At 35.8% G+C, this 72,089-nt stretch overlaps 2 protein-coding genes across 5 annotated transcripts; one reads left to right on the top strand and one right to left on the bottom strand.

Moving 5' to 3' along the window:
• Window positions 1–27,924: 27,924 nt before the first annotated feature.
• Window positions 27,925–33,543, bottom strand: LOC124356187. 3 transcript variants are annotated; one of them, XM_046807369.1, is made up of 3 exons: window positions 33,474–33,543; window positions 30,075–30,167; window positions 27,925–28,350 (listed from the first exon to the last, which is right to left on the bottom strand). In XM_046807369.1, exons 2-3 carry the CDS (start codon window positions 30,150–30,152, stop codon window positions 27,973–27,975), a joined length of 456 nt encoding a protein of 151 aa, XP_046663325.1. In that variant the 5' UTR covers window positions 30,153–30,167; window positions 33,474–33,543; the 3' UTR covers window positions 27,925–27,972. The 3 variants fall into 3 exon arrangements, with proteins under 3 accessions (XP_046663325.1, XP_046663326.1, XP_046663324.1); XM_046807370.1 differs by having other exon boundaries at window positions 33,377–33,510; XM_046807368.1 differs by lacking the exon at window positions 33,474–33,543 and adding an exon at window positions 31,989–32,015.
• A 6,892-nt stretch (window positions 33,544–40,435) lies between these two features.
• On the top strand, window positions 40,436–68,428 carry LOC124353468. 2 transcript variants are annotated; one of them, XM_046803310.1, is made up of 4 exons: window positions 40,436–40,562; window positions 57,148–57,244; window positions 65,514–65,618; window positions 67,891–68,428. In XM_046803310.1, the coding sequence occupies exons 2-4, from the start codon at window positions 57,167–57,169 to the stop codon at window positions 68,263–68,265; spliced, it is 558 nt and encodes a 185-aa protein (XP_046659266.1). In that variant the 5' UTR covers window positions 40,436–40,562; window positions 57,148–57,166; the 3' UTR covers window positions 68,266–68,428. The 2 variants fall into 2 exon arrangements, with proteins under 2 accessions (XP_046659266.1, XP_046659265.1); XM_046803309.1 differs by lacking the exon at window positions 40,436–40,562 and adding an exon at window positions 40,881–41,071.
• The last annotated feature ends 3,661 nt before the right edge of the window (window positions 68,429–72,089 follow it).

The raw sequence follows: 72,089 nt of genomic DNA, 5'->3' as shown, positions 1-72,089 counted from the left end.
ATACGATGTTTCACATTCAATTGAATGCTGTTATAATGTAGGTAATAGGTTCACGTTGTGACTATCGTGTTTGTAATAATGATGCTACGAGCTTATAGTGTATTAAATTATGTTTATGAACTTATGTCAACGTTATATGTTGCAGGATTGAAGTATCTCATTCTTCGCATTCGCAAGAGCCGTATCCTGTTCTCTTCTTGCGCATAGATAAAAATATTTAAAGTGACAAATAGCCATACCACAAAACTAATAGTCCAAAATTCAAATACCAATATAACAGCAAAAACACAAATCATCAGTAAAATCACTACCAATACTTTTGCATAACTCATAATATGATCTTGTAGTAAGAAACTGATAGCAGATCTTTTATACAAAACTGCAGCAAACCTTGGTCAAATTTTATATTCTTAAGTCAAGAAAATGTTACGTTTATCATCAACTTTAAATATTGCACATCTTTTCGGTTTTCATCCAACTCAGTAATATTGATTTTATACAGGTTTGGAATATTGTAAAGAAATCTCCATTCCCCCACCGATATACTCTATCTGCTGTAGAGGTAATGTATATAATTTATTCCAAAATACTTTAAACAAGTTCCAAGTCCACAAAAAGTTCGACATTACACTATATTTGTAATTATTTCATTTAAGGACGCTAGAATTCCGGGTGCTAGAATATAAATAATAATCCATTTACATAAAAAGAGATGTCCTGACTGATTCTTCAATACACAGGAAAATCCAAGAAGATAATGTTGGAAAACATTAAAAATAAACAGAAACGTGAACTTTGGTATATTCGTTTATCTTGTTCCTTATAAATGCAATAAGGAATGTGTTTTTCATAACATCAGGGTTCCAACAACTGGCCTTTAAAATTGTGAAAATTATCATAATGTATTGCAGGGAACATATTATTTATTAAAATAACCTGTTAAATTGTAATCTATTCTATTTAAACCTAATACAACTTAATCATATATGTAATTTATTTAAGTAACATTTTAAATTTATTTACCTTTAATATAGTATTGAAGGCATAGAGTAAGCAGAGAAATACATTAATTCTTATTTCAATCTTTTCTGTAATTATGTTTGGAATACAGTGGTAAATTAATGTACCGGTAATACCAATTTTATATTTGTGCTCACTTATAGTCTTTTAACTACAGAGTAAACTTAAGTAACAATACATTACATTAATTTAACATTTCCTTTGAATAATAAAATTCTTTAGTAAAAATTTACTTTCACTTTAAATTCTAGTAAACATTAAGTACGCAGTACTTGGTCAGTAGTGTAATGCAGATGATAAAGACAAAGTTCATGTCTAACTTTGAATATAGACTTTAATACTGTTAGTTATTTACACAGTTATAATTCTTAGAACTGCTTATGTATTTTCTTGATCAGGGTAGCAAAGGAAAATAAACTAAGCCACCGGAAATGCCTTAAACAGGAACTAAATTACAATTACCGAAAGTAGACGCTTTATGGCTGAAGCAGAGTTCTCATACCACTGTGTGTGTGTGTGTGTGTGTGTGTGTGTGTGTGTGTGTGTGTGTGTGTGTGTGTGTGTGTGTGTGTGTGTGTGTGTGTGTGTGTGTGTTGTCTTGATCTCTGAAACGCGACAAACTCAACTATATCATTAGAACTAATTTAAACCGGAAGTAATATACAAGGGTTGTATCAAGGCCGCACTATACACCAGGCCGGAGTCATCCCCTCCTTTTAGCGCGCCACGTCATCGCAATGGCCGGCCCGCATCAGCTGAGACAAGCCGCACGGCGCCTGGCTGAGTAGCTCAAGGCAACACCAAACATTCACCCTGCGCTTGCACGTGATTAACTGGCTGTGGTTATTTATTTGGATGATATGTGTAGTGTCGCAAACTGTTGCATTATTTCGCTTATTAAACCACATACACCTAGTGCTTATTAAGTTGACAGTGTGTAAGTATGAAGATAAAAATGTATCGAAATATCTAAATTGATTCGTATCGTTAGATTTTATTACACAACTGTGAATATTAAATATGCCCACTTTCCTGCTGTGTACCTGGCTGTGACAGAAATTGCAAAAGATGCGGTAGGATTGCAGTTTTTTAAAATCCCTAATTATGTTAAGTTTAGGCAACAATGGCTTCGTTCCATTCATATAGAAAAGAATGTACCAAGTAAGAGCTTGGTAGTATGCATCAAACACTTTTATGAACGTTATCTTGTAAGAGAAGACTCAGTAACTAGGCCGGACGGAAGTGTATTGTAATAATATTGTGATAAATACTCATCCTAAGGTTGCAGGAATTTTAGGTGGTTTAAATTTTTAAACTCTTGTGAAAAAACTTACGTTTTTGTTGAAAAAACAGTATTTGAAAAAAAAATGTTGATTTTGTTACAGAAAATAGCACAACAGAAGAACACATGAAACACAGTTGATGTCTAAATTTTCTATCCCATACTGTGAGTCACAAAAATATATATACTCTTTTTGATCCAGTTCATTTATTTAAATGTATAAGGAAAAAATTGGCTGAATTAATGTGATAGCAAACAGACATTTACGTTTCCAAATTTCGACAATTATAATATTAAACAAACTGCATGTGTCTCTGAAATGTTACATAAGAAAAGAACAAAATGAAAATGTAAAATTAGCACCTGCTTTGTCTCTGAAAGTTCTCTATCCTACTTCGATAGAAAGGCAAAATGTTTTACCTTTGTTTTAAATAATTTGACGAAAAAATATTGCAGCTCCAAAAAATACGATATAAACTCTAGTACTGCTTATTTCATGGACATCATTTTAAAATGGTGGAAAGTTGTGAATGTAAAAACAAGCTTATAAATGGGTAAGATATAATTATGAATATTACAAGCCAATTAACTGAATGACAGACAAAACCAGTTTATATTTAGAAAACTTTTGTTCGTGGTTAGTTAAGTGGAATGAGGTAGAGATTCAAGGAGAAAAAGTAGGTAGTAGGAATGGTAAATTATCTAAAGAAACTCAAGGAGCTTTGTACATACGACAAAAACTCTGTTAGAAATAGTCGAATTCTTAACTAAGAACCTAAAATTGTCCTACATCTTACTAGAGAAATTTCAAACAGATAAATGCCTAAACGTTTTGGCCAATTTAGGCATATGAGTGGGGCCTGTAATACAATCTGAAAATATTGAATCTTGAAAATATTAAGTCTCATTAACTTATACTCTGCAAAACATTCAGAAATATGTATATCATATATATTCTCTCAGAAATATGATTTAGAGAAATGTGAAAAAGAAATCGTTAATCCAGTTTTTGACGAGTTTCAAGTAGATCTGAATGAAGTTAAAGTTACAGAGAATGATATGTTAAGTTTTAGTATACATTGGTGGCTATGTAAGCCATATTATTTATCATATAAATCGTGCAAGGAATTGTTAACCCTTGGTTCTGACTCAAATTGTTCTATCGGTCCTTTACGGAAGGATAATGTTTACTTTTAACTTAATTGATAAGGGTGTCTTGAAATACCACTCTGATTTCATTATGCAGGTTATAGTTATATCTTTTAAAGTTTGTTTAATATGATGGATATGAAAGTAAATTTCTTCTGAGAAATAATCAGAGAGCAGTATTGAAAACAGACTATCTTAGAATGTTTGGCCTTAAATGAGAATGAAAATTGTAACAGTTGTAATGTAGAAAAAAAGTAGACTTACAGTACAATTCATTTTTTTATTTTGTAATAATCTAAAAAGAATTGTAGTGTAAAAACAAAATCTAACAAAAAGAGAAAAGTTTCTAAGTTAAGTTCAAACTAAAATGTGTAAAACACTAAACAAAATTGAATTTGTGAAATTTTATTCTAACAAGTAATAAGTATTGTTTATGTTTATTTGGTATTTATAATTCTTTGTAATATCTGATGATACCTACATACACTGTTTTACTAATATGTCATTTTTACCTTTGCAACTAATATTATGACTACCTACTCAAAATAAGCATACTATTATAAATTAAAATAAGTTTTTGAACTCATTTTTTAATCTTTATTTATACCCCAACTTCCAAATATTGAAACAATTAATAAGTCTTTTGATAGTTTAAGCCATCAAGTAGCTTTATAAACAGCATGAAGTGAAATGTTCTAATTTTAGTACGTGTCTTTCAAATCAATGTTATTATTTTTATACATGCCGAAATAAGACAATATTGCCATATATTTAAAGAGGATGATGGAAGCTTTAATTTGATATAACATACATAATTTTACTCCAGATTTTAAGCTGTCAAATGACAGGTTGTAAGTTGCGTATTTTGCAATTGAATGTAACGGCTGCTCCAAGCCGGTACGGCTGCTACTGTGACGTCACACGTGGATGGCTCCGGCCTGGTGTATAGTGCGGCCTTGGTTGTATGTATATGCTCATTGTTAGGATACAACTTTCTTCATCAGAAAACATCACAAACTCAACAATGGTGTAGTAAATATAATTCATGTGAACGAAAAGTGCACATTCATATGTATTGCAATAAAAAACCATTCGCCATTTAGCTTAACATCCGAAGACTTTAACCATGAATACTGTAATAATATTTACTCAAAATATGCTTGTCATGTATCTGAACTAAACACACCCCTACCATGTATTAAAACTACACACAGCACTTGTAAGTGTAATATTAGATTGGAATTCGTGTTAGGCCTACTTCACAGATACTGTAAAAACCGCTTCACCCCCCGGCTTCACGGCCTTAAAATAAAACACTTCACTTTAAATTTAAATATAAAGTTTTTACTTGATAGCTACTTCAAATTTAAACACTAGACATTTAAGTGATGATTGCTAATAAAGAGTTATCTATTACAAAAGAAACTAAAATGTTTGTTTTGTATTAATAATTACGGAAGGTTAATTTTGGACCATCGTATATTTAACCACCATTAATGTTTAATTGACTTTATATATAAAAATAAGGTAAAGTTTTGGGATTTATCGTGAATTCTAGGATCTCACAGGGATGAAAAGCAGAGTTATATGTATTGGCTGCAGTTTAAATCGTATATTGACTATAACCACCTTTGTACGATTAAACGTTTGTACATTGGATTAGGCTTCCCAACTTATTGTCTTATTGTTTCCCCTGAGCCATTGTGCTGCATTGTCTAGAACAATGAGGAAGGCAGCCTTTGTTGTTCAGGTAAAGTGAATCCGACATACTTACATGTATTGCACCTTCAATATAGCTCTGTTACGTATAATATGAATCGTAATTAATATCTCCAACACAACAGTTAAAATACAGCAAGATTTAATGTGTCAGTATCATTTCGAAATATAAACAGAAAGTTCATTAATTAAAAAATATGTTGAAGGTTACATTTTGCTATGTTGAAGGTATGACCGTTGTTTTGTTGTATGCATGAATGATACTGTCTTAAATTTGGAAGCACCACCTTCATCTTAACAAAACTTAACTGCTATTAGCACTTAAGTAATAGATTAATTGAATTTTAAGTACGTTACTTGTTCTATATTGGTTCATAACTTATAAATAGTAAGAATATTTTATGACTGTAATTTTCTCCTTTAAGGAATACTTCAAATAGCTACTTATCGTTAAAAAACAAAAATATTTTTTCCGATAATATAAGTGACCAGAACTTTTTAAATTGTAATTTTAAAATACGAGAAAGTCTGGGCATTCTTATTAATTGTTGGGAAATAAGTTAAACAAGGGGGTAAAAGGTGAGGTACTGAAAATGAAATACCTTTGTGTTTCAGATACCTAGCTGCATTTTGGGACATCATTTGCTGGGTACGGAATACCTTTGGTATAAAGTGAGCAACGTGACGGTCATCTGGAAATAACCGTTTATTGAAATCACAGTCATAAATGTGGTCTTGTATGCGAGGGAGGGTGTTGGATGACTTGATTTACAGGCATGAGGCACACTTCGCTGTCAGCTCTTTTTATTTGTTTATAGGCCTAAAAACGCAAGGGAACACATCAGTTTGTCTGGGGGACATTAATATGGATTTTATTTTGAATTGGGGGGGGGGGGGGGTGGGGGGGGGGGGGGGTGGGGGGGGGGGGGGGTGGGGGGGGGGGGGGGTGGGGGGGGGGGGGGGTGGGGGGGGGGGGGGGTGGAGAACAAAAAAATCTGGGCATTTCAAAAACCCCCCAATAGCCGTCTATTTGGTGTTAATACAGCGAACTTGTCGTAATGGAAAACATTCATGACATGCAACAAAACATATTATCTGTCTGTTCGGAGCGACTACAGCAAACTTGTAGGATACAAAAACTCATGACATGCAACAACACGCAATAGCCGTCTATTTGGTGTTAATACAGCGAAACTTGTCGTAATGGAAAAACATTCATGACCATGCAACAAAACATATTATCTGTCTGTTCGGAGCGACTACAGCAAACTTGTAGGATACAAAAATCTCATGACATGCACATCAACCCGCAATAGCCGTCTATTTGGTGTTAATATATCGCGAACTTGTCGTAATGGAAAACATTCATGACATGCAACAAAACATATTATCTGTCTGTTCGGAGCGACTACAGCAAACTTGTAGGATACAAAAACTCATGACATGCATCAACACGCAATAGCCGTCTATTTGGTGTTAATACAGCGAACTTGTCGTAATGGAAAAACATTCATGACATGCAACAAAACATATTATCTGTCTGTTCGGAGCGACTCACAGCAAACTTGTAGGATACAAAAACTCATGACATGCATCAACACGCAATAGCCGTCTATTTGGTGTTAATACAGCGAACTTGTTCGTAATGGATTTAAAGTCTCTGACATGCAACAAAACATTATTATCTGTCTGTTCGGAAGCGACTACAGCAAACTTGTAGGATACAAAAACTCATGACATGCATCAACCCGCAATAGCCGTCTATTTGGTCGATAATACAGCGAACTTGTCGTATGGAAAACATTCCTGACATGCACAACAAAACATATTATCTGTCTGTTCGGAGCGACTACAGCAAACTTGTAGGATACAAAAACTCAAGGACATGCAACAACACGCAATAGCCGGTCTATTTGGTGTTAATACAAGCGAACTTGTCGTAATGGAAAACATTCATGACAATGCAACAAAACATATTATATCTGTCTGTTCGGAGCGACTACAGCAAAACTTTGTAGGATACAAAAACTCATGACATCAATAACACGCAATAGCCGTCTATTTGGTGTTAATACAAGCGAACTTGTCGTAATGGAAAACATTTATGACATACAACAAAAACATATTATCTGTCTGTTCGGAGCGACTACAGCAAACTTGTAGGAAACAAAAACTCATGACATGCAATTGACAAACGCAATAGCCATCTATTTGGTGTTAATACAGCGAACTTTGTCGTAATGGGAAAACATTCATGACATACAACAAAACATATTATCTGTCTGTTCGGAGCGACTACAGCAAACTTGTAGGATACAAAAACTCATGACATGCAACAACACGCAATAGCCGTCTATTTGGTGTTAATAACAGCGAACTTGTCGTAATGGAAAACATGAAATGACATTCATGACACAACAAAACATATTATCTGTCTGTTCGGAGCGACTACAGCAAACTTGTAGGATACAAAAACTCATGACATGCAACACTCACGCAATAGCCGTCTATTTGGTGTTAATACAGCGAACTTGTCGTAATGGAAAACATTATGAACATGCAACAAAACATATTATCTGTCTGTTCCGAGCGACTACAGCAAACTTGTAGGATACAAAAACTCATGACATGCATCAACACGCAATAGCCGTCTATTTGGTGTTAATACACAGCGAACTTGTCCGTAATGGAAAATTTAATCTCATGACATGCAAACAAACATATTATCTGTCTGTTCGGAGCGACTACAGCAAACTTGTAGGATACAAAAACTCATGACATGCATCAACACGCAATAGCCGTCTATTGGGTGTTAATACAGCGAACTTGTCGTAATGGAAAACATTCATGACATGCAACAAAACATATTATCTGTCTGTTCGGAGCGACTACAGCAAACTTGTAGGATACAAAAAACTCATGACATGCATCAACACGCAATAGCCGTCTATTTGGTGTTAAATACAGCGAACTTGTCGTAATGGAAAACATTCATGACATGCAACAAAAAACATATATATCTGTCTGTTCGGAGCGACTACAGCAAACTTGTATGGAATACAAAAACTCATGACATGCAATCAACCCGCAATAGCCGTCTATTTGGTGTTAATACAGCGAACTTGTCGTAATGGAAAACATTCATGACATGCAACAAAACATATTATCTGTCTGTTCGGAGCGACTACAGCAAACTTGTAGGATACAAAAACTCATGACATGCAACAACACGCAATAGCCGTCTATTTGGTGTTTTAATATCAGCGAACTTGTCGTAATGGAAAACATTCATGACATGCAACAAAACATATTTATCTGTTCTGTTCGGAGCGACTACAGCAAACTTGTAGGATACAAAAACTCATGACATGCAACAACACGCAATAGCCGTCTATTGTGTGTTTAATACAGCGAACTTTGTCGTAATGGAAAACATTCAATGACTAAGCAACAACAACATATTATCTGTCTGTTCGAGCGACTACAGCAAACTTGTAGGATACAAAAACTCATGACATGCAATAACACGCAATAGCGTCTATTAGCCGTCTATTTGGTGTGACTAACAAACATTCAATGTTCGATCTTGAAATGGTTAATCTGTGTTCGGAGCGACTGCAGAAACTTGTAGGATACAAAACTCATGACATGCAAACAATAGCCGTCTATTTGGTGTTCAAGCGAACTTATTATGTACATGCAAACATGTCTGTTCGGAGCGACTACAGCAAACTTGATATACTCATGACATGCATCAACCGCAATAGCCGTCTATTTGGTGTTAATACAGTGAACTTGTCGTAATGGAAAACATTAATGACATGCAAACAAAAACATATTATCTGTCTGTTCGGAACTACAGCAAACTTGTAGGATACAAAAACTCATGGACATGCATCAACACGCAATAAGCCGTCTATTTGGTGTTAATACAGCGAACTTGTCGTAATGGAAAACATTCATGACATGCAACAAAACATATTATCTGTCTGTTCGGAAGCGACTACAGCAAACTTGTAGGATACAAAAACTCATGACATGCATCAACCCGCAATAGCCGTTCTATTTGGTGTTAATACAGCGAACTTGTCGTAATGGAAAACATTCATGACATGCACAAACAACATATTATCTGTCTGTTCGGAGCGACTACAGCAAACTTGTAGGATACAAAAACTCATGACATGCAACAACACGCAATAGCCGTCTATTTGGTGATTAATACAGCGAACATGTCGTAATGGAAAACATTCATGACATGCAACAAAACATATTATCTGTCTGTTCGGAGCGACTACAGCAAACTTGTAGGGATACAAAAACTCATGACATGCAATAACACGCAATAGCCGTCTATTTGGTGTTAATACAGCGAACTTGTCGTAATGGAAAACATTCATGACATATGCAACAAAACATAATTATCTGTCTGTTCGGAGCGACTACAAAACTTGTAGGATACAAAAACTCATGACATGCAACAACACGCAATAGCCGTCTATTTGGTGTTAATACAGCAACTTGTCGTAATGGAAAACATTCATGACATGCAACAAAACATATTATCTGTCTGTTCGGAGCTGGACTACAGCAAACTTGATGGATAAAAAACACTCATGGACATGCAAAACACGCAATAGCTGTCTATTTGGTGTTAATACAGCGAACTTGTCGTAATGGAAAACATTCATGACATGCAACAAAACATATTATCTGTCTGTTCGGAGCGACTACAGCAAACTTGTAGGATACAAAAACTCATGACATGCAATAACACGCAATAGCCGTCTATTTGGTGTTAATACAGCGAAACTTGTCGTAATGGAAAACATTTATGACATGCAACAAAACATATTATCTGTCTGTTCGGAGCGACTACAGCAAACTTGTAGGATACAAAAAACTCATGACATGCATCAAATCGCAATAGCCGTCTATTTGGTGTTAATACAGCAAACTTGTCGTAATGGAAAACATTAATGACATGCAACAAAACATATTATCTGTCTGTTCGGAGCGACTACAGCAAACTTGTAGGATACAAAAACTCATGACATGCAACTCAACACCGCAATAGCCGTCTATTTGGTGTTAATACAGCGAACTTGTCGTAATGAAAAACATTCATGACATGCAACAAAACATATTATCTGTCTGTTCGGAGCGACTACAGCAAACTTGTAGGATACAAAAAAATCTCATGACATGCAACAACACGCAATAGCCGTCTATTTGGTGTTAATACAGCGAACTTGTCGTAATGGAAAACATTCATGACATGCAACAAAACATATTATCTGTCTGTTCGGAGCGACTACAGCAAACTTGTAGGATACAAAAACTCATGACATGCATCAACACGCAATAGCCGTCTATTTGGTGTTAATACAGCGAACTTGTCGTAATGGAAAACATTCATGACATGCAACAAAACATATTATCTGTCTGTTCGGAGCGACTACAGCAAACTTGTAGGATACAAAAACTCATGACATGCAACAACACGCAATAGCCGTCTATTTGGTGTTAATACAGCGAACTTGTCGTAATGGAAAACATTCATGACATGCAACAAAACATATTATCTGTCTGTTCGGAGCGACTACAGCAAACTTGTAGGATACAAAAACTCATGACATGCATCAACACGCAATAGCCGTCTATTTGGTGTTAATACAGCGAACTTGTCGTAATGGAAAACATTCATGACATGCAACAAAAACATATTATCTGTCTGTTCGGAGCGACTACAGCAAAACTTGTAGGATACAAAAACTCATGACATGCATCAACACGCAATAGCCGTCTATTTGGTGTTAATACAGCGAACTTGTCGTAATGGAAAACATTTATGACATGCAACAAAACATATTATCTGTCTGTTCGGAGCGACTACAGCAAACTTGTAGGATACAAAAACTCATGACATGCATCAACCACGCAATAGCCGTCTATTTGGTGTTAATACAGCGAACTTGTCGTAATGGAAAACATTCATGACATGCAACAAAACATATTATCTGTCTGTTCGGAGCGACTACAGCAAACTTGTAGGATACAAAAACTCATGACATGCAACAACACGCAATAGCCGTCTATTTGGTGTTAATACAGCGAACATTGTCGTAATGGAAAACATTCATGACATGCAACAAAACATATTATCTGTCTGTTCGGAGCGACTACAGCAAACTTGTAGGATACAAAAACTCATGACATGCATCAACACGCAATAGCCGTCTATTTGGTGTTAATACAGCGAACTTGTCGTAATGGAAAACATTCATGACATGCAACAAAACATATTATCTGTCTGTTCGGAGCGACTACAGCAAACTTGTAGGATACAAAAACTCATGACATGCAACAACACGCAATAGCCGTCTATTTGGTGTTAATACAGCGAACTTGTCGTAATGGAAAACATTCATGACATGCAACAAAACATATTATCTGTCTGTTCGGAGCGACTACAGCAAACTTGTAGGATACAAAAACTCATGACATGCATCAACACGCAATAGCCGTCTATTTGGTGTTAATACAGCGAACTTGTCGTAATGGAAAACATTCATGACATGCAACAAAACATATTATCTGTCTGTTCGGAGCGACTACAGCAAACTTGTAGGATACAAAAACTCATGACATGCAACAACACGCAATAGCCGTCTATTTGGTGTTAATACAGCGAACTTGTCGTAATGGAAAACATTCATGACATGCAACAAAACATATTATCTGTCTGTTCGGAGCGACTACAGCAAACTTGTAGGATACAAAAACTCATGACATGCAACAACACGCAATAGCCGTCTATTTGGTGTTAATACAGCGAACTTGTCGTAATGGAAAACATTCATGACATGCAACAAAACATATTATCTGTCTGTTCGGAGCGACTACAGCAAACTTGTAGGATACAAAAACTCATGACATGCATCAACACCGCAATAGCCGTCTATTTGGTGTTAATACAGCGAACTTGTCGTAATGGAAAACATTCATGACATGCAACAAAACATATTATCTGTCTGTTCGGAGCGACTACAGCAAACTTGTAGGATACAAAAAACTCATGACATGCATCAACACGCAATAGCCGTCTATTTGGTGTTAATACAGCGAACTTGTCGTAATGGAAAACATTCATGACATGCAACAAAACATATTATCTGTCTGTTCGGAGCGACTACAGCAAACTTGTAGGATACAAAAAACTCATGACATGCAACAACACGCAATAGCCGTCTATTTGGTGTTAATACAGCGAACTTGTCGTAATGGAAAACATTCATGACATGCAACAAAACATATTATCTGTCTGTTCGGAGCGACTACAGCAAACTTGTAGGATACAAAAACTCATGACATGCATCAACACGCAATAGCCGTCTATTTGGTGTTAATACAGCGAACTTGTCGTAATGGAAAACATTCATGGACATGCAACAAAACATATTATCTGTCTGTTCGGAGCGACTACAGCAAACTTGTAGGATACAAAAACTCATGACATGCATCAACACGCAATAGCCGTCTATTTGGTGTTAATACAGCGAACTTGTCGTAATGGAAAACATTCATGACATGCAACAAAACATATTATCTGTCTGTTCGGAGCGACTACAGCAAACTTGTAGGATACAAAAACTCATGACATGCAACAACACGCAATAGCCGTCTATTTGGTGTTAATACAGCGAACTTGTCGTAATGGAAAACATTCATGACATGCAACAAAACATATTATCTGTCTGTTCGGAGCGACTACAGCAAACTTGTAGGATACAAAAACTCATGACATGCAACAACACGCAATAGCCGTCTATTTGGTGTTAATACAGCGAACTTGTCGTAATGGAAAACATTCATGACATGCAACAAAACATATTATCTGTCTGTTCGGAGCGACTACAGCAAACTTGTAGGATACAAAAACTCATGACATGCATCAACACGCAAATAGCCGTCTATTTGGTGTTAATACAGCGAACTTGTCGTAATGGAAAACATTCATGACATGCAACAAAACATATTATCTGTCTGTTCGGAGCGACTACAGCAAACTTGTAGGATACAAAAACTCATGACATGCAATAACACGCAATAGCCGTCTATTTGGTGTTAATACAGCGAACTTGTCGTAATGGAAAACATTCATGACATGCAACAAAAACATATTATCTGTCTGTTCGGAGCGACTACAGCAAACTTGTAGGATACAAAAACTCATGACATGCAACAACACGCAATAGCCGTCTATTTGGTGTTAATACAGCGAACTTGTCGTAATGGAAAACATTCATGACATGCAACAAAACATATTATCTGTCTGTTCGGAGCGACTACAGCAAACTTGTAGGATACAAAAACTCATGACATGCATCAACCCGCAATAGCCGTCTATTTGGTGTTAATACAGCGAACTTGTCGTAATGGAAAACATTCATGACATGCAACAAAACATATTATCTGTCTGTTCGGAGCGACTACAGCAAACTTGTAGGATACAAAAACTCATGACATGCAACAACACGCAATAGCCGTCTATTTGGTGTTAATACAGCGAACTTGTCGTAATGGAAAACATTCATGACATGCAACAAAACATATTATCTGTCTGTTCGGAGCGACTACAGCAAACTTGTAGGATACAAAAACTCATGACATGCAACAACACGCAATAGCCGTCTATTTGGTGTTAATACAGCGAACTTGTCGTAATGGAAAACATTCATGACATGCAACAAAACATATTATCTGTCTGTTCGGAGCGACTACAGCAAACTTGTAGGATACAAAAACTCATGACATGCATCAACACGCAATAGCCGTCTATTTGGTGTTAATACAGCGAACTTGTCGTAATGGAAAACATTCATGACATGCAACAAAACATATTATCTGTCTGTTCGGAGCGACTACAGCAAACTTGTAGGATACAAAAACTCATGACATGCATCAACACGCAATAGCCGTCTATTTGGTGTTAATACAGCGAACTTGTCGTAATGGAAAACATTCATGACATGCAACAAAACATATTATCTGTCTGTTCGGAGCGACTACAGCAAACTTGTAGGATACAAAAACTCATGACATGCAACAACACGCAATAGCCGTCTATTTGGTGTTAATACAGCGAACTTGTCGTAATGGAAAACATTCATGACATGCAACAAAACATATTATCTGTCTGTTCGGAGCGACTACAGCAAACTTGTAGGATACAAAAACTCATGACATGCAACAACACGCAATAGCCGTCTATTTGGTGTTAATACAGCGAACTTGTCGTAATGGAAAACATTCATGACATGCAACAAAACATATTATCTGTCTGTTCGGAGCGACTACAGCAAACTTGTAGGATACAAAAACTCATGACATGCAACAACACGCAATAGCCGTCTATTTGGTGTTAATACAGCGAACTTGTCGTAATGGAAAACATTCATGACATGCAACAAAACATATTATCTGTCTGTTCGGAGCGACTACAGCAAACTTGTAGGATACAAAAAACTCATGACATGCAACAACACGCAATAGCCGTCTATTTGTGTTAATACAGCGAACTTGTCGTAATGGAAAACATTCATGACATGCAACAAAACATATTATCTGTCTGTTCGGAGCGACTACAGCAAACTTGTAGGATACAAAAACTCATGACATGCAACAACACGCAATAGCCGTCTATTTGGTGTTAATACAGCGAACTTGTCGTAATGGAAAACATTCATGACATGCAACAAAACATATTATCTGTCTGTTCGGAGCGACTACAGCAAACTTGTAGGATACAAAAACTCATGACATGCATCAACCCGCAATAGCCGTCTATTTGGTGTTAATACAGCGAACTTGTCGTAATGGAAAACATTCATGACATGCAACAAAACATATTATCTGTCTGTTCGGAGCGACTACAGCAAACTTGTAGGATACAAAAACTCATGACATGCATCAACACGCAATAGCCGTCTATTTGGTGTTAATACAGCGAACTTGTCGTAATGGAAAACATTCATGACATGCAACAAAACATATTATCTGTCTGTTCGGAGCGACTACAGCAAACTTGTAGGATACAAAAACTCATGACATGCAACAACACGCAATAGCCGTCTATTTGGTGTTAATACAGCGAACTTGTCGTAATGGAAAACATTCATGACATGCAACAAAACATATTATCTGTCTGTTCGGAGCGACTACAGCAAACTTGTAGGATACAAAAACTCATGACATGCATCAACACGCAATAGCCGTCTATTTGGTGTTAATACAGCGAACTTGTCGTAATGGAAAACATTCATGACATGCAACAAAACATATTATCTGTCTGTTCGGAGCGACTACAGCAAACTTGTAGGATACAAAAACTCATGACATGCATCAACACGCAATAGCCGTCTATTTGGTGTTAATACACAGCGAACTTGTCGTAATGGAAAACATTCATGACATGCAACAAAACATATTATCTGTCTGTTCGGAGCGACTACAGCAAACTTGTAGGATACAAAAACTCATGACATGCAACAACACGCAATAGCCGTCTATTTGGTGTTAATACAGCGAACTTGTCGTAATGGAAAACATTCATGACATGCAACAAAACATATTATCTGTCTGTTCGGAGCGACTACAGCAAACTTGTAGGATACAAAAACTCATGACATGCAACAACACGCAATAGCCGTCTATTTGGTGTTAATACAGCGAACTTGTCGTAATGGAAAACATTAATGACATGCAACAAAACATATTATCTGTCTGTTCGGAGCGACTACAGCAAACTTGTAGGATACAAAAACTCATGACATGCATCAACACGCAATAGCCGTCTATTTGGTTGTTAATACAGCGAACTTGTCGTAATGGAAAACATTCATGACATGCAACAAAACATATTATCTGTCTGTTCGGAGCGACTACAGCAAACTTGTAGGATACAAAAACTCATGACATGCATCAACCCGCAATAGCCGTCTATTTGGTGTTAATACAGCGAACTTGTCGTAATGGAAAACATTCATGACATGCAACAAAACATATTATCTGTCTGTTCGGAGCGACTACAGCAAACTTGTAGGATACAAAAACTCATGACATGCATCAACACGCAATAGCCGTCTATTTGGTGTTAATACAGCGAACTTGTCGTAATGGAAAACATTCATGACATGCAACAAAACATATTATCTGTCTGTTCGGAGCGACTACAGCAAACTTGTAGGATACAAAAACTCTCATGACATGCATCAACACGCAATAGCCGTCTATTTGGTGTTAATACAGCGAACTTGTCGTAATGGAAAACATTCATGACATGCAACAAAACATATTATCTGTCTGTTCGGAGCGACTACAGCAAACTTGTAGGATACAAAAACTCATGACATGCAACAACACGCAATAGCCGTCTATTTGGTGTTAATACAGCGAACTTGTCGTAATGGAAAACATTCATGACATGCAACAAAACATATTATCTGTCTGTTCGGAGCGACTACAGCAAACTTGTAGGATACAAAGGATACAAAACTCATGACATGCAATACCACGCAATAGCCGTCTATTTGGTGTTAACACAGCGAACTTTCTCGTAATGGAAAACATTCATGAAATGCAACAAAACATATTATCTGTCTGTTCGGAGCGACTACAGCAAACTTGTAGGATACAAAAACTCATGACATGCAACAACACGCAATAGCTATCTATTTGCTGTTAATACAGCGAACTTGTCGTAATAGAAAACATTCATGACATGCAACAAAACATATTATCTGTCTGTTCGGAGCGACTACAACAAACTTGATGGATACAAAAACTCATGACATGCAACAACACGCAATAGCCGTCTTTTTGGTGTTAATACAGCGAACTTGTCGTAATGGAAAACATTAATGACATGCAACAAAACATATTATCTGTCTGTTCGGAGCGACTACAGCAAACTTGTAGGATACAAAAACTCATGACGTGCATCAACCCGCAATAGCCGTCTATTTGGTGTTAATACAGCGATCTTGTCGTAATGGAAAACATTCTTGACAAGTAACAAAACTTAGTATCTGTCTGTTCGGAGCGACTACAGCAAACTTGTAGGATACAAATCTCATGACATGCATCAACCCGCAATAGCCGTCTATTTGGTGTTAATACAGCGAACTTGTCGTAATTGAAAACATTCATGGCATACAACAAAACATATTATCTGTCTGTTCGGAGCGACTACAGCAAACTTGTAGGATACAAAAACTCATGACATGCAACAACACGCAATAGCCGTCTATTTGGTGTTAATACAGCGAACTTGTCGTAATGGAAAAACATTCATGACATGCAACAAAACATATTATCTGTCTGTTCGGAGCGACTACAGCAAACTTGTAGGATACAAAAACTCATGACATGCATCAACACGCAATAGCCGTCTATTTGGTGTTAACACAGCGAACTTTTCGTAATGGAAAACATTCATAACATGCAACAAAACATATTATATGTCTGTTCGGAGCGACTACAGCAAACTTGTAGGATACAAAAAACTCATGACATGCATCAACTCGCAATAGCCGTCTATTTGGTGCGACTACTGCAAACCTGTTCAGATTTAAAGTCTCCTGACATGCAATAACACACAGTAACTGGCTGTTCGGAGCGACTACAGAAACTTGTAGTATACATAAACTCATGACTTGCATCAACCCGCAATAGCCGTTTATTTGGTGCGACTACAGCAAACCTGTTTCAGATTTAAAGGCTCATGACATGCAATAACACACAGTAGCTGGCTGTTCGGAGCGACCTCAGCGAACTTGTAGGATACATAAACTCATGACATGCATCAACCCGCAATAGCCGTCTATTTGGTGCGACTACAGTAAACCTGTTCGAGATTAAATTCTCATGACATGCAATAACACACAGTAGCTGGCTGTTCGGAGCGACCTCAGCGAACTTGTAGGATACATAAACTCATGACATGTATCAACCCGCAATAGCCGTCTATTCGGTGCGCTTACAGGGAACTTTTGAATTGAACATTATATCTAATGCAGACCGTACGTTTGGCTGAAATTTTTCCGATCAGTAGGTCTTAATGTAATTGTAAATTATAAAATAACATTAGTGAGTTTGAGTTTACCAAAAGAATATTTTCTGAACTCAATACAAATATTGTGGCTGTGGAATTTCTAAAATAAAAAAATAAATAGTATACAACACAATTTTCCTATCAAATTCAGTTGCTTTGGAAACGTAACTTTTCTTTTAAATCATAACTTCCCATTTAACTCTTTTATAATAAGTATCAGTTAAAATATTTTTGTTAATTTATTATTATAGCGTTTTCTATGCCAGTATTTTATTTATATGTCTTAGCCCAGGTGTATGTGTCAGACTGGGGTGCTGCCTAATCCATCAGTGAACACATCAAATTAATAATTTCTAGTAATCTTGCAGTGCAGTTTTTGAACTTTGTTAAGTTAAAGTAAAATTAAAACATTCAATGATTGTTCAGGTCAATTCAGGCAGGTCAGGAACTTAGGACCGAGTTATGTTATTCAGAATGGCAATAATATATTCAATAATCTTCCAAGGCCTTTACTTTCGTGGAACGAATTTTGTTAAGTAAAGTTTTAACAAACACAGCTCCAGAATATTCCACGGTAATTTACAAACGTGGGAACGAACTGAGATTGCCAATTTAATATATTGCCTAATGTTAATGTACGTGCCTATCCATATAACTCTTAACATTTGTACCGTAAATTAGTTAATTAAATTTCATACAATGTAAATTTCGAAACCTAATCAGCCAGTATAATATAATATTATTTTACATCCAATGTTCCGGAACTAAATTATTGGGCGGAGTAACTACCTAATTGGCACGCGTATGAATTTTTTTTTCTTCTAACCCTTTGTAGCAGCCCAACTACGTAACCGATCAGACCTCGCGCGCTTTGTCCGTAAGTAAAATTTATCTTTTCGTATTATTAAATTAGCTCTTTGATGCCAAACGTATAAAATGAATGTAACGTAAAGTAAAGATCTGAATAGTAAAGTAAACTTACCCTTGAAGATCTTTTATTTGCTTGATGGAGATAGATAAAGGTTGTGGCGTCGTCCTTATGGCGACGAGCACGTTGTTATAAATAGTAATTTGTATCATTAAATGGCTAATACCGTCGCGAATTTGTTTTAGGCGAGTTTACGTAGCTGATGTATCTCACGTGTTGTTTGAATAGATGGCTACCATTTCCTAACTTCTACTCCTCTTCTAGAAATAACCGTTCTTAGACTACAGCTTCAATGTCTCGTGCCAAGACGCCGACACCCGGGTTGTGAGTCTACCTATTGTGAAGGGAAGTGAAATATTATTGTTTTGTAAAGTAAAACGTCGTACGCACAATTCAATAGAACATTGGATATTTTAGGCCTACCTAGAAGATATACTTTTTAGTTATTATAGTCTAATTGGCAGCAACGTGGCAGTACATAACTTTTCTTTACCATCTAAAAGTGGTGCTTTTAAGTTTTCATAATTAAACTGAACTTATAAGTACACTTTGTATTTCTAGTATTTATTACTACGACCTCAGAAGTCACCACCCCCATGTGTTATCGTCATACGGTACACAATTTTATTGCGCCAATCTGCTATTGATGTGCCTACTCTGCCATCAACTGGGTGAAACTGAGTGAAAACGCCACAATGCCTGCCATTAAAATAGAATATTTGTCTAAAGATGAGTTGGTATTTGAACTGATATCTAGAGGTATTAAATTAAATAGTGACAGTACAGTAAATGAACTCAGAAAGTCCTTAAGACAGTGTTTGAGAAACAATATTTTACCTACTCCTAGTAGCCTATTAAAAATAGACCACAATCAGGAAGTAAAACTTCTCAGTGAAAAAGTGATATTATTAGAACATGGGTGCAGTGAATTGAACAGTGCTAGTTCACCTTTAGAAATCACCCAATTCCAAGAAAAGTGTAAACATTTAATAAACCGTTTATTTTTAGACAACCAGCTAGAACTAAGTTCTGTACATAGTGAAACTTTATCAGCTTTACAGTGTAGGCTAGTAAATGTTGAACAACAGTTAGCTAAAAACTTGCTACCTACAGTGAACCTAGAACAGCTTAAAGTGTTAGAAGCCAATTTAAATGAATCATTAGAACAAGATGAGGCTATGGAACAGGCAGTGAAAGAACAAATAGGCCCTATTTCTGTACAACCACCAACAATATCACAGCCTACTGCCAGTACCCCCACTTTGCCTATAATGCCTATTTATAATGCAAACAATGATTGTATTAGTCAACCTATGTCTGGTATAAATATGTTTAATAAGTTAAACAACCCTGTAGAACATTATTTACAAAATTTTACAGTAACAAATGGTTTAGTAATACCTGAGCTAATAAACTTTTTGAAAACTTTGTTAAAACTAAAATGTGAAACTAGCCTATCAGAAAATGAAATTTTAGCATTGTTACCATGTTATGCAAAAGGTCCACTTTTAGCCAAAATAATACATTGTAAGTCTGTCATGCCAAATGTCAACTATCTACACAGGGAATTAATTAGTGCTTTTATCCCTGTAGGCCTAATTGAAAGACTGAGACTAGATTTAGTTTATAGGCCACAAAGGTTTGATGAGCCACTGTATGAATACATCTATGACATCAAAGAGCTCAGTCAAGTTTTATTGTGTAACATAAGTGAACAGGACTTGGTAACTTGTATAAAAAGAGGTATTAAGCCTACAGATAGAAATAAGTTAATTTTTGAAAACAATCCCATTTGTTTTACAGATTTGGAAAATGTGTGTATAGCTAGTAACAATATAACCTTTAATGATAACTTAAGGGACAATTTAAGTAAGACATATGTTAACAACATGTATCCACCACATGTTGAACTTAGAAAAAGTAGGCCTACTGTCAAAAACCCAAAGTTATGTTTCAATTGTAATAGGCCTGGTCACTTAGCAAAAAATTGTTTTAGGAATCCAAAAAACTAGTCGATAGGGGAGTGGTATTACACACAACACCTAAAAATATCCCTCCCCGGTTTCATAAGTTTAAGAATAATAATTTTATAAATAGTAATACAGTAAGAAAAGAAAAACACTATTTTATGAGAGTCTATGGTAAGGTAATTAAAAATTGGAGTAAATTAAACTATAGAAAACCTAATTTAAGACTAAATGTTAGACAGTGTAACAATATGCCTTTAATTGAAGCTATAGTGGGTAAAAATGTAAAAACAAACTGCTTATTAGATACTGGTGCTACAAGAGATATAATTAGTAAAGAATTTTATGATAGCCTATTGTTGAATAAAAATGTTTCTAAATTAATGAAGTCAGATGATAGAATGTTTGCTGCAAATAACACTGAAATAAAATGTTTTGGTTACTGTTATGCTAAGATAAAAATTTCTAAATTTTGTTGGAAAGTAAAATTTATTGTATTGGATAATTTAAAATGGGACATTGTATTGGGAAACCCATTTATATCTAATAGCAAATTAATTTTAGATCTTGATGGAGATTCATGTTATTTTAAATTCAATTGTAATGAGAAAATAACTATTGTCAGACAACAGCCTTTTGAACATGAAGTAAACAGCATTGATGTAAAAATAGGGTGCACTAGAGCTGAGGCTGAGATACAAAACCTTATAGGGGATTTTCCAAATGCTTTTAATCCAAAATTAGGAGAGGCTCTAGATTTGGAAGTGAGATTAGTTCTAAATGACCCCACACCTGTAAATATTAGGCCTTATTTTATGAGCCCTCCTACTGTAAATAAGATGAAAACAATAATACAGGATTGGTTGGACCAAGGAATAATTGAACCCAGTACTTCAGCCTACTCCAGTCCAGCCTTTTTAACCAAAAAGGACAGACTTGTAGTCAATTATACCGAATTAAATAAAAAGTTACAGAAAATTGATTTTCCCATTGGTGATTTAAATAATTATTATCAACATCTTAGTGGAGCCAAATATTTTTCAATAATAGATTTAAGAAAAAGTTTTTTGCAATGTCCATTATCACCTGATAGTCAAGATCTTACCTCATTTAGCACTATATTTGGTAAATATAAATTTAAACGAGTACCCTTTGGTTTACATGTTGGTAGTGCTGTATTGTCCGCCTATCTGGATAAAGTCCTAGACAATATAAAATTTAAATATGTGATAAATTTTTGTGATGATATCTTAGCGTACAGTAAAGACCTTGATTCGCATTTAGACATGTCAGAGAGATTGTAAATAGACTAAGCAAACATGGCTTAACGGCAAACCTAGAGAAAGCAAAGTTTTGTTTTGAGGAAATCTCCTTTTTGGGGAACTTAATAAAAAATAATACAGTAACTATAGATCCCGAGCGAACAAGGAGTATAAGAGAATTTATGCCGCCTAAGAACGCCAAACAAATTTCACAGTTTTTAGGTATGACCAATTTCTTTTCAAAATTTATAAATAATTATGCCGAATTATGTAATCCTTTAAATCGTTTAAGAAGGAAAAACGCTAAATTTGTTTGGACAAGTGAATGTCAAGATTCGTTTGTAAAGTTAAAAGAAGCTATAATGAATCCTCCTGTACTCCAGTTAGTCGATTTTTCAAAGCAATTTATAGTAATGACAGATGCTAGTGGAATAGCCGCAGGTGGTTGTTTGTTACAGGAAAACGACCAAAATGAATTAATGCCAATAGCCTATTACTCTAGGAAATTTACTGATGCCGAATTAAAATATACTGTTTATGAAAAAGAAGCTTTGAGTGCACTAATTTGCATAGAAAAATGGCACGAATTTTTAGAAGTAAGAACCTTTAAATTAATAACTGATAACCAAGCTTTATCCTATGTCCTCAATTACAAAAGGAAGGTAGGAAGACTTGCCCGGTGGATCGAGAGGATTTTGAATTTGCCATTTGAGGTGGAATTTAAAAGTTCCACCGATAATGCGCTGGCAGACGCCCTTTCACGTATGTTTGAGGGCGAGTCGACGGGAACAGCTGATCCGAGCCCCAGTGACTGCCGGAACGTTCCAGACCAGGATAAAAATAGATTATCGATTTCCTTCTGCCATTCAAACTCCTCCCGAAGGCAAACATGTAAACGAACATCTAATATAAAGCCTAAAATGCAGATAAATAATAAGTGCAATAACAAGGATAATTTGTGGTTGTTAATTAATGATTTGCCATTAGCGTTTAAAGATTTAGAAAAATATCAACTTCAAGATAAAGAAACTCAGCGAATCATTCAATCTGTAAAAAGCAATAGTAACAATTTATGTTATTTTATAAAAAACAATTTACTGATGTACAAAAGGAATGTAAAAAGTAAGAGTAAGATATTTTTGCCTGTACAGTTAGTTGATTTAGTATATGAATTCTTCCACAGTTCTTTAATAGGAGGTCATTTAGGCATTGCTAGAACGCAAAGAAAAATTAATCAGTATTTTTATAGACCTGATTTAGACGAAATTATAAAGGCAAAAGTCAAAGAATGTAATGTTTGTAAAATGAGTAAAGTGTGCCAAAGAAAATATGAAGGCGAATTAGTATCTGTGCCATTTAAGAACAATATGGATTGTTTATTCATAGATCTTTTAGGTCCCTTAGTGAGAACTAGAAACAGCAATGTATATTTACTTGTAGTTGTAGATGCCGCCAGTAAATTTCTATGGCTAATCCCTTTGAGGGAATGTAAGAGTGCTGAAATATGTAATAAATTAGACCGCATAATTTTTAACAACTTTTCTGTAACTAAAATAATAGTGTCAGACAATGCCGCATATTTTACATCACTGTATTTTAAGAAGTTCTTATTTAAGAATTTTATTGAACACCGTAGACTAGCGCCTTACAGGGCTAATGGAAATCAATCAGACAGGCATATTAGAAACATATCTACATTATTACGTAGTTTCTATCACAACTGTCATAGTAATTGGGATAATGACCTAGGCTATATACAATTAAGTTTAAAACACCGCCCATAATGAAAGCACAGGTTTTGCTGCCTTTGATTTAATGTTTAATCATTCGTGTAATAATGCTTTATCTAATTTATGGAAGCTAAATGATCTAATTGGTGAGAATTTGTCCAAGGAAACTGTTGTAAACAATTTAAAGAGAGCTGTGGTGAATGTAAAAAGGAGTATAGCACATAACAGTAATAGACAAAAGTACTCAGAGCAAAATGTAAAACATCCCTTTAAGTTGCATTCCTTAGTATGGATTAGAACCCACTATTTAAGCAATAAGGTAGAAAAGTTTTGTGCAAAATTAGCACCAAAATATGTAGGAATTTATAGAATTTTATATTTTTTAAGCCCTGTAACTTGTATTGTACAACACACTGAAAATGTTTTGAATGTAAAAGAGGTTCATATTGTAGATTTAAAATTAAATTAAGACCTGTTCTGTATAAAAAAAAAATTGTAGCATCCCTAGCTTAAGGAACCACTTGCTGCCAAATTTAAAAGATAAGATAAAATCCAGGAAGTTAACTGTTTGGTGAATTCTTAACGAATGTGTCAATGGAAATAAAATATAGAAAAAGAATTTGTAAATAGACTTAGTGTAAAGAAATGAGACAAAGTTGATCCTGACTGTTTGTAATGAGGGAACCAAATATGAAAAAAATTGTCTGTGTTTTGTAGGTATGCCGAAATGTTGAATTTTGAATTTTGTAGATATATTTGAAGTGTTAAAATTCATGTAGATGTAAGATATATAGGATGTTGTATGTAAATATATATATTAAGAGTGATGCAGTATTAATACGAAATGTGAGACTTAGCTTCTCGTGAGGGGACGTTTCATTCCAAAGTATTCGATCCATATTGGTAACTTGTCCGCAAGTCTCAGGGTATTTAATGGCACAACACTATACACAAAACACTGGTATGAATGCAAAAAAGAAGTATGAATGTGGCGCCTATATAACAAAACACTACACTACACTTGTTTACGATTTAATCGCCTTAAATGCCCTTATTCTTGCAACGACCCGCAAATTCTAAAACGCTGCAACGTGCACTGCATGAAAATAGTTTGCCTAAATTGATTTTATATTTTTGGTCCCTAAGCGAGCAGTCATAGAACTGCATTGGCATGCGATCTAGCGGATTTCATAGGAAACTTTTGAAACCCCGCGCTATCGTATTGTTATGGTTGAATTTGAATTTATGTAATAAATAAAAGGTTGAATTAAGTTTTTTATTTAGAATATGTTTAAAGTAAAGCGACTAATTAGGTTGCGAAATCAAAACAGGGGGGATATTCTGTACCGTAAATTAGTTAATTAAATTTCATACAATGTAAATTTCGAAACCTAATCAGCCAGTATAATATAATATTATTTTACATCCAATGTTCCGGAACTAAATTATTGGGCGGAGTAACTACCTAATTGGCACGCGTATGAATTTTTTTTCTTCTAACCCTTTGTAGCAGCCCAACTACGTAACCGATCAGACCTCGCGCGCTTTGTCCGTAAGTAAAATTTATCTTTTCGTATTATTAAATTAGCTCTTTGATGCCAAACGTATAAAATGAATGTAACGTAAAGTAAAGATCTGAATAGTAAAGTAACTTACCCTTGAAGATCTTTTATTTGCTTGATGGAGATAGATAAAGGTTGTGGCGTCGTCCTTATGGCGACGAGCACGTTGTTATAAATAGTAATTTGTATCATTAAATGGCTAATACCGTCGCGAATTTGTTTTAGGCGAGTTTACGTAGCTGATGTATCTCACGTGTTGTTTGAATAGATGGCTACCATTTCCTAACTTCTACTCCTCTTCTAGAAATAACCGTTCTTAGACTACAGCTTCAATGTCTCGTGCCAAGACGCCGACACCCGGGTTGTGAGTCTACCTATTGTGAAGGGAAGTGAAATATTATTGTTTTGTAAAGTAAAACGTCGTACGCACAATTCAATAGAACATTGGATATTTTAGGCCTACCTAGAAGATATACTTTTTAGTTATTATAGTCTAATTGGCAGCAACGTGGCAGTACATAACTTTTCTTTACCATCTAAAAGTGGTGCTTTTAAGTTTTCATAATTAAACTGAACTTATAAGTACACTTTGTATTTCTAGTATTTATTACTACGACCTCAGAAGTCACCACCCCCATGTGTTATCGTCATACGGTACACATTTAACTGGCATATGTTATAATAGTTGAAGCACTTTTGTCTTACTTACAGCACTTTCTTGGTACATTATTTACGATGGCTTTGTAAGCTTTGTAATCACTGAAATTATGGGAGATAATCCTAAATCCATCCATTTATCTACCCACAACGTTTAGGATTAAGCATATTGTGAGAGTGTTCATAACATAAAGTGATATGAAATGACAAGTGTCGAATAGTTTGCGACTCCTTGATGGAGGTTTAAAGTACGGAAGAATGCATAAACTTCGGAAACAACTTCGGAATACGTAAAATTCTTAGAGGGCCTCTTGAGGGTTAGTTATGCTAATGAAATAATAACTTTGTAAAGAGAGGATTTGCATATTTGTATTCTCTATATTTCGGATTATCTTTAATCTTCCACCACTTCAAACAGGACTTAGTTGAGTTAAATGAAGATTAAATCAAGTCTCTTGGGTCTATACATAAATTACAGCCAATTATTAAAAGATTCAAGAAAATCAGGCTTTGTTTGTGCAAACTTTTAGCTTCAAATTAGTAAATATTTATTGATTGTAATTGAAAGTCAGAGCATACAATAGCTGCTCGTAAAGTCTCCAATTGTAGAAAGAATGGATAAATTTAAAGGTTTATTTAGAAATATGTCTTCTACATGATTAATAAATACCACACATTCGTGCTTTATGGTTAAATGTACTTATTGTAAAAAATAATATCGATAACGAATATAGGAAATATACTTAAAATTTATCATGAATCGTCATTTCAATGTACCGAGTTCAAATACCTTCCATGACATTAGAATGAGCGTCCAATTTCTCCTTGGTCTGCCGGGAACGTAATAAGTTCTTCCCTGTATGATTGTCTGTCTGCCTGTCTACAGGTTTAAAGTTTGCATGCAACCTCAGAGAGCCTGCTTCGCATTACAGACAACACGCCACTGTACGTGAGTTTGGTACGTTTACTCTTGCCACGCTTTATTTCAGCAATTTATCTTTCTCAAAGAATACCTGTTTTTTGTATACGTATATTTATCTCCTTAATATGGAGAGATATTTCCAAACTCTGTAAATCTATCAATTTTATTAGAAATAATATATTATCCGTTATAATACATTGTAATCGTAACTCATAAAGTCCAAGAACATATGAGTTCACAATGTAGCTACTCTTCCAATCTTTCCTCATTTTAATTCCTGTATACGCTGTACTATATATTATCAGGAAAATTTCGCCGCTCTGTCCGACAACGCATTACTATTGTCTTCGTCAGTCTCCCCAGTTACAGTTACATCAACTGGAACGGAATTGCCTTTACCTTTAACACCATTTTGACTATAGACTACACTTTTTATTACTATTTAAAACCCACATTCTCGATCAATTTACCTAAGGCAAGTACTCCACCAAAATATATCTACTACTTAAGCGCTAACATTTTCATACGAGGTTTTTTTATATTATACACTCTTTGGTACACAGTGCGGTGCATTGATTTCAGTACCTAGTGGAGTGTACTCAAACAGTAACACTAGTTTGATTACAATTTTAATTTAAATAACCAACTAAAAAATATGAATCAATGTTCGGCGTCTGTCAGTGCCAACTTAATGAACTCAGCGACATGTTTCGTTATGCCTAAAACTCCTTCTTGCATCACGACATTGTCAAATTTTTCATGGTTTTTGAAAATTTTCTTGAACCCGTTGTTCGCCGCTTCGTCGGCTACTCGCTGAGCGATTTCTCCAGCTTTCTCTTGGTCATTCTTGGTGAGGGTGTTCAGCTCTCGGATGTACTTCTCCAGATGCTGAAGAGTGGTCACGGCGACTGTCTCGAAAAAGTTTGCTGCCTCTTTCTCCGAAAACAGATGACCCTTCTCTGAGAATGTCTCGCTGGCTATTGTCACGTCTTCTGCCACAACATGGGCGATTGCTTTTACCAACTCTGTTATTCGTTTCTGAAAATTTACAAAGTGTCAATTTTCCCTAGAAAAGATATTTTTCATACTAAACTATTGTTATCCTTTTATTTTTATATTTCTTATATATTGTGACAATGTTAATCGTGATTACAATTGCATGTATATTATGTGTAAAGTAAATCAAACAAAATTATTACAGGCACTTTTCAAGAGAGAAATTTAAAAAGAAAATAGTACCAGCCCTCCTATTTATGAGCGTCCGCCCACCTTGTTGTGAGTACACATGTTCACGTCTTGAGGAATCTCATTGAAAATAAAAAAACGTTGTTCGCTTACGAAGATTTGTAATAATAAAATTAATTGATTAGCATCACATTGTTCAATTTGCTTTAGCTATAATAAATATCTAAAATTAGTTTAAACATTTTAATTTCTGTTTTTGCGTACTTGGAATATAATATTAAAAAGTTATGATTACTTTTTTCTCTGTTTTTTCAAGATTATTATTTGTCTCACTAACCATAATTTTAAATTTTCGTAATTATGAGAAACCCATGTTAGTTAATTATATGTGTATTTAAATTTTAATTCAGATTAAATTAAATAGTTTTTATTAACAGCCTAGTTGTGAGTTTTTGTCAGGCCAAATACGTATGAGGTAGTGAGACTGATGAGGCAGTGAGAATGATGAGGTAGTGAGCCTGATGAGGTAGTGAGCCTGATGAGGTAGTGAGAATGATGAGGTAGTGAGCCTGATTGATGAGGTAGTGAGCCTGATGAGGTAGTGAGAATGATGAGTTATTGAACCTGATGAGGTAGTGAGCTTGATGAGGTAGGGAGCCTGATGAGGTAGTGAGAATGATGAGGTAGTGAGCCTGATGAGGTAGTGAGAATGATGAGGTAGTGAGCCTGATGAGGTAGTGAGCCTGATGAGGTAGTGAGAATGATGAGGTAGTGAAAATGAATAGATGTGAGCCTGATGAGGTAGTAAGCCTGATGAGGTAGTGAGCCTGATGACTTTCTGAGATTGTTATCATAATCATTAAAAATACTAAGAAGTTTAGAATGAAACTGTTGAACCAAATCTTGAAATAATTCTGTTCGTGATTTCTTTATTTAGTGTTAACTGAGAAAATATTTATGATATTAATATGATATTTATAATTATATAATTACACACACACACACACACACACACACACACACACACACACACACACACACACACACACACACACACACACACACACACACACACACACACACACATATATATACATATATATAAAATTCAAATTTGTATACATGGCAATAGACTTATTCAATTTTTCAATATAAACATTGAATCACTAAAAGTACTTCCTCCGCCGGGACTGAAACCCGTATCTCTCACTTGCCAAGTGAATGTGCTACCATTACGTAAATTATATTTATATATGTGAGTTATAATATTTGTAGTGCGTTATATTTAATAATACACAACAAATTATAGTATTTATGACATATAATATTTATGACATTATTGTAATTTTATTTAGGGATTATAACAATGTTTCACTATTAAATAAACATCATCTTCTTTTAGGAATAACCAAGGCAAATCTATTTATTGTATTAATAACTTACTATTGTACAAACCAACATTTTTGTAAGTAAATAAACACTAGTAACGAATATTTATTGATAATAAAGAATATTATTATTAATTATTATTCATTAATATTGATTAAGAGTAAGTTCATGGATAATAAATAGCATACCGAATCCTTAGAAACCGGTAACGTGTTGGATGTTCCACATAATAAAATCAGCCCCAAGACTATAATGTTTGTCCACATTTTCAAAACAATTACCTAGAACAGAGGCATATACGTTAGATTCCTTTAAGGATATCATTAGAGATTACTGAGAGAACGCTCGGGGACTCATTTTGTAACTGTATTTTTAGTCCTAATATAGTTATTCATATAAAGAAGGCATATACTTTAGGTTTCTTTAGGATCTCATTAGAGATGTACTGAGAGAAGGTTCAGGGACTAATTTGCAACTGCATTTTTAGTCGTAATATAGTTATTCATATAAAAGAGGCATATACGTTAGGTTTCTTTAGGGATCTCATTAGAGATGTACTGAGAGAAGGCTCAAGGACTCATTTGTAACTGCATTTTTAGTCGTAATGTAGTTATTCTTATAAAGGATGCATATACGTTAGGTTCCTTTAGGGATCTCATTAGAGATGTACTGAGAGAAGGCTCAGGGACTCATTTGTAACTGCATTTTTAGTCGTAATGTAGTTATTCTTATAAAGGATGCATATACGTTAGGTTTCTTTAGGGATCTCATTAGAGATGTACTGAGAGAAGGCTCAGGGACTCATTTGTAACTGCATTTTTAGTCGTAATATAGTTATTCTTATAAAGGAGGCATATACGTTAGGTTTCTTTAGGATCTCATTAGAGATGTACTGAGAGAAGGCTCAGGGACTCATTTGTAACTGCATATTTATGTCGTAATATAGTTATTCTTATAAAGGAGGCATATACGTTAGGTTTCTTTAGGATCTCATTAGAGATGTACTGAGAGAAGGCTCAGGGACTCATTTGTAACTGCATTTTTAGTCGTAATGTAGTTATTCTTATAAAGGAGGCATATATGTTAGGTTTCTTTAGGGATCTCATTAGAGATGTACTGAGAGAAGGCTCAGGGACTCATTTGTAACTGCATTTTTAGTTGTAATGTAGTTATTCTTATAAAGGAGGCATATACGCTAGGTTTCTTTAGGGATCTCATTAGAGATGTCTGATAGAAGGCTCAGGGACTCATTTGTAACTGCATTTTTAGTCGTAATGTAGTTATTCTTATAAAGAAGACATATGCGTTAGGTTTCTTTAGGGATCTCATTAGATATGTACTGAGAGAAGGCTCGGGGACTCATTTGTAACTGCATTTTTAGACATAATATAGTTATTTATATAAAGGGAAATTTAAAAATCTGTATAGGGAAACTTCCAAAACAAAAAATAGGTTCTCATCATTAACAGAATTGTTGAAAAAATCAAAACTATTATCCGTTAAACATGATTTAGGATTTAATTCTGCTTCTCAAAATATTTTTAGTCTAGAATGATTCTTGTTTCAGTTATTGGAAAGATAAGGTAGAGATTATTGCGTTAGGTCTATTTTATTGCTTTCGAATACTTCTTATTATTTACATAAATATTCTCATATTTTATTCGTAAATTATTGTTACCAAATTGCATAGTTTAAGAGTTTACACTTCTTTACTTTCAGAGACTGCAATGGCCAACTCTCTAATCAATCGTAGTTTGAAGTAGACGAGCAAAATTAATATTAGTATTTGACTTGACGACTGAACATTTTCCACTCTCTAGGGCTTCAAGAAATGAAATATATTTAAACAAAGTGGTTTATATTAGTGACAAGTTCCAACGGTATACTAGTACCCTTATAAATTAGTATATGCTATAAATTTTTACATTTAAGGTAAAATAAAAATACAGAAAACGGATAAGTATTCGTAAGCGGTAATAACAGCATTTTTTCTATAAACCTTGATGAATCGATAAGTAGACTGACCACTTGGCCTCAGAAATCAACCCTTTACTTTTTATTAAACTGATGGATATAATCATGAGAAGTATGCTGCTACTTACTTTATCATTCATTATTCTTTATTCAGCCAGACCTAACACACATATCAGCTGAACGACGGTATCAGCTACTACTATATAAAATAATTCCTTAGAAACGCAGTCGTCCTCAAGACGCTGGATCTTGTGAACAAATTGTGAAAAGAACTCTCACCCTAAAACGACCGTGTCGTGTTGCACATGAACCGACTCAGTGATTCATTATTTCCAATACTTGGCTACATTGGTGGTGTGTAACATTAATAATAATACGTACGTTAATGTTGGTAAAACAACAAACCTAATTTTGGGATATTGGAATTGTTGTATGCCTCAATATAACCTAAAACTGCTCGTTTTGCTGCAACCCTGCCAATATCAGGTAACGCGCCGCTTTCATCGGTTATTCCTGATAGTTCCAGTTATTCACCAGATTGTTCCATAGCAGAGATTTAGTACAAGAGTATTCTTTGCACATTAAGATGATGGAGTCTCCACGTAAAATCTAAATACCACATCTTTTTATCAAACACGATAATGTTGGAAGGTATGCAAAATCCGTCCATGCCAAAACTAGATACATAGAAAAAATGAAACTAAGTTTCTAATTAGAACTCCAATCGGATAGAGTTAGCCCACACTATCCATTAAAAAAATAACAGAAATTTTTCATTTAATTTAAGGCCATCCGTGAACATTTTGTTTGATGGAATGCTCCATTTAATAATTCTTCTACCGTAAATGTTTAGTTGATAGTTGATTAGTGCAAAGAATAAAGGATTTCCGGTATTACGTGTTTTGTTTCTAACCCAATATTTTTAATTATATTTAAATATAAAGTGTGCCAAACTATATTGTTAAAGTTTGACTAAGCAGAGAAGTTTTATTTTACAGTAGTGTCTTAACAACAAAAACATTTTCACACATTTAAGTGCTGGATTTAATAAAAAGTTGTTATTACAGTTTCAAAATTAAATCAGCTATCACTCGTTTTATTGGAAAAAAATTTAGTCTTATAGAAACAGTCAACCTTTAACCAACCGAATATAATCACCCAGTATTCATCTAGTTTCCAAAGCTACTGATCTTAGTTTTCCAATATTTTATCACCAGCCTAGTAAGCCTGCAGGACTTCTTTACTCCTACTAGTACTATCCAGTACTTTACTTCCATATCACCTCGTACTATCCAGTATTTTTAGGAAGTTAAAACGTTGTTCAATTAATCATAAAGCCGATACTGTGAGTAAACAATAAAAATAGTAAATAGGTCATGACCAACTAGAAAGTTATAAAAAAATGAGGCATAGACGCCATTGCCACACTACTTTTTACATTGCCATACAACTGCAGAAATACTCTTGCGATATTCACTCAATCAATTACATTTTATAACTTAAGGTAATGACTTACTGCCAGCTTAGTTGGTTTTGCAAAAAATAATATTACAGTTGAATATAGATAACACACTTAAATTAGCTTTCTAGAATATCGGAAAGAACCAATTTACCTCCAGAATCGTCCCGCAGGGGATAATGGAAGGTTTTATTACGGCCTCGTGTCATGACAGGCGGAACGTACAGACTTTCTTTTAATGAGTCATAAATCCATCCAAGTTACTGAGTATCTCGACAATGCTATCTAAAATTGAAACGGTTTAATAGCGAACGTTTTCTAATGCGACGTGGAATTACGCTTAAACACGTTGTTGATACTGCTAATTACTCTATGTTTACTTACTTTTGGGAACTTGTCCTGAGCAAAAGGATCTGTAAAAGGAGTAATGGTCATTTTAAACGATTACAAATGTTACCTTCTGTTTGTTGAATATATCGTAGATAGCGATTGTCATAAGTTTTTGTTGTTTAAAACACATAATTAACTGATTAAAAGGATGCTGTCACATTTATATTTCTCCCCACCATGCATTACAAACATCTATTAGTGAACTTCGAACTTGCAGACTTAAAGCTTTTAGTTAAGGTGGTATTCGTTTCCCTAAAATATATATTCAATATTGGTGTAACACAGTAAATTGATAGGTTTATAGTTACTATTACAAAGAAAATAACAAAGTAGTGGAATATAGGAACTCTCTTAAAATCACTCTTGCATTAACAACTTATTTAAAGCCCTCTTTATGCGTATTTTACAATACCAATATTGTACCAATAAAGTGTATTTGAATTCCGCTAAGTGGTGAGCGAGCGGTAAGTATTGAGCCACAGTAGTAAGATAGCAGTAATTCCCGAGACACGTTGGTTAGCCTGACATACAATTACGACACCAATGTGAGCCACAGTAGTAAGATAGCAGTAATTCCCGAGACACGTTAGTGAGCCTGACATACAATTACGGCACCAATGTGAGCCACAGTAGTAAGATAGCAGTAATTTACGAGACACGTTGGTTAGCCTGTCGTACAAATACAGCACCAATGTGACCCACAGCGGTAATGGTAAGTCAGCATTAATTGCCGAGACACGTTGGTTATCCAGACGTAAATGCCGAGACACGTTGGTGAGCCTGCTGTACAATTACCGCAAAAATATGAGCCAAAGTAGTAAGATAGCAGTAATTCCCGAGATACGTTGGTTAGCCTGACATACAATTATGTCACCAATGTGAGCCACAGTAGTAAGATAGCAGTAATTCTCGAGACACGTTGGTGAGCCAGCCGTACAATTACTGCACCAATGTGAGCCACAGTAGTAAGATAGCAGTAATTCCCGAGAACGTTGGTTAGCCTGACATACAATTACGGCACCAATGTGAGCCACAGTAGTAAGATAGCAGTAATTTACGAGACACGTTGATTAGCCTGTCGTACATATACAGCACCAATGTGACCCACAGCGGTAATGGTAAGTCAGCATTATTTGCCGAGACACGTTGGTTATCCAGACGTAAATGCCGAGACACGTTGGTGAGCCTGCTGTACAATTACCGCAAAAATATGAGCCACAGTAGTAAGATAGCAGTAATTCTCGAAACACGTTGGTGAGCCAGCCGTACAATTACTGCACCAATGTGACCCACAGTAATAAGATAGCAGTAATTCTCGAGACACGTTGGATAGCCTTCTGTACAATTTATTACTGCACCAATGTGAGCCACAGTCGTAAGATAGCAGTAATTCTCGAGACACGTTGGTGAGCCAGCCGTACAATTACTGCACCAGTGAGAGCCACAGTAGTAAGATAGCAGTAATTCCCGAGACACGTTGGTGAGCCAGCCGTACAATTACTGCACCAGTGAGAGCCACAGTAGTAAGATAGCAGTAATTCCCGAGACACGTTGGTGAGCCAGCCGTACAATTACTGCACCAGTGAGAGCCACAGTAGTAAGATAGCAGTAATTCCCGAGTACGTTGGTTAGCCTGACATACAATTACGGCACCAATGTGAGCCACAGTAGTAAGATAGCAGTAATTTACGAGACACGTTGATTAGCCTGTCGTACATATACAGCACCAATGTGACCCACAGCGGTAATGGTAAGTCAGCATTAATTGCCGAGACACGTTGGTTATCCAGACGTAAATGCCGAGACACGTTGGTGAGCCTGCTGTACAATTACCGCAAAAATATGAGCCACAGTAGTAAGATAGCAGTAATTCTCGAGACACGTTGGTGAGCCAGCCGTACAATTACTGCACCAATGTGACCCACAGTAATAAGATAGCAGTAATTCTCGAGACACGTTGGATAGCCTTCTGTACAATTTATTACTGCACCAATGTGAGCCACAGTCGTAAGATAGCAGTAATTCTCGAGACACGTTGGTGAGCCAGCCGTACAATTACTGCACCAGTGAGAGCCACAGTAGTAAGATAGCAGTAATTCCCGAGACACGTTGGTGAGCCAGCCGTACAATTACTGCACCAATGTGACCCACAGTAATAAGATAGCAGTAATTCTCGAGACACGTTGGTGAGCCAGCCGTACAATTACTGCACCAGTGAGAGCCACAGTAGTAAGATAGCAGTAATTCTCGAGACACGTTGGTGAGCCAGCCGTACAATTACTGCACCAATGTGACCCACAGTAATAACGATCAACTGGATTCGACGCCTTTAGTACCAAACTTATAAAAGAAATTAAAATATTTATTACACCAGTATTAACTTATCTTATAAATTGCAGCATGACTACCGGAATTTTTCCAAATAAACTGAAACAGAGTATTGTTGTGCCTCTGTTAAAAAAAGGAAACTCCACACAATTAAGCAACCTTAGACCAATCAGCCTACTTTCAATTTTCTCTAAAATATTCGAAAAAATAGTCAATATACGTTTAGTTAATTTCCTTAATAGAAACAATTTTATTAATATTAACCAATACGGGTTCAGGAAAGGGAAATCTACCGAAGACGCGCTAATAAACTTCACTAATAAGATATATTTAAATTTAAACGAAAGCAATAAAGTTACAGGACTATTCATTGATTTTCGTAAAGCGTTCGACTTAGTTAACCACAGAATTTTATTAAGTAAACTAGAATCAATAGGAATCAGAGGAATAGCTTTAAATTGGTTTACGACCTATTTAACAGGCAGAAACCAGCAGGTAAAAATTGAGAGCTGTCGTAGTCCTCCTCTAACCATAAATTCAGGCGTCCCTCAAGGTTCAATTTTATCAGCAACTTTGTTTCTTATTTTTATTAACGACCTACTTGAACAGACTTTTCGTGGTAAAATTAGTGCATTTGCAGATGACATTGCGAATTTTTATGCGGAAAAAGAAATCGAAATTCTGCATCAAAGGATTACAACGGACATATCCTTAATGCAACGATGGTGCTGTAACAATAAAATGCAAATCAATGTAAACAAAACAAAATATATAAATTTCGGCTTTATAGACTTTCTTTTTGAAATTCCGCTTACATATCACCTACAGGATTGTACGCAAACTAGTCTGTGTACCTGCCAAGCTATAGAACAGGTTAGTCATTTTAAGTATTTGGGAATCACTATTGATGAAGAATTGAATTGGGGAAAACATATTCAGGAGCTGAACAGCAAAATACGATCTACAGTAAGAACATTCTACTTTTTAAAACAATTCTGTGATAAATTCTTATTGCGAAACCTCTACTATTCTTTAGTCCAGTCAAGACTTCAGTACGGAATAATCTGTTGGGGAGGTGCGTACAGAAGTCTAATAGATAATCTTAGAGTATCACAAAATCATATAGTGCGTATAATGCTAGGAAAAAAACTCAGAGATAGCTCGTTCCCCCTATTCCAACAAATTAGAACTCTACCCATTCAACATTTATATGTGTACAAAGTGCTGAAACTGTTTTATAGAAGAAGTGGCAATGAAGGTACAACTTTCCTTGTATATGGAACAAGAAACGTAAATAAAAGAATTTTTAGAGTACCAAAAGTAAAAAAGGAAATATTTAGACTTTGCTTTCAGTACGTAGGTCCAAAATTCTTTAATAAATTACCTATTAATATTAGATCAATAGATAAATTAAACCTTTTCAGCAATAGTGTATTTGACTGGTTAATTGAGATAGATGATGTTAGATTTTTTAATAGAGTCATTAGCTAAGGTTAAAAGTTACTGTTTATTTTATATAAAAATTAATTTGGTTTCATGTACCAAATTGTATAAAGATGGTTATTGCATATAATGTATAATGTACTGTGTGTTATTGAATGCATGTACATGCATTTTGTAATAGTGAATGTGCCTAAATAGCGCATTGATTTTTTCTTTGACAGAAGTTATTTATATGTTTATAATGTTGATTTGTTTTTAATGTACTATGTTTGCTGCTATGTTTTTAATTTGTTTTGTTTTCTTTTTAATTCGAATTGTATAAATAGGATACTAATTGTTATGTTGTTTTTGCTGTTAATATTAGATAATTTTTATTGTGACATTATATGGATAAGTAATTACTAGTTATTTTTATATTGGTTATATTTTTTGTATTCTTATTTTTAGTTTCATTTGTAGTTTCAGGCACCTCGGAGAGTGGCCAGCATGTAATTTAATGCAAACTGAACTCTAAAAGTAATATTAAGTTTATTTTATTTTGTTAATCCTAATCACGCTACTGGACATGTGATTGGGCTATTCCTAAGATTTTATTTTTGTACTGTTTTTGTAATTTTTTGAAGGAATAAATCATTATTCTCATATTCTCAATAAGATAGCAGTAATTCTCGAGACACGTTGGATAGCCTTTCGTACAATTACGAAACCAATGTGCTTCTAACTAATACTTAGCACTTGTTATAGTTTGTGATCATTGCAGTGTCAATCTCCATCCTTAAGCGGTGTCGGGTTGAGTAGTCAGCACAGTAGTCGGGTAGAGTAGTAAATCAGCAGTAATTCTCGAGACACGTTGGATAGCCTGCCGTACAGCACCAATGTGAGCAACAGTGGAAAGTCATCAGTAATTCCCGAGACAGTATAAGTTTGTGATCATTGCAGTGTCAATCCCTATCCTCAAGCGGTGTCGGGTTGAGTAGTCAGCACAGTAGTCGGGTAGAGTAGTAAATCAGCAGTAATTCTCGAGACACGTTGGATAGCCTGCCGTACAGCACCAATGTGAGCAACAGTGGAAAGTCATCAGTAATTACCGAGACAGTATAAGTTTGTGATCATTGCAGTGTCAATCCCTATCCTCAAGCGGTGTCGGGTTGAGTAGACAGCACAGTAATCGGGTAGAGTAGTAAATCAGCAGTAATTCTCGAGACTCGTTGGATAGCCTGCCGTACAGCACCAATGTGAGCAACAGTGGAAAGTCATCAGTAATTCCCGAGACAGTATAAGTTTGTGATCATTGCAGTGTCAATCCCTATCCTCAAGCGGTGTCGGGTTGAGTAGTCTAATGTTACTATTTATGTAAAACTTATGGCCACTCAGTATTTTGTAACTATCACATTTCTACCTAACTAATGCGACCTATGGTTTGCAATCATTACAGTTTCATCTTTATTCAACCTCAAGCGGTGGCGGATTGAGTAATCTAATGTTACTATTAATTTAGGTACGATTGCCATTAATTATTTTGTAACTATCTCACTTCTACCTAACTAATACATAGTTCTTGTTATGGTTCGCAAACATAGCAGTGTCATATTTATCCAACCTCAAGCGGTGTCGGGTTGAGTGTCTAATGTTACTATTCATGTAAGACTGATTGCCATTTAGTATTTTGTAACTATCTCACTCTTACTTAATTAATATATAGCTCTTGTTATAGTTCGAGAGGGAGAGAAAGAGAGAGAGAGAGAGAGGAGTGGGTGGGTGGACGGACAATCAAATCATTATATGATAAACCAGATACTGATATTTTTTCCAAATTGTTTAACTCTATTTTCATCACTAACAATCATTAAATCTAACCAAGACTCGGTATCAGGCCTATGATAAGTCGGTTTCAATGGTAATACATTAAGATTCAAGTTACGAACTATGAGAGAGAGAGAAGTAAAGAGAGAGAGAGAGAGAGAGAGAGAGAGAGAGAGAGAGAGAGAGAGAGAGAGAGAGAGAGAGAGAGAGAGAGAGAGAGAGGAGTGGGTGGGTGGACGGACAATCAAAAACCTGTTTTCAAGAAGACCTGCCAGTCTTCTAATGATAACTTTTTTCAACTGATTTTTATTGAACGTTATTTCAAATACGCTTAATTAAACAAGATGATTTTCAAAACACCTGCAATTTTGTATTTCATTTGACACTTTCGTTTTACTCATTTTTATAATTCCAATTAAACTAACATGAATGACCTTCTGTTACTTTCTGAGGCGGAAATTCCCATCGCCTTACAATTTAATGGGCTTGTTTTCTTAAACTGGTCACTCGTTGTAGGATAATTTTCACTTTGATCGTAGTCAGTAACCATTAGGGATGTTAATAAACAATGCAGTCTGTCACCGATGCCCGCTTTAGTAATTCTTAAATGTGTTCAAGTCAATAATAATTGTCAGACGATATTTCAATTATAATTTAAAATTTCATTTGAATTGCATGGATATTATTCTACAATGTATAAATTTAAAGACGTATTTAAATTTAAAGAGTTTTGAATATGAATTGGCTTCTTCTAGAGTAGGCATTACGTAATAATGTTGTAGTATATTTTCAGTTATTTTGGCTATATAGTCTTTATTTTATTCAATTTATATTAATGTTTAATGTTTATTAAACGTTTAAATAAACGGTTACTTTATACTCTAATATGAATATGAAATCAATTTTTTCTGTAAATGGTGATAAATAAAATGTGTGTGTAGCTGTTGTGCTCATAATGTCTAAGGACAGTCTATAAACCATACAGGGGCTCTTTATTTTCACTTTATTAAATTTTCTTATCCTGGTTGCTCTACAACTAACAAATCTTCAATCTCAAGTAATACATTTAAGTTAAGACTAGGATAACAATACAGGTAGCAAGAGATTGATTTCAATCCCAGAAAATAATATTAATGTGTTTTAATGAGGAACAGTTAATGTAAGGAGAAGTCAATAAAACCCTGATTCTCAAGAACAGTAACAATGGATCATCTCGAACTTGATAATTAATGTGGCCGTAACTTTCCTATGTGCCTTACATAGTAGACCAGTAAACTAGGTGAGATGCTTGTTCTTCGTTATTCGATAGAACCTTTTTTATTTATTAAGAAAAATCGTACTTTTACCGTTAGTTTAACAATTGTGTATATTTAAAACTAATTTCATTTTAATAAAGAAATAATTCCTGGGTACCACATAAGATTTAAAATATTTAACTTATTACAAAACATACAATATCTCAAACTTCAATTTTTTTAAATTATTTGTATTTTATTTATAAGTATTTCGTTCTATAGCTACTAGAGCACCAACGTTCAAAGTTTGTAGAATGTGTCTTAAAGATATATTTAATAAATGTCAAAATATATTCATTTAATATTCGCAAATACACCTATCAAATGATAAGTTATGATTATCAATTCACCATTGCATATATAATTGTTATAAATACGTTTGGCTCCTTATATTCAATTAATATGTAGTAATACCAGTTCTCAATCAAATAATGAAGTTATCCACGCATAAAGCCCCATACCTGAGCTTTACTTTCATCAGTTATCAGAGAAGGTAACATTTGCTTAATTTAGCACTCATTACTACAAGAGAAACTTTCACATTATGTATTCGTTAAATCTCGTTTCAAATTTTGGTTCGCTCGTTATATAGGAATTTAACGTCACACAGCGTGAAGATGGAAAACAAAACTATGAAAATTAAATCAGCCATTTGGTATGGATTTTCCTACAAAGTTCGTTTAAGTTATCGGTTGCCGGGAAAATACAACCGATTGCTGCTCTCCCCATATATCAAAGTGGGAGAGATTGCTGAATAGAAGCACATCTGACTTGTTGGTAGGGAGTGCCAAACAAAGTACTTTTAAGTGATCGTCTGCCGGGAAAGTGCAACAGACTGCTGCTATCCACATATCTCAAAGTAGGTGAGAATAATGAAAGTAACACATCTGACTTGTTGGTAGGGAGTGCCCTACATGGTGCGTTTAAGTGATCGTCTGCCGGGAAAGTACAACAGATTGCTGCTCTCCCCATATCTCAGAGTGGGTGAGGATACTGAAAATAACACATATGACTGGAGTGTCCTACATGGTGCGTTTAAGTGATCGTCTGCCGGGAAAGTACAACAGACTGCTGCTCTCCCCATATCTCACAGTAGGTGAGGATACTGAAAATAACACATGTGACTTGTTGGTAGGGAGTGCCTACATGGTGCGTTTAAGTGATCGTCTGCCGGGAAAGTACAACAGACTGCTGCTCTCCCCATATCTCACAGTAGGTGAGGATACTGAAAATAACACATGTGACTTGTTGGTAGGGAGTGCCAGACATGGTGCGTTTTAAGTGATCGTCTGCCGGGAAAGTACAACAGACTGCTGCTCTCCCCATATCTCACAGTAGGTGAGGATACTGAAAATAACACATGTGACTTGTTGGTAGGGAGTGCCAGACAAAGTACTTTTAAGTGATCGTCTGCCGGGAAAGTACAACAGATTGCTGCTCTCCCCATATCTCAGAGTGGGTGAGGATACTGAAAATAACACATGTGACTTGTTGGTAGGGAGTGTCCTACATGGTGCGTTTAAGTGATCGTCTGCCGGGAAAGTACAACAGACTGCTGCTCTCCCCATATCTCAGAGTGGGTGAGGATACTGAAAATAACACATGTGACTTGTTGGTAGGGAGTGTCCTACATGGTGCGTTTAAGTGATCGTCTGCCGGGAAAGTACAACAGACTGCTGCTCTCCCCATATCTCACAGTGGGTGAGGATACTGAAAATAACACATGTGACTTGTTGGTAGGGAGTGCCCTACATGGTGCGTTTAAGTGATCGTCTGCCGGGAAAGTACAACAGACTGCTGCTCTCCCCATATCTCACAGTAGGTGAGGATACTGAAAATAACACATGTGACTTGTTGGTAGGGAGTGCCAGACAAAGTACTTTTAAGTGATCGTCTGCCGGGAAAGTACAACAGACTGCTGCTCTCCCCATATCTCACAGTAGGTGAGGATACTGAAAATAACACATGTGACTTGTTGGTAGGGAGTGCCCTACATGGTGCGTTTAAGTGATCGTCTGCCGGGAAAGTACAACAGATTGCTGCTCTCCCCATATCTCAGAGTGGGTGAGGATACTGAAAATAACACATGTGACTTGTTGGTAGGGAGTGCCCTACATGGTGCGTTTAAGTGATCGTCTGCCGGGAAAGTACAACAGACTGCTACTCTACCCATATCTCACAATGGGTGAGGATACTTAAAATAATACGTCTGACTTGTTGGTAGGGAGTGCCCTACATGGTGCGTTTAAGTGATCGTCTGCCGGGAAAGTACAACAGACTGCTGCTCTACCCATATCTCACAATGGGTGAGGATACTTAAAATAATACGTCTGACTTGTTGGTAGGGAGTGCCCTACATGGTGCGTTTAAGTGATCGTCTGCCGGGAAAGTACAACAGACTGCTGCTCTCCCCATATCTCACAGTGGGTGAGGATGCTGACATTAGCACACCTGACTTGTTGGTAGGGAGTGGCAGACAAAGCACTTTTAAGTGATTGACTGTCGGACAAAGTTCAGCTGACTGCTGATATTTTTATCGTAATGTTAGGAGAGAGTACAGGATGTAAAGACCTCGTCGTTTGATAATCTCATAGGAGCGGAAACTCATCTCATCTTTGTACGGGCTGGAGTATTTTCTATGCCTCATATAACTGTACATATTATTAAGAACTTTATACATTATTCAAAATATTATTGTAATACTATTAAGTGTCATCGCCGCCCTGTGAATTGCGAATGAGTGCATAATAGGATTTTAAAAATTGTAATAATTTAAAGTTAGTGAATATTGGTATGTTTCTAATTGGTTCGAGAGAAGACTATTACGATTTGTAAGTTTATATCCTATAATAATAATGCATATTAATTAAATGCAGTTTCTTACACATTCCCGGTTTATCTTTTACAAACGGTATTGGTTTTGTAATATGGCCGATTTATTGCGAATGCTAAATAATCCACCTAGCAGCTTTCAAAGTTCTAATGAACGGTTTAAAATACAGTCACAAGAAGAAAGCGTTTCAATTGAGCTTAGTGTTGATTTTGGTTTTAAGTTTGTTTGATACATTGACGAAGTTTCTTTGTTAGTTTGTCAACGTCAGTACAAGTTGAGTTTGCATGTGAATGCTCTCATACGAGAGTTTTGTAATCGGAGGTTATGCTACTTCTTATAAAAGCACTTCTAAATGTACCATAAGTTGGAAGAGCCTTTTGCTGGTCGTTCACTGATTGTCTTACTCTTGACTAAAGAAGATAGTAATTTTGGGCATATTATCCACAGACTCTAAAAATATATAGTAAATGAGGGTATAAAACACAAAATAGATCATTTTTACAATACATAGAGATAGTTACATGATTTTACTGTTCTTAAATCTTATGTAAAGTACAAGTGGAAGTATAGTAAAAACAACTTTAACATGGTCATTAAAGGTCATCCTATTCTACTGGACACTTTATAAAACGCCGACTTATGTGTCATGAATCTTCTAATTGTAAGAACCATAAATGATTCTTTTATTTATTCGTATTTTGTAAAGCAATATTTAATAAGGAAAAACTTAGGAATGTTTCATATTAAGTTAATTTAAAAAATCTGGAACTTAGATCAAATGATTTGTTTCAATAGGTTTTAAAGTGATATACAAAGAGTCATGACATTTGAAAATTATTGAACGAGGAATAAAAATGCTGTCGTAAAAATCACTGATGTTTTTACAACAGTTAATTTCTTAAGCCGACTTAAGAATCAATCCCTGAGGGACTCCTTAGGGTACTTTAATTCTTTTTGGCTGAGCTTTTGGTGCCTTCTTACTCTGATCTCAATAACAAGGAGACAAAATCTATCTTTTCGATAAATCACAAATCCCACTAATTTCTTACCAAGGCATATATAAAAGTTACAAAATATATGGGGTATATGATAACGATTAAGACCTGTTCAAAGTTAGTTCTGCACAATTCATTGATCTAATTTCACTGGGTTAAATTGTTCTGTGTTCAGAATTTCATAGTTGTCTAGGAAACATTCAAATCTTACTAAGAATGAGAACACTTTTTCCGAGAACGTAAAATATTAAAATCGGACGTTATAAAGTTCATCCGTAAAACTGACACCCTCCGCGCTAATCAGTTGTAGGTGAGTTTGAGGTTAAGTGTACGTGAGTCAAGCTGACTAGTCCATCGGAAGAGCGATTGATCAACAATTTTAAGTGAGTTCGAGGTTACGTGTACGTGATTCAGGCTAACTAATCCATCGGAAGAGCGAGTGATCAACAATATTAAGTGAGTTCGAGGTTACGTGTACGTGAGTCAAGCTGACTAGTCCATCGGAAGAGCGATTGATCAACAATTTTAAGTGAGTTCGAGGTTATGTGTACGTGAGTCAGGCTAACTAATCCATCGGAAGAGCGATTGATCAACAATATTAGGTGAGTTCGAGGTTACGTGTACGTGAGTCAGGCTAACTAATCCATCGGAAAGAGCGAGTGATCAACAATATTATGTGAGTTCGAGGTTACGTGTACGTGATTCAAGCTGACTAGTCCATCGGAAGAGCGATTGATCAACAATTTTAAGTGAGTTCGAGGTTACGTGTACGTGAGTCAAGCTGACTAATCCATCGGAAGAGCGATTGATCAACAATATTAAGTGAGTTCGAGGTTATGTGTACGTGAGTCAGGCTAACTAATCCATCGGAAGAGCGATTGATCAACAATATTAGGTGAGTTCGAGGTTACGTGTACGTGAGTCAGGCTAACTAATCCATCGAAAGAGCGATTGATCAACAATATTAGGTGAGTTCGAGGTTACGTGTACGTGAGTCAAGCTGACTAATCCATCGGAAGAGCGATTGATCAACAATATTAAGTGAGTTCGAGGTTATGTGTACGTGAGTCAGGCTAACTAATCCATCGGAAGAGCGATTGATCAACAATATTAGGTGAGTTCGAGGTTACGTGTACATGAGTCAGGCTAACTAATCCATCGAAAGAGCGATTGATCAACAATATTAGGTGAGTTCGAGGTTACGTGTACGTGAGTCAGGCTAACTAATCCATCGGAAGAGCGAGTGATCAACAATATTATGTGAGTTCGAGGTTACGTGTACGTGATTCAAGCTGACTAATCCATCGGAAGAGCGATTGATCAACAATATATTAGGTGAGTTCGAGGTTACGTGTACGTGAGTCAGGCTAACTAATCCATCGGAAGAGCGAGTGATCAACAATATTATGTGAGTTCGAGGTTACGTGTACGTGATTCAAGCTGACTAGTCCATCGGAAGAGCGATTGATCAACAATTTTAAGTGAGTTCGAGGTTACGTGTACGTGAGTCAAGCTGACTAATCCATCGGAAGAGCGATTGATCAACAATATTAAGTGAGTTCGAGGTTATGTGTACGTGAGTCAGGCTAACTAATCCATCGGAAGAGCGATTGATCAACAATATTAGGTGAGTTCGAGGTTACGTGTACGTGTCATGGAGTCAGGCTAACTAATCCATCGAAAGAGCGATTGATCAACAATATTAGGTGAGTTCGAGGTTACGTGTACGTGAGTCAAGCTGACTAATCCATCGGAAGAGCGATTGATCAACAATATTAAGTGAGTTCGAGGTTATGTGTACGTGAGTCAGGCTAACTAATCCATCGGAAGAGCGATTGATCAACAATATTAGGTGAGTTCGAGGTTACGTGAGTCAGGCTAACTAATCCATCGAAAGAGCGATTGATCAACAATATTAGGTGAGTTCGAGGTTACGTGTACGTGAGTCAGGCTAACTAATCCATCGGAAAGAGCGATTGATCAACAATATTAAGTGAGTTCGAGGTTACGTGTACGTGAGTCAAGCTAACTAGTCCATCGGAAGAGCGATTGATCAACAATATTAGGTGAGTTCGAGGTTACGTGTACGTGAGTCAAGCTGACTAGTCCATCGGAAGAGCGATTGATCAACTATTTTAAGTGAGTTCGAGGTTACGTGTACGTGAGTCAAGCTGACTAGTCCGTCGAAAGAGCGATTGATCAACAATATTAAGTGAGTTCGAGGTTACGTGTACGTGAGTCAGGCTAACTAATCCATCGAAAGAGCGATTGATCAACAATATTAGGTGAGTTCGAAGTTACAAAAATACAATGTATTTACTTTTAGCTATTTAAGAGTATCGAGTTGTTTCTTATGAGTAGAAAACATTTCAAATATGACAAGATACGTCTTTTTGTAACGGAATGAAATGCACATGTTGTGACAAGAAGAGTAAGCGGAAATGCCCCTTGTGGCACTGAGACGGTGTTTTTTATTTTTTACAGTAATAGTGCTTTTGACATTTTTATAATTGGTAATAGCATTAATTCTATTTTTATTAATGGTATTGTATAGTATATCATATTTTACATGCGTGTGTATACTTGAACCATCATACCTGAACATATATTTATATACAAAAATTAAATACAAAATTAATATCATTATGTTTTTCAAACTTTGAATATATTAAAACAACATTAAATATGTTATTTAAAGAGCATGAATTTAAATTTTATTTTATTGATTGCAGTTGCTTTTAAAAGCCCTTCTAAAACATTTTTGTGAACTGCGTTGTGTAAGGTTACAGTTTTTAATATGGCTTAACAACGTTTCATTCATTACAATTTTCTTGTTTAGATGTAGAACACATTTTCTAATTTGATAACCTTGTTCATGGAACTTAAATTTCTAGCAAAATCTACCGGCGTCAATTAAATGAACCATTTATACATTTTATCATTAAAAATGTAACTACTACTGAAAATAAAATCAATAATTAAAAATATTGTATACAAATTCAGTATACACTTTAGAATAATAAAAGGTACATATATGGATGCAACAAAATATTGTACATACTAGTTATAATGAATAACTTAATACTATCTATTGTGATATATGACCTTCTTATCACCGTGTCTATTATCAATGTATGAACTTAAGGTAGCCTGTCTACCTCCTTACCTGTGTCGGTTATGTCTTAGCTATTCTAGGCAGTGTGGTGGGTGTTAGCTGTCAAGTCCATAAGACGAAAAAAATATCCTTCTCCTTCTATTGTAATATATGACCTTACATCGTGTTTATTATCGATGTGTGGACCTAAACTCTCTACCTCGTTACCTGTGTCGTTTACATCTGAGCTACCCTAGGCAGTGTGATGGGTGTTACTGTCAAGTCTCTAGGACCAGAGATCCACTTCTCCTTCTATTGTAATATATCACCTTACTATCACCGTGTTATTATCAATGTGTGGACTTGCTGCTTAATATGTATAACCGCTTCCTGCTGGAATACGTGTTCCCTCCTCGTTGGAAGATCCAGCGCCTGGTGTTGGTCAGCAAGGGAAAAGGAGACCCCAAAAGCCCGTCCGCATACAGACTCCTCTGCATGCTGGACACAGCGGGGAAACTCCTCGAGCGTTTGCTCAAACCTCGGCTGATCCAGGGTGTTGAAGCGGCGGGAGGACTATCTGACCGCCAGTTCGGTTTCCGCGCGGGTCGTTCTACGATTGGTGCTGTCGGCGAGGTTGTCAGAGCCTTCGAGTCAGTACAGCAGGGAATCGGTACCGCAAACTGGTAATGCTGGTAACACTGGACGTAAGGAACGCCTTTAACTCGGTCAGTTGGGCTGACTGCTCGGTGCCCTACAATCCACGTTTTTGATTCCACCGTGAGAATGGATTCCCGTATAACATTCTGGGACCAGATCACCTGTGCGGCCGAGAAAGCTGAAAGGATTGTGGGCAATCTGAGTAGGCTCATGACCAACATCGGTGGACCCGCGGAGGGTAAGCGCCGAGTCCTCATGTCCGTGACGAACTCGGTTATCCTCTACGGTTGCGAGATCTGGGCGGATGCCTTGCGGCAGAAACGCCAAAGGAGGAAGGTCGTGGCGGTGCAGAGGAGAGGAGCTCTCCGGATTTCATCTGCCTATCGTACCGTTTCGTTGCCGGCCGTCCTTGTGATTGCGGGGGTAATTCCCATCGATCTTCTTGCTCTTGAGCGGAAGCGTGTCTACGATGGGAATGACACTGTCAGCCGTGCAGCTGCCCGTTCGCACACAATGGATGAGTGGCAAACTCGATGGGAGACGGAGAGTCGAGGACGTTGGTCTTTTAGGCTCATAGGTGATCTGAGGGGATGGACCGAAAGAGAGCATGGAGAGGTAGACTTCTATCTTACCCAGCTTCTCACTGGGCACGGTTGTTTCGGTTTCTACCTTAACAGAATGGGGAAGATCCCGAGTCCGGAATGCCAGTACGGGGATTCGGATTCGGACGATGCCCTGAACACCTTCTTCAAATGTAGAAGGTGGGAAACGGAGAGAAGGGAGCTGGAGGCAGCTATCGGGCGTGTTTCGCCGGAGACCCTTATAGAAGAGATGTTGTCCAGTCCCGAATCGTAGAGCGCTGTCGCTGCGTTCTGCAAGAGGGTGCTAAGGCAAAAAAGAAGAGAGCAGCTATAAAGCACCAGAATAGCTCATGTCAGTGGATTTTAGAATGAAGTAATGCCCATTGTGCGAACGATGGCACCCTTTTGAAGTAGTTGCAGAGATGCGTTCCCGAGAGGGTTTCTAATGCCTGGACCGGTAGGTTTTTAGTGGGTAAGAGTCCCACACACTAGGGCGAACATCTGTCCCTGACGGTGCATAATGCAAATTCCTATCGTAAAAAACCCCCTAGGCAGTGTGGTGGTTTTTACCGTCAAGTCTCTAGGACCAGAGATCCCCTTCTCCTTCTTTTGTAATATATCAGTCTCTCCACATCTAGTATCTCTACATTCTGTCAGGTTACTCGAGGAGATTAAAAAAAATACAACCTCCTTTTACTTCCGGTGAAAGGTATCGCTAGAACCAAGTTTTTTGTTATTAGTTTTGTAATAATAAAGTTGTTTTATTTTTTAGTGTATTATGCTATGTTTTTGTACGAGAATTCTTAGTTATAAAAGTAAATGTGTTGCTGATTTGTATGTAGGTAATAATAGTAATGTAATTAGTTTTCTTAATAATTTTTTCCGAATTGCCACATTATTGGCAATTTATAAAAAATCATGTTCTGATCAAACAAAAATTGATTTGTTTCAATTTAAATTCCGGAAAAATCCCTTAAAATATTGGATAGGCCTATCGAAGTACGTTGTACCTATGGTGCTGATTGTGGAATGATCGTTGATATATGATTAAACTTTGTTTTACCTAAAATTCTGTCTACAGTTTGATTGCTCTAAGTTATACCCGTCTTAATAACATCTTTAATCGCAATACCCAGTAGATTAGTCGCAATAACTAGGTCAATTTAATAAAACTGAAATATTTGGAATATCTACATTTAAAGCTGCTGTTCCATCGTATCCTTCTCTATTTTCATCAACCATTCCTTGTCTGCATTCATATCACGTCTACATCTCTCGCATTTATTTTTTAGACGATTTTACAAAAGAAAAGTAGACCGAAAGTTAGGCTGCATTAGTTACTGTATGTGAATAAACGAGATAGTCATGTTAAAAACGAGGTGCATACGTGTTTGATAAACTCTTCACTGAGTTTAACGAAGTGAACCATGTCTGTTAAAATACGGGTGGCCTCTTCTAACTCTAGCACATCCACTAGGCTAAAACTAAATCTTGAACTGTATCAATAGTTTAAGACATGACTATTTATTTCCAAGCGTCAAGGCTTGGTGAACCTCATTGTAAATAGGTCTGTAATTTGAAGCTTGTTATTATATGAGGCTGGTTAGCTAGTTTAACCATGTTTTTCATAGAAAGGGCGGTTTCTGAATAAGAGAGTTGTAATCAGTGAAATTCTTTGTCATGACTAACGCGGTAATGGATAAACCTCTTTGAAATCCATTCAAAAGCATAATTAGGAAAACCATTCTTGAAGACGCTTTGCGCTTGTTTGAGCCAGTTTATTAATCATGACCATTAGCAGCGTTCTGGCATTACCGTGAGCCATTCTCTAAATCTGGTTTTAATGGTTCATTAAAATATTATTTTCTCGTTAAGCTGGTTATAGTACAACGTAACGATTTAGTTAGCCATTTACGCTTCTACCTTGCTGAGTCTCGGAGGTAAATAGGTACATATAGTATGGTTGACTATCCCGTTTAAGTTCTTAAAGTAATTCGTAAAAAATATAAAACTTTAGAATTTTTTGTGACATTACTTAAATATTTAAAATTATTTTGGAATTGTTATTCAAATATATAATATGTTTAGTTTTAATCAGCATTTAATAAAATGTTGTTTTTTCTAAATTACAGTACTATTAATTGTATATAAAATGTATAATTGTATAAATTTATTATATTTTTGAAATTTACAGAGACGTACTTTGTTTGGAAATATAATTGAGTGTACTCGTATTTTCCACCATTGAACGTTACAAAAATCGAAAAATGTTACAAATAACTTGTAACTTATATCGATGTCCTCCATAACCATATTATTCTTCCAATCAATCTCACGATAATCATCGTCATTAACAAACTCAAATCAAGAATAAAACACGACGTTTCCAGGATTGATACATATCCTTTTATTAAGGTGTTAAAATCTTAATAGAAGGGGATGTACATACAAAAAGTGTTTGTGAATGAAAAAGAATGGGTTCCAATCCTCGCATCATTGAGTTCTATCCTTGTAACATTTACTGTCCTAATTATATTTATCCTTTAGTACAGTTTTTAGATGCTACTGTAATTTAATAAAATAAGTTCCAAGCTGATAATTTATAAACATAATCAATGCGCCATAATTCTAATTCGATACATTTTGATGTGTTACTTGTTTATGTATTTAGACACATTTTTGTGTGTGTAGATTTTACCATATATCTGTAACCTTTAAATGTAATGAAGGCGAAATTTTATTGATAATATTTTTGTTTAATAAGCTGTATTTATTGTTTATGAAACATGAATGTTTGGTTAAATTAATTTTTGCATGTATCTTTTTGGAAAAAACAATGCTTTTGTTTCTGTCAAATCTGCATACTAGATTTAAAAACAACTAGATTTCAAAAGATGATTTTTTAATTTTATAAAAATTTGTTCTATATCTGTTTCTGCTATGAAAGGTCTGTGTGATAACCTTGATAAGATATCCTAAAATCCTAAAAACTTGGTTCATGGGTTTCCCTTGGACAGAGGAAGAACGCCATTGTTTTAGCGTTAAAAGACCAAAGTTAAGTCCGTTTAGCTGTCAATTAGATAACCTTGATAGAAATGTCCTTAAATACTTGTAACTTCGTTCATGGATTTCCCTTGGGCCGAGAAAGAACGCTATTGTCTTGGAGTTAAAAGATCAAAGGACAGTCTAAACAGACAGGCTAAACAGCTGTCTGTGTGATAAACTTGTTAGAAAGAACTTTGGTACTGGGAAAATTGGTTTATGGGATTCTATGGTCTATTGAAGAACGATGTGTTGGGTAAAGATAATTGCCAAAGGAGTTCGTCGCTCGTGAAAGGAAGGTCCTAGATACTCAGAACTTGTGACCTACTGTATTTTGTACGGCATTCTGTCCATGTGTCTGTGAATCTTTGCGATAACTCTTTCATAACGAAGACAGTTCGTCGCTCCTGACAGGAAGGTCCAAGATACTAAAACCCTGTGAACTACTATATGTTGTACGGGATTCTGTCCGTATGTATGTGTATCTTTGCGATTGCTGTTGATAACGAGGGCAGTTCGTCGCTCGTGACAGGAAGGTCCAAGATACTAAAACCCTGTGAACTACTATATGTTGTACGGGATTCTGTCCGTATGTATGTGTATCTTTGCGATAGCTGTTGATAACGAGGGCAGTTCGTCGCTCGTGACAGGAAGGTCCAAGATACTAAAACCCTGTGAACTACTATATGTTGTACGGGATTCTGTCCGATGTATGTGTATCTTTGCGATAGCTGTTGATAACGAGGGCAGTTCGTCGCTCGTGACAGGAAGGTCCAAGATACTAAAACCCTGTGAACTACTATATGTTGTACGGGATTCTGTCCGATGTATGTGTATCTTTGCGATAGCTGTTGATAACGAGGGCAGTTCGTCGCTCGTGACAGGAAGGTCCAAGATACTAAAACCCTGTGAACTACTATATGTTGTACGGGATTCTGTCCGATGTATGTGTATCTTTGCGATTGCTGTTGATAACGAGGGCAGTTCGTCGCTCGTGACAGGAAGGTCCAAGATACTAAAACCCTGTGAACTACTATATGTTGTACGGGATTCTGTCCGTATGTCTGTGCATCTTTGAGATAGCTGTTGATAACGAGGGCAGTTCGTCGCTCGTGACAGGAGGGTCCTAGATACTCAAAACTTGTGAACTACTGTATGTTGTACGGCATTCTGCCCATGTGTCTGTGAATCTTTGCGATAACTCTTTCATAACGAAAACAGTTCGTCGCTCGTGACAGGAAGGTCCTAGATACTCAAAACTTGTGAACTACTGTATGTTGTACGGCATTCTGCCCATGTGTCTGTGAATCTTTGCGATAACTCTTTCATAACGAAAACAGTTCGTCGCTCGTGACAGGAGGGTCCTAGATACTCAAAACTTGTGAACTACTATATGTTGTACGGCATTCTGTCCATTTGTCTGTGAATCTTTGCGATAACTGTTTCATAACGAAGACAGTTCGTCGACCGTGACAGGAAGGTCCTAGATACTCAAATCTTGTAAACTACTGTATTTTGTACGGCACTCTGTTCGTATGTTTGCGCTTCTTTGCGATAACTCTTGATAACGAGGAATGCAACATCTTACACAGAATCAACACATATTGTACAAAATAATATACATTCAATAACGTTATATGACGCATGTTTACACTGTTTCAAGATCACTATTGAAAAAAACATGTGGCAAACTAAATCCGTATCTATTCTGCTATTGGAAACGTGTCTCATTGTTGTAACATTAATGACATGTATGTTTACACTGTTTCAGGATCACTACTGAAGAAAACATATGGCAAACTAAATCCGTATCTATTCTGCTATTGGAAACGTGTCTCATTGTTGTAACATTAATGACATGTATGTTTACACTGTTTCAGGATCACTACTGAAGAAAACATATGGCAAACTAAATCCGTATCTATTCTGCTATTGGAAACGTGTCTCATTGTTGTAACATTAATGACATGTATGTTTACACTGTTTCAGGATCACTACTGAAGAAAACATATGGCAAACTAAATCCGTATCTATTCTGCTATTGGAAACGTGTCTCATTGTTGTAACATTAATGACATGTATGTTTACACTGTTTCAGGATCACTACTGAAGAAAACATATGGCAAACTAAATCCGTATCTATTCTGCTATTGGAAACGTGTCTCATTGTTGTAACATTAATGACATGTATGTTTACACTGTTTCAGGATCACTACTGAAGAAAACATATGGCAAACTAAATCCGTATCTATTCTGCTATTGGAAACGTGTCTCATTGTTGTAACATTAATGACATGTATGTTTACACTGTTTCAGGATCACTACTGAAGAAAACATATGGCAAACTAAATCCGTATCTATTCTGCTATTGGAAACGTGTCTCATTGTTGTAACATTAATGACATGTATGTTTACACTGTTTCAGGATCACTACTGAAGAAAACATATGGCAAACTAAATCCGTATCTATTCTGCTATTGGAAACGTGTCTCATTGTTGTAACATTAATGACATGTATGTTTACACTGTTTCAGGATCACTACTGAAGAAAACATATGGCAAACTAAATCCGTATCTATTCTGCTATTGGAAACGTGTCTCATTGTTGTAACATTAATGACATGTATGTTTACACTGTTTCAGGATCACTACTGAAGAAAACATATGGCAAACTAAATCCGTATCTATTCTGCTATTGGAAACGTGTCTCATTGTTGTAACATTAATGACATGTATGTTTACACTGTTTCAGGATCACTACTGAAGAAAACATATGGCAAACTAAATCCGTATCTATTCTGCTATTGGAAACGTGTCTCATTGTTGTAACATTAATGACATGTATGTTTACACTGTTTCAGGATCACTACTGAAGAAAACATATGGCAAACTAAATCCGTATCTATTCTGCTATTGGAAACGTGTCTCATTGTTGTAACATTAATGACATGTATGTTTACACTGTTTCAGGATCACTACTGAAGAAAACATATGGCAAACTAAATCCGTATCTATTCTGCTATTGGAAACGTGTCTCATTGTTGTAACATTAATGACATGTATGTTTACACTGTTTCAGGATCACTACTGAAGAAAACATATGGCAAACTAAATCCGTATCTATTCTGCTATTGGAAACGTGTCTCATTGTTGTAACATTAATGACATGTATGTTTACACTGTTTCAGGATCACTACTGAAGAAAACATATGGCAAACTAAATCCGTATCTATTCTGCTATTGGAAACGTGTCTCATTGTTGTAACATTAATGACATGTATGTTTACACTGTTTCAGGATCACTACTGAAGAAAACATATGGCAAACTAAATCCGTATCTATTCTGCTATTGGAAACGTGTCTCATTGTTGTAACATTAATGACATGTATGTTTACACTGTTTCAGGATCACTACTGAAGAAAACATATGGCAAACTAAATCCGTATCTATTCTGCTATTGGAAACGTGTCTCATTGTTGTAACATTAATGACATGTATGTTTACACTGTTTCAGGATCACTACTGAAGAAAACATATGGCAAACTAAATCCGTATCTATTCTGCTATTGGAAACGTGTCTCATTGTTGTAACATTAATGACATGTATGTTTACACTGTTTCAGGATCACTACTGAAGAAAACATATGGCAAACTAAATCCGTATCTATTCTGCTATTGGAAACGTGTCTCATTGTTGTAACATTAATGACATGTATGTTTACACTGTTTCAGGATCACTACTGAAGAAAACATATGGCAAACTAAATCCGTATCTATTCTGCTATTGGAAACGTGTCTCATTGTTGTAACATTAATGACATGTATGTTTACACTGTTTCAGGATCACTACTGAAGAAAACATATGGCAAACTAAATCCGTATCTATTCTGCTATTGGAAACGTGTCTCATTGTTGTAACATTAATGACATGTATGTTTACACTGTTTCAGGATCACTACTGAAGAAAACATATGGCAAACTAAATCCGTATCTATTCTGCTATTGGAAACGTGTCTCATTGTTGTAACATTAATGACATGTATGTTTACACTGTTTCAGGATCACTACTGAAGAAAACATATGGCAAACTAAATCCGTATCTATTCTGCTATTGGAAACGTGTCTCATTGTTGTAACATTAATGACATGTATGTTTACACTGTTTCAGGATCACTACTGAAGAAAACATATGGCAAACTAAATCCGTATCTATTCTGCTATTGGAAACGTGTCTCATTGTTGTAACATTAATGACATGTATGTTTACACTGTTTCAGGATCACTACTGAAGAAAACATATGGCAAACTAAATCCGTATCTATTCTGCTATTGGAAACGTGTCTCATTGTTGTAACATTAATGACATGTATGTTTACACTGTTTCAGGATCACTACTGAAGAAAACATATGGCAAACTAAATCCGTATCTATTCTGCTATTGGAAACGTGTCTCATTGTTGTAACATTAATGACATGTATGTTTACACTGTTTCAGGATCACTACTGAAGAAAACATATGGCAAACTAAATCCGTATCTATTCTGCTATTGGAAACGTGTCTCATTGTTGTAACATTAATGACATGTATGTTTACACTGTTTCAGGATCACTACTGAAGAAAACATATGGCAAACTAAATCCGTATCTATTCTGCTATTGGAAACGTGTCTCATTGTTGTAACATTAATGACATGTATGTTTACACTGTTTCAGGATCACTATTGAAGAAAACATATGGCAAACTAAATCCGTATCTATTCTGCTATTGGAAACGTGCCATGTCACATCATTAATGACATGTATGTTTACACTGTTTCAGGATCGCTACTGAAGAAAACATATGGCAAACTAAATCCGTATCTATTCTGCTATTGGAAACGTGTCTCATTGTTGTAACATTAATGACATGTATGTTTACACTGTTTCAGGATCACTACTGAAGAAAACATGTGGCAAACTAAATCCGTATCTATTCTGCTATTGGAAACGTGTCTCATTGTTGTAACATTAATGACATGTATGTTTACACTGTTTCAGGATCACTACTGAAGAAAACATATGGCAAACTAAATCCGTATCTATTCTGCTAATTGGAAACGTGTCTCACTTGTTGAAGCATTAATGACATGTATATTTACACTGTTTCAGGATCGCTACTGAAGAAAAACATATGGCAACCTAAATCTGTAGCTATACTGTTAATGGCATCGTGTCTCATTGTTAATCATTAATGGCATGTATGTTTACACTGTTTCAGGATCACTACTGATTAAAACATGTGGCAACCTAAATCTGTAGCTATACTGTTAATGGCAGCGTGTCTCACTGTTGAAGCATTAATGACATGTATATTTACACTGTTTCAGGATCGCTACTGAAGAAATCATGTGGCAAACCAAATCTGTAGCTATCCTGATAATGGCAGCTTGTCTCATTGTTGAAGCATTTCCTACAGAAAATAAGGTATAACGTAATTAACACTATTATTCGTTTTTATATACCGACCTTGAATTTTAATAGTAGCATGATAGTCACTACACTTATTTAAAAATAGCTACATTATAACTATGTAAGAATTAAAAGTAGAATAAATTATTTTTATTGCTTTTTTGTCTTATTCAGGTATTGAGAGAAGTAATTATTCTTAGCAGGCCTACAATCTAGATAAGTTTTGCATGTAATCGTAAATGAATAACTTGTTTTTTAATTAACTTTTCATTTGTTGTGAATATTTTATTGGTCGAGATTTAAAAATGTATTTTTGTTTGATTTTCCGTTCGTACTTAATGAACTGACCTATATACTTTAAATTGTGCACGAACATTCATTTCTATATGAGCAAAACTTAGTTTGATGATGGTGCATGTCACTCAGTGGGATTGTATTAAGTGTAGGCGGATATTTTTATATCGGCCTTATCATGATAGCAACGACAAATTGCACAATACATAAAGTTTTACTTAAACTCAATGAACTTATAAGATTATATTTGTCCTCCTCCGTAGACTAATGGTTATAGTCTCGGCTCTCTAACCGAGAGATCACGGGTTCAAATCCCGGGGAGGTCCAATCATGTACTTTGTAAAATAAAACCAGTGAACTTCGAAGCCGGCATAGCTGACGCTAAGGCTAAAATGAGATTTAAAAAAAAAGATTATAACATGTGATATTTTAACACATGTAGCCTACTATTCCAACATATACATGCTTTATCGAAACTCCGTGTGTACGAGTATGCTTATTGTTTATCCTAATATAAGACCCTATTTAATCGGCACAAATCTGAATGTATCTTGTTTATATGTCGAAAAACATTTCATTTGTAGACTTTAAAGTTTTCATGAAACTTCATTTCTGCAAGAATGAGTTATACAGGGTGTAGTAAAAAGGTTAGGTTGGCTATGCATTTTCAGATTCTATGTCTCATTCTAAGCTAAAATTGAAGAATAATTTTTTACGCTTCATTTAGCAGCTGTAAGCCATTTAGTTCTTTTAATTGAAACAATTGTATATTCATTGTTTTCTTTACGATTGTTACAAAACTTGGTAAACTGCTCCATTTCAGAAGGTATCATATCAGAAAAAATATTTTTAAATTAGTAGTAATATTATAAAAACTGCCATTTAGTTTTTGTTTTATGAAATATCTAATAAGCGGCTGTTTTTATCAAAATTTTATAAGAGACATAATGTGTTTTGATAACATTTCCTTTTCAAGAATACCTACTTTATAATTTTAAATAAAGCAACGGCTAATTTACGTAACAGCTGTTCAAATACTGTATAATGCGTGAATATTCTGTTTTGTATAACTGCATCGCTGTGTGTGAGGGCAAACATTCATGAAATAACGCCGGGTGTCTTCCAGTTCGGTACTTTTTAATGCGTCAATATTCTGTTTTGTATAACTGCATCGCTGTGTGTGAGGGCAAACATTCATGAAATAACGCCGGGTGTCTTCCAGTTCGGTACTTTTTAATGCGTCAATATTCTGTTTTGTATAACTGCATCGCTGTGTGTGAGGGCAAACATTCATGAAATAACGCCGGGTGTCTTCCAGTTCGGTACTTTTTAATGCGTCAATATTCTGTTTTGTATAACTGCATCGCTGTGTGTGAGGGCAAACATTCATGAAATAACGCCGGGTGTCTTCCAGTTCGGTACTTTCTCTGCCTCTTGTCTCGTACTAGTGAACATTCTGTCCTTTGGTCAAGAACATTTAAACATACAATATTACTTATTTTTATTATAATTTATACATTTCTTATTAATTTATTGTTAATCATGCCTAGATTTGATTTAGAGTCCAGTTGCATGTTTGGTATGGCCCTTTTCTTTAAGTATTATTTAATTATTATTTAATCATATATCACAATATTATAAAATTAATGTAAATTGGTTTTTAACCGTTGAAGGGAAACAAATAAATAAGTAAATAATGACGTTTTTACTAAAATGCAGACACTTGGCAGAGTGAACCGTCCAGTCTTTTTAAAACTGGTATGCACGACTCTCTTAATTTTAATTTTGCAATGATGCGTATCGCTCGTTTTTAAGTTTGAACGCTCTCCAAAATATTTTACTTGCACATGTATCCCACAGCACTAGTCCATAGGTGAGATGTGGATAGATCAAGCCATTATAAGCCATCACCATAAACTAAATAGAGCAGTACTTAGATACCTCAAAATATATGTGTATGAGGCTAATTTGGAGCAAACGTAATGGATTTGAACATTCTATTTCAAATCAAGGTAAATTCCAAAGAATTTCGAGGAGCAGTCCTTCATCTAGTATGGCCTCATACAACACAATGGCCCATATGTTTAGTCTACCGAGCGCAAAAAAAAACTTACAACATTGAATTTTAAAGAATTGTATTAGATTGATGCTGCGAAAATGCTGAATACAACAGTTTAGTGCAACAAAGGCTTTTTGCTCTAAAACTGATTATGTAGTTTCATTTAAAAAAAACCCGTATCATCAACATACTGCACGGTAGTTATGATTTTACGTCAGTGACAAATAGCAGGAAGAGAATAGGACTGATAATGGATCCACGAGGGATTCCATATATAATTTTCATTGATTAGAAGCATGGTAACATTTGGACAACTTGAGATACGTGACATTCAAATGAAATAAGCCACAAGAGAGGCACGTCTCAGATGACATGGGACTCTAACTTGGCAAGCAGTGTGAGATTTTCAACAAAATCGGATGCTTTATTGGATGCTATAATTGAAAACAGGCCGATAATAGTTAATGAGTGTGGGGTCGTCTTTTTTTAATTGGAATTACTTCTGAAATTTGTAGGAGTTAGGGTAAAAATCCTGTACGAAGTGGCATATCAACTAATGCAGTACAATATTTGTAGAGCATTGCTTGTTGACCCACATTGACATTAAACTAGTATCATTGGACATGTTCAATGGAAGCTGCTGAATGGTTCCATCCACCTCTTCCTTAACAACGGGGTGTCAGGACCATTGAGGTTACTGGAATTTGTCTTGGAATGGGGTTTACTTGATGTGGTGATGGACGAGGACCCTGTTCACAGGCTACAGTTGCAAAAATCTTGTTAAATTTATTTCCCACTTCAATCTCATAACCTTCAATTCGATCCACAATTTTAATTAGGACTTTTGATATCTTTAACTTTATCGTTCATAATGCCCAAAATAATTTTTGAAATATTTAAGAAACAATAATAAAATTTAAGATAATATCATATAGTGGAAAAGAGCTTGAATAACTTTAATATAAGTTTGTTTTCATATTTTTGGAAAAATCTCTAAAGTTATTATCTTCTGTGTTTCTGTTATAATTTTTTTTGTGTTTCTGTGCTCTGAGAAAAGCTTAAAATTTTCTCTCCAAATCAGAATTCCTCAAGTGATCTATTTCCTTTACATGTTTTTCTGGACAGCGTTGACAGTTTTGCTATGCCAGTAGAGATTTAAATGAAAATTAAGAACACTTTTGAAAATTTTTAACTGCTATACAGATTGAGAAGAATTTAAAAAGAGCCACTTTTCTATTGAAAGTAAAGCATTGAGGTTGGAAATATGATCTGACCTTGTCTTTCTTACTGTTTTAAAAACTTTTGGTTCTTTTTTTAATTTTACACCACTAATTATAGCTTATTTACCAAAGTGATATAAATTTCTGCATTAATCACAGACACTGCGACATTGGGAAGGTTGGACAACATACTGTCGATAGCCGATTGTGATATTGTTGTTATTCTTGTTGGGATTTGGATTAATCAGTCAAGATCAAAATACCTTAATAAGTCGGCTAGACATTTGATGAATATTGATGGCTGCTCTCCAAAGCGTTTAATGCCTATCAGGATGAAGTCAAGGTCATAATGAGACAGGTTTGTCATCAAAGATTCCAATAAAAATAAGCAACTTCGTTTGTACTGAGACACTTATTAATGCCTATGACGACCAATTTTGAATTTTGGGTTGAATTCCGGCTGCTTAAAAATGTTTTTCGTCCGTTTCTTTAATTAAATTTTATTGTTTATGGAAGTTTTTAAAAAAGTTTCAACACTCCCACCTTTAGCATAATGGCGAAATATGAGTTTGAAAATTTCGAGTTATGAATTTTGCACAGCTCAATGGTTTTATTGCCAAAACCGTTTTCGTTTACAACAAGTAGATCTGTCTTTAGGTCTTCACACATGAGCTGGATTTCTTCAAATTTGATCGTTGTGAATTGGGTGTTTTGGTGGAGCCACCTTAATAAAAATTGATTTGGAAATTTTGCATTTGTTTTGCCAGTTTTATTTTAGTAATATAATCTTGCTTGTCACATTGAAGTGGGATTGCGAAAAAAAACATGAGGAACTTCCATAATAAGAAAGTCGGCCAGCCAATATCTAGATGGTATTTGGAGGTTTGGAATTCCGATGGAGGAGTCGGTGGGTTAGATGGGTAATCATGTCTAGGTCTGGCGGCAGCGAACGTAGCGCTTGAGTCAAATTATTTCCTCCATCGGATCGAAAACGAGTCAACGGCAGACGCACGAGGACTTTAGATGCATCCCACGAAACGTAAGATGCATCCCATACTTCGTGAAATGTGTTTAGGGATGCCAGGAAAATCGAAAAAGTCATCATAGGGATGTCTCTTGCAAAGCTTCTTGATATATGCATTTACAAGAAAAGTTCGCTGGTTGATCGTTGGTGATATGATGGTTCAGCAAATGTCCTTCAAGATGCCCATAGCTGATTTTAACACTATCACATCATTAGTATCGGCGGTTAATATAACATACGACCCGGTAGATAGGGTCCTGCCAGATTATAACCGTTAGCAGGCCGGCTCCTAGTTTTCAGTACCCTAGGAGTTCAGTGGATGGTTGCCCCTAGGCTCTATGGATCCCCACCAGACGAGACCGCGGCTATCGCTTTCTATCTTGATGACAGTATATTTGAGGAACTTTTTATTCTCCTGATCCATCGCTCAAACCGTTCTCGTGGAGTCTTGAGAGAAGCAGTTAGGTTGGGAATTGGATTTTCTATTTATCTTCCTATTTTCCTTTTCTCGACTTGAATTGATGTTTTATGCTTCTTACTCATTTCTGATTTTTACTCCCTCGAACCTATTGCCAAGGGCTGAAACCGGATGCTGATCGATACTGTCCCAGGCTCCGCACCTCGATAGTCCTCAATCTATTGAAAATACTACGAATCGTAGAGCAGTATCCATTCACACATACTGCAGTACTCATAGGACTTGACCTGGGCTCGCAGACTCCGCACCTCAGCAGTTCTCAATCTATTGAAAACACTACGAAACGCAGAGCAGTATCCATTCACATATACTGCAGAACTCATAGGACTCGACCTCGGCTCGCAGACTCCGCACCTCGGCAGTCTTCAATCTATCGACAACACTACGAATCGCAGAGCAGTATCCATTCACATATACTGCAGTACTCATAGGACACGACCTCGGCTCGCATACTCCGCACCTCGGCAGTTGTCAATCTATCGACAACAATACGAATCGCAGAGTAGTATCCATTCACATATACTGCAGTACTCATAGGACACGACCTCGGCTCGCAGACTCCGCACCTCGGCAGTTGTCAATCTATCGACAACACTACGAATCGCAGAGCAGTATCCATTCACATATACTGCAGTACTCATAGGACACGACCTCGGCTCGCATACTCCGCACCTCGGCAGTTGTCAATCTATCGACAACAATACGAATCGCAGAGCAGTATCCATTCACATATACTGCAGTACTCATAGGACACGACCTTCGGCTCGCATACTCCGCACCTCGGCAGTTGTCAATCTATCGACAACAATACGAATCGCAGAGCAGTATCCATTCACATATACTGCAGTACTCATAGGACACGACCTCGGCTCGCATACTCCGCACCTCGGCAGTTGTCAATCTATCGACAACAATACGAATCGCAGAGCAGTATCCATTCACATATACTGCAGTACTCATAGGACACGACCTCGGCTCGCATACTCCGCACCTCGGCAGTTGTCAATCTATCGACAACAATACGAATCGCAGAGCAGTATCCATTCACATATACTGCAGTACTCATAGGACACGACCTCGGCTCGCATACTCCGCACCTCGGCAGTTGTCAATCTATCGACAACAATACGAATCGCAGAGTAGTATCCATTCACATGTCACATTGTGCGGCACAGTAAGTCTCTCAAGTACACGTTTGAGTTGATCTTCCAGCCGAGTCACCTCAATGTTGTTTACAAGTACGAGGTGAGTGGCTCGGGCGGCGCGGACCACACGGCTGGGCGGACAGAGCCATCGAAGGATGGCTAGCGGGAGACAATATCTTGTATTCATTAACTTTATATTTCATATAAATATATAGTTATATACAAAACAGCGTGGGAGGCGTCGCGCTTGCCCTTTGGGAGCATTATATGAAAAGCTCGATTGCATTAATATTGGCAATGGAGTATTATTTTGTATTAATTTACTTCCTAATTTATATATATATATATATATACAACCAATTGAACTTAGACTGTTTCCGTTCTATTCTGCTGAACTGTGCCTGGATACTATTATGAAAGTGAATAATTTTGTATTTTGTAGCAAATAATTTTATTGACAAAAACAAACGCCACACTCTGGGCAAGTCTCCTGCAGTCTTTGTTTACTCCTGAGCATTTTATTCCATATACGTGTCCTCGACGACACCCTAGTTGGATGTCCAGGAGGTTAAGGAGGAGGCTGGCTACGGTCGCTGGCAGTTTCCCTAACCTCTTAGGTTCAGAAGTCCTCTTTGTGCCTTAGGTCTCCAGTTCACGTGTCATAGTGGGGTTCTCAGCCTTGACTTCCCTAGCTCAGCCACTCTGCACCTGTGCCAGTCTACAGTGGAAATGCTGGGTGATACCATTCCGCCTGCCCGGCCATTGATGATGGTGGTTCAGAAGTTCTCTTTGTGCCGTTGGTCTCCAGTTCACGTGTCATAGTGGGGTTCTCAGCCTTGACTTCCCTAGCTCAGCCACTCTGCACCTGTGCCAGTGTACAGTGGAAATGCTGGGTGATACCATTCCGCCTGCCCGGCCATTGATGATGGTGGTTCAGAAGTTCTCTTTGTGCCTTAGGTCTCCAGTTCACGTGTCATAGTGGGGTTCTCAGCCTTGACTTCCCTAGCTCAGCCACTCTGCACCTGTGCCAGTCTACAGTGGAAATGCTGGGTGATACCATTCCGCCTGCCCGGCCATTGATGATGGTGGTTCAGAAGTTCTCTTTGTGCCGTTGGTCTCCAGTTCACGTGTCATAGTGGGGTTCTCAGCCTTGACTTCCCTAGCTCAGCCACTCTGCACCTGTGCCAGTGTACAGTGGAAATGCTGGGTGATACCATTCCGCCTGCCCGGCCATTGATGATGGTGGTTCAGAAGTTCTCTTTGTGCCGTTGGTCTCCAGTTCACGTGTCATAGTGGGGTTCTCAGCCTTGACTTCCCTAGCTCAGCCACTCTGCACCTGTGCCAGTGTACAGTGGAAATGCTGGGTGATACCATTCCGCCTGCCCGGCCATTGATGATGGTGGTTCAGAAGTTCTCTTTGTGCCATTGGTCTCCAGTTCACGTGTCATAGTGGGGTTCTTAGCCTTGACTTCCCTAGCTCAGCCACTCTGTACCTGTGTCAGTGTACAGTGTAACTGCTGGGTGATACCATTCCGCCTGCCCGGCCATTGATGGTGGTAGTTCAGAAGTTCTCTTTGTGCCGTTGGTCTCCAGTTCACGTGTCATATAGGGGTTTCTTAGCCTCCACTTCGCTGGTAAAACAATGCATTCTTCAATTTACTTTGTTTACCTAAGCACTAATAATTACGTATACGTCGTATATCACTTAATAACAGATTACACTGAGTATAGGTTACAAAACTACCGAAGTTCATTTAGATATATTTCAATAAAAAGTATGGAAATTTTGAGAAGAAAAATCTTTGGTTAATATATTGTAGACACGATTAACCTACAATTGAACACATCAAGTTTACATGTACATCCAACTGTAATACATTTTACAGGCATGGAATACATTTTAAAATATATACATTAAAGTATAGAGAAACTGAGTACTACTAATAATGACAATTGAGAATAACAATTTATGATCAAAGACATCCTTTCAAAGGAACTACGGCTTTTTAGAGCCACTCATTTTTGATTTTAATAAACTGTACCCAACGTTTATTTATGTTTCAGGTAAATACAAAAAAAAGTCGAATTTTAGGATTCAATACTAAAACAAAAGATATGACAACCGCAGCACGGTCCATCGGATTTAATATGACACCGCAACAAAAAAATGTAAGTCAGTTACTTTCTGTCAACAAATATCTTCTCCAGTAAACACATGGTCAAGCCTTATTAATGTAATGTTATAAGTTTTAATACGCAAATATCTCCATTTTCATGAATCGAAAACTTTGCTTAACCATTCAATATCTCTGTGGTACTTTAGTTCTTTTAGTAAGTAAATTATTTATTAAACCAGTTATAATATTTGACACACTTCTATCTCTGCAAATTGATTAATATGAGCCAGTATTTAATAATTTGTGGTTTACTTGGATTTTACATCCACAGAGAAAAATCACCAACTTTTGGATTCTATGCTCCCATTATGCTTGGAATTATATTTTTATACCTATATATATATATATATATATATATATATATATATATATAATTATAATTATATATATGTATATAATTTATTGGTTAGCAATTTCAAATATGGCTCAGACTAAATATTTTAAGGGGGCTGGCCCAGTATCGCAATCACTTTTGCATGGTTTTGGAAAACAATTTTGTACTCAGTCAAATATTGCCCAATTTGTTTGAAACTTTCAGGTTAAGTCAAAATAGACTTTTTATACACACTTAAGAAAAAACAAAATTGTAAATATAAAATTTATTATTTTTTTTAATTTTTGTTTTTTTTTGCAAAAAAATCTTTAGTCTAATGGTTTTAACATGATAAGTAATCTACCTTATGAGATAATTTCACAAAATAAAATGTATCTTGTTCCTAGGCAATAGTTTCTTGGCCTGAACTAAAAATATATCAAAAATGTACAAATAAAACAAATTTCTGAATTTTAAAGTAGTTTTGCCAAAAAAAATTGAGTTTTTAGAAGGTAATAGGCTTGAAATATAAGAAATACTTTACTTACCATTTTAATTTTAGTTCAAGCCATTTACACAGCTAAAATTAAGATCTGGTGAAAATTTGGTGAAGATTGCTCCAATACTTTTGGAGTTATGATGTAAATAATAGGAAAAAAACAATGTTTCGGGAAATCGCAAACAAATATATTTTATTGATAAATTTACTAAAATGGTACTCTAAAATCCTCCAGCAGCATAAGAAACACCTTCCTTTTCCTTGTCTTTACTTTCCTTTTCTATTCTAAGCCTTCTCCTTGCTCTCCTTTCTTCCAGAGTTGCCAACATAGTTATTTTATTGGCGTCGCGCACTCGTCGAACGTCAAAAGTCTCCATGCAGCTGTTGAAGTGTTTTCCGGGTTTGATTTTCAAGTGGTCTAGCACTTTTGACTTTGCATTATTCCCTTCATTAAATATCAGGGAAGCTTCATGAGTAGCTATTTCCACAATATCCCTTCCTGCAAATCCTTTTTTAGGACACAGTGACCACAAAATACTGTTGAAACTTTCGTTGGAGTTCTGTGTTTTTCCCATAAGACATCTTTGGAGGAGGTTTGGCATTGTTAGGTCTACAAATATTGGTTTTATCTCCAGCATGATGGCTTTGGGGATAGTGTTTTTATGTTTAAAAGTCCCAAGACTGTTTGAAGCAACTGCTTGTTTGTATGATTGACTGGAAAATAGAATCAAAACAAAGTCTTGTCTGACATACGTTTACATTTTTACCTGTAACTCAGCCAAAAAAAATCGTATGCCCATGATATTTACATCAAATTAATTGTAAATAAACAAGAAAAAATTAAAAAATATAAAAAACATTGCAAAAATAAATTTTTTTTACTGGGCCAGCCCCCTTAAAAGCAGAAAAGTTAGTTGTAAGGTAAGGTTGTTTAATAAGAATTTGATACAAAAATTCTATGTTGATTCAAGATTATGTGCAATATAAATCTTTGTAATTAAAAAATTTTACAATTTTTATATTTTGCCCCCATTTAATTTTGGAAACAATTTAATGTCTAACAATACAAATTTTAATTTAAATCAATCACAAATTTTAATGTGATACTTCGAATATTTATATCTAAAATTTTTATAAAATATTATTGTTTTTAAACCACTTACATATACAATTTATCAGTCTGCACAACAATGACATAAGTAACCTTAATTTGCACTGTTTGTTTAAAACAATATTTCATCAAACGTGAATAAAATGTTTTGTTTTGATATTGTTATACATGTTGGGTTTTTGACAGGGTTGGGATATTGCTGAGAAAACTTGTGTTTGAAATATTTAACCTATGAAATATTTTTGGAGCCAATTCTTTCCTCAAATACTTAATTAATATTATTCAATTATGGAATATTACTCAAAGTATAGTCTGTTTTTCTAAACAATACAATGTTGCAGGCACGGGTATCTGAACTGGAGGCGGATTTGGCATGTGTTATTGGAAACGACATCGTCATCGCCTCAAAATCGTACATGCAAATGGCAGCAACATTTAGTAAAAAGGAGACCGCCGATTTTTTCAATTCGGTCGCTATGAATACGATGGAGAATATTTCTTATCGTATAGAAACCATAAAGAACTTGATCGAAAATAATAGTCGGGCTAAAGCCAAAAAGATAGCGGAGAATATTGCCAACGAAGCAGCGGCCAAAGGATTCCGGATTCTTCAGGAGAAAAAAGGCAAATTGGACTGGAGCGTGATGGAAAGCGGAGTGGTCGGCATTACCAACAACATCAAGGAGTTGATAACACAGGCGTTAACTGAGCAGTAGTCATTTATAGGTGTCCCAAAGAAAACAGTTAACAGTTTCATTTAACTTTAAAAATTTAATTATTCATTACTTGGGATTTATTTCACGACATTTTCGGTATTTGGTTTGCTACGTAATTAAAATTTACAATATTTAATTCAAACATTAAAAATAATGAACACTTGTTTTATAGTATATACTTATACCTGTATACGCTGGATGTAACTGTAAATTCCATTTCTGACATATTTAATTCAATAGTCTATAATTGGACTGTTCTAATCAAAACAAGAAAATACATTCCAAACCAAAGGATTTTGAAGATATATTCATCCTCACAAAATACTAGGTGGATCAGCTTTTAAAATGAGATTAAATGGGGGCGATTACCAAGGCTGAGTGAAACATTACAAAAGTTAAAGAATGTTCAACCTTGAATAAAACTTTTTATCCAAAAAAATATCAATTCATTTCTCTTACAATACAGTAAATTGTGAAGAAAGAGGGACAATAGTTTCAAAGATAAATACCGTTTTTCATATTTATTGTTTTTCTTAGTATTTTCAAAATATTTTTAAACCATAGTTTATTGAATCCGTTAGTGAAACTTATTATATTTTCCTACGTGATTTAAATATTGCTATATGGCAAACCTTGACATGGAAACCTCAAAATATCATTATAAATCTTCTTCCATGACGAGGTTTTGTAAAGCAGAGTTTCTGTGAAGATTTATTTCTTTAGAAGATATCTTCTTTTATTTATAATACCCTGAATTTAAGGTTTTATTAACTTAAAGACAAAACTTTCCTAGAGACCATCATCAGGCAAAGATAACTTTTGGCAATCCGTGACTGATTCCAAGTTTTTAGCTCTGATGCAGTGATATGTTCTGCAGAGATTGGAACTTCTTCCAAAGAATATCATTGGTTTCTAAAACATCTTGTCAATTCTTTAAGGGACTGAGGTGTCATGTGGGCTGTCTTTCAGAGTAATAAATCTCCAGTTCTTTCTAACAATTAATAAAATATACCTCGCATATACCGCTTGTGAGATGTTTTCGCTTTTAAGTCTTGAAAATATATGTACACATGAAAGTACATCATCAGTACACATTTTTAACTCATTTTCATTAGATACTGACGGAAATTTTATGGCGAAAGAACATTTTAGAGGAAGGGGCATTTTTTTATATTTACAACTACTGAAAAATTTTAAATATGTACTTATATGGCTCTATTAAGAAATGAAATGAAAAATGCCTTCGGCTGTCAAACCATCTCTATCACTCAACCTCATATTGTATGCAGTAAATTTACAACAGTTTGGTACAATTATGTTAAATTATTAACTTATTCTTTAAATAAGAATACTAACACTCCAATTGACCAAATGACCGCAACAAGCTTAGGGATTGTAGTAACATTGAACACAAGAGGAAGTATCAATAAAATCGTTCAAGATTCTTTAGAAAGTACATTTCATAGAATTCCAGATAATATCATTTCCCGCTTGACTGCACCATTTTCCTACGAAAGGTTTCGAAGTTTTCTCTTAAGCGAAACATTAGATCTACATCAAAACCAAAGTGATTAACTGTAGATCCAATCAAACGAATGGTTTCTGTTTCTACTTCAGTGAACTGATTAATTAACTTTAAAACTGTAGCAAGAAGATCAGGCAATAGCTCTGTAGACCTTATTGGCTGGTGGAGTACATGATAAATCTGCAACGTTCTCAGGCTCAGAAACTGTTAATATATTTAGTAGCCTACTCTCGGTTAAGGTTGTGAATCATCACGTGCAATGGTTAAATCTTGGGACAGCGAATCAATGGAAGATCTTTGTTCACTTCCATCAAATGGCTTGGTACAATTTGCCAAAATACTCAAAGAAGGAATCAAGTGCTTATTGATTGGTAAGTATCAGTAAAGACTGGAAACCCCCATTATAACGTGAAGCTTTACATTATATCTTGAAAAGGAAACAATAGTTTCACACTTCTTGATCAACGGGGTGAGTACTGAAAGAAATCTCAGTGTGATCTTTTGCCAAATCCCAGGTTATTTTATTCCTATGTGTATTTCTTGTTTTAAAAGACTAACATTTCTATTGCAAATAAATTCTGAGGTATCAAAAGAATTGTTTCCCTAGCCTATATACGGTATAATCCATGACTAGTAACTGATTATAATAAAACTACCCTCGTTTACGATATTCTAAATTCTTTTTTCTCCAGACAACTCTAATAATCTTAACAATAAATTCCTCAATAGTCAACATAATCATTGCCATATTGTTCAGTCAAACACAGTATTCTAATCAAATTAATGTTATATTTGCTTGATAGGAAATAGTCATAAAGAATCTCACAAATCATTATTTAAAGAAAATGATTAAACCAGTAGAAATAATTGTTTGAACCATTTCACCTCAAACACGGTTTGATTACTTCATAAACAGGCTGATAGGAAATAAAGACCAGTAAATATAGACAACAAGTAAATATGGTAGATATACCATCATCGCGGTGGTTATAGCCAGATAATTAAATCAAGCAACACTGAGCGTGGCTGCTGCTTGGATGGGTGACCGCTGAGCGATCCTGGCATTGCAACCGGCACACCTGCCCGGCCATTGGTGGTGGTTCTGAACTCACCCCAGTTAGGTGCCTAACTTCGCCTGGTTAAAACAACACTTTCTTTACTTTACTTTATTTTTGATAATATTCAAATATTGCTAAACCAAAAGTACTTGTAAATACCTTAGCAAATTAACACATGCATACTGGACCATCTCTTAAAGCAACTAACTAAAAACGTCAAGAATTTATGTATCAATAAGTTTAATAATGCCATTATAGTATGTATACATAAAAAGAACAGGTTTATTCAATGTCTGCTTTATATCTGCTGACATTTTACACATTGTTAAATAACATAAATAAGTAAGAGGTAATAAAGGTTATGAAACCACTTACAATACCCTTAATATAGCGTAAACTAATAGGAACAACAAATATTAGCCTGAACACAAGGAAAGAAAAATATGTTTGTTTTAGATTTTCTTTTATAAAAAAAGAATATTCTTATTGAAATGGCAACAAGAGTTAATTTTATATTATTGGCTTACTGTTACAAAACAATTCAGCTGTTTACACATACACACACACACACACACACACACACACACACACACACACACACACACACACACACACACACACACACACACACACACACACACATATATATATATATATATAACATTAAACATGTTTGTTCCCACAGTCTTTTTCAGACTTAGCCCGGTACCCTACTATATACGGAGATCGCTTGGAAGCCTAAACTCTAACAAACAAAAATCCGTTTGTCTTGGATCTTGGAAAAATTAAGTTTTCTATTGCACGCTGAATTAATTTTAATACTGAAACTATCAAGACACACAACATTAATGCTGGTAGGAGAACCTAGCACGATTAGCACTGCACAGTCTATGCCCCAAGCAGTTTACCTTATCTTTCCGGAGTAAAGTATCTTTACCGGTAACTCTGTTTATATAGCTGTATAAGATTTATAAAAGTGTAATTTTACGTTAGTAGGAAAGCAATGATCTTACTCGTTCTCATGGGATTTGGACTAACTGCAGAAATCTATATGGTGAGTACAAATATACTCCAGTGTAATAGATAATAATTTACTTAGATAATAACAACTATAATTAGGTATTGTAGCCTAATTGAAGTCGGATTTAAAGTATAATTTTACGTTAGTAAGAAAGCAATGATCTTACTCGTTCTCATGGGATTTGGACTACCTGCAGAAATCTATATGGTGAGTACAAATA

This window comes from Homalodisca vitripennis, chromosome 2 (assembly GCF_021130785.1).
Source record: "Homalodisca vitripennis isolate AUS2020 chromosome 2, UT_GWSS_2.1, whole genome shotgun sequence".
Classification (NCBI taxonomy): domain Eukaryota; kingdom Metazoa; phylum Arthropoda; class Insecta; order Hemiptera; family Cicadellidae; genus Homalodisca; species Homalodisca vitripennis.
Note: the sequence above shows the minus strand (reverse complement) of the source record. Positions and strands in the feature narration are given on the sequence as shown.

What these genes read in the sequence shown, in the direction of transcription:
- LOC124356187 (XM_046807368.1), bottom strand. An exon ending in TACCGGTTTCTAAGGATTCG is followed by an intron (nt 28,351 to 30,074) that starts GTATGCTATTTA and finishes GTAAATTTTCAG; the next exon opens with AAACGAATAACAGAGTTGGT.
- LOC124353468 (XM_046803309.1), top strand. Translation starts at nt 41,010, where the DNA reads ATGAAGTTATCCACGCATAAAGCCCCATACCTGAGCTTTACTTTCATC. An exon ending in TTCATCAGTTATCAGAGAAG is followed by an intron (nt 41,072 to 57,147) that starts GTAACATTTGCT and finishes ACACTGTTTCAG; the next exon opens with GATCGCTACTGAAGAAATCA. An exon ending in TGACACCGCAACAAAAAAAT is followed by an intron (nt 65,619 to 67,890) that starts GTAAGTCAGTTA and finishes ACAATGTTGCAG; the next exon opens with GCACGGGTATCTGAACTGGA.